This window comes from Anarhichas minor, unplaced genomic scaffold (assembly GCF_050575085.1).
Source record: "Anarhichas minor isolate MPS153535 unplaced genomic scaffold, ASM5057508v1 ptg000088l, whole genome shotgun sequence".
In the NCBI taxonomy this organism is placed as follows: Eukaryota; Metazoa; Chordata; class Actinopteri; order Perciformes; family Anarhichadidae; genus Anarhichas; species Anarhichas minor.
The window spans coordinates 737,459-790,000 of record NW_027466534.1 but is presented as its reverse complement, the minus strand read 5'-3'; the positions used below and the strand labels follow the sequence as shown (position 1 = coordinate 790,000).

Sequence of the window (52,542 nt, the reverse complement as noted above, 5' to 3'; positions counted from 1 at the left end):
AATGTAATCTTCTTTGCTGCAGTCGGAAGCATCTGGGAGCACCACAGTGTTTGTTTAATCTGTGGACATTTAGAGTATGTCAAGATAAAAAAAGCGTCATTTTTAGGAGGAAAAGATTTAGTTTTAACCAACTTTTAAATGGAAAGTGGATCAATGAAACCATTCTTTAGCTTTCACCTACGAACTGTGTCGGTGTGAGATGAATGCTTAGAAACAGAAATTCAAGGTTTACACCACACACCTTCAGACCCTGTTTGTCTTCTCTGGTCTGAATATGTCACCATGGCTGCATTATGTAACAGATGCTTTGTATGGCAGGTTTGGTGTCTAACAGTTGCATAATGTTTTCTGACTGACGTCAGGCATCATCCATACGAGTGTCGTAGTGTAAACGTCTGTAAACTGAGAAGTGACTGACGTTCTGTGAGTCACTGGTAAGATGACAAAACAGAAACTTATTTTCAACATTTTTTCTAACTCTCCTTCAAAAAAGGTACCAGTGAATCCTGCTGTGATCTGAAGCACACACTCAGTGACGTCTCTGGCAGAGACCTGTCAATCACTGTGTAGCCCCGCCCTAAAGCATCCCCTGCTTTATGGTCTGTTTGACTCTAAATGGACCATAATGTACTAAATTAACATCATGCTGTATTGAAGAAGACTTGAAACTAGAGATTGAGACCATAAACTCATGTTTACAATGTTTACTGAGGTAATAAATCAAGAGAGAAGTAGAGTCATTTTCTCATAGACTTCTATACAACCAGAGGAGTCGCCCCCTGGTGGACACTAGAGAGAATGCAGCTTTAACACATGAAGCTCTGACTTCTCTCTTTAGAGCCGGAGGTTCTCTGCCCTTACACACAAAACATGAAAGCACTATGAACGACATGTACTTGAGGACACACCTCAAGCCTTCAGGTCTTCACACTGGACAGTTTGTGTGTGTGTGTGAGAGTGTGTGTGTGTGTGTATGAGTGTGTGTGTGTGTTAAAGCATGAATGTGTAGTTACCTGCTATAGTTGTAGCGGTGTGTGTGTCAGTCCCCACAGGCAGTAATGGCTCTTGGGCAGCTCATCGTACTGTTGCTACCCCGCGGTGTCAACACACACATACACACATATATACACACACACACACACACACACACACCCACACACACACACACACACTCGCTCACAGGCTTTCTGACACGGATCACTCCTGTGGAAAACACAGTGAAGCAGCAGCGTTACACGTTTCATCTTAAAATATAAAAGTAGACAATAATATAGAGAAACTCTGATATCAAGCTATGTGGTGGGACAGTAAAGTCCGTCCCTCACGTCGCCTTCAGGCCTGTACATTAACAAAGACTCTAGCAGAAATCAACCTGTCCTTCTGTCTTCTCTCTCTCAGCTAGTTCAGACCACACCGATCAACACATTCTCCAGATTTCATGTCCCACCATGAAAGATTAATGGTGCGTCCTTCAGCTCGCGATATCAAAATCTGGAAATATCTAAAGCTCAGGTAGAGAGAAAGCTGATAGGTGGACTCCATCTCGTACAGCTGCATTAAGGTGGCTCATATTTCACCTTCCACAACCAGCTCCTCTATACATGTACACTATCCTACTGAGGACATGCCCTGCAGAGCTGCTCACAGTTCTTCTGGAACAATCCAGAACTTTCTAGAACATTATCCTCTCGTCCTGTATCACCATCTCCTGAGGAAGACGTACCCAGCAGCGCACACAGCATTCAACTGACAGAGAAAGGGAGGAAGCTGAGTGCAGAGGCTCACCCTTGTTGTGAGCGGCCGGGCCGATAGGACGGACAGCAATGAGGAGCTGCTGAGGCTGTGAGAGGAGAGCGTGAGCACCGCGCTCCAGAATAACACAGATCGAGTTACACGGCCGGTAAATATAGCAGACGTCCTGTGACCCTCTGCAGAGCGCGCAACACGCAGCGGCATTCCAATTAGCTCTGAGAGGACTAGCATGGAGGCTCTTTACATGAGTTACATGAGTTATATGAGTTATATGAGTTATATGGAGTCCACCACGCTGGCTTTTCACAGAAATTAAAGTCTGGAGTGAGAAGTTTCTGTCACATTCGACCCATCAAAGTGAAAAAGTGATTCACTTTCACAGCTGATTGTAACAAACTGTATTTCATCTTTATATGACTTATCTTCTACGTTATCTCACTTATTCCAATATGTGTGTTTGTGTTACTTCTTATACACTTTATATTTTTACTCTTCCTTTTAATCTTATGTTGTTGTAATTTACCTTTTATAGTTGTCGTGAACTCTGAGACAAGAATTTCCTTCGAGATTAATAAAGTTCCATCTTATCTCCCTTATTCCAATATAGTATACTGTATATGTATATATATATATATATATATATATATATATATATACACACACACACACATCTATTATAATATTTTTTTTTTTAAATTTAACTCACTGTTATTCTATTTTTGTACACTATTACTTCTTTAACATTTAATAATTATTACACTATTTTTCACATGTGTTTATATTTGTATTCTATTGTTTTGTGTTATACTTCTGGTGTAATCTTTGATCTTCAGGATTAATAAAGTTACATCTTCTTTTATAATATAGTTGCAAAACTTTTAAATGAAAAACGATTTTTTTTTTACAGCACAAGAAACCAGTTGAAGTATATGTGAAAAAAAGACGGTGTCCGTGAGGGGTCATCATTACGTGACACCGGGAGGAGATGGGACACCAGAGCTTGAGACATAACGATGACCGGTGTTTTGGTTTATCAAGCGACCCAGTTAACTGGTGACTTTCAGCCAAACGCGTCCTTGGTTGCCGTAGTTACGACATCTGTTTAAAACAGTTAACGGGGTCCCTTGATAAACCGTAACACCAGTTAACAGGGTCCCTTGATAAACCGTAACACCAGTTAACAGGGTCCCTTGATAAACCGTAACACCAGTTAACAGGGTCCCTTGATAAACCGTAACACCAGTTAACAGGGTCCCTTGATAAACCGTAACACCAGTTAACAGGGTCCCTTGATAAACCGTAACACCAGTTAACAGGGTCCCTTGATAAACCGTAACACCAGTTAACAGGGTCGCATGATAAAGCATAACATCGGTGCACTGCAGTGTGACCGTTTACGGTTCTCAATAGACGGAGTAGAGGCAAATAGCAGCGTAGCACACCGACTAGTTAACTAGCCGGTCTAGCTATAACGCTACAACTAGTTATATAGCTAGCTAACGTCAGGTTTAACTCAAGTTAAACAGTAGCTTATCTGTGTTGTGTTCAGACACCACCGCGGCAAACTGAAGTGTGTAAACGAGACATTTCACTGTAAATACTACACAACGTTTTGACTTATAGCTGTTCATTTTCACCCAAAACATTCCACAGTTTATTTTTAAATAAGTAGCTCGTTAATATACCTGTCTTTTAAAAGTCAAGTCATGTTTTATGACTTCTAAAACGCGTTAAATGGTGTTTTTTGGTGTAAGGTACGTTATTTAACTTAAATTCCCGACATGCAACGTGGTAGCTAGGCTACTTGACTGCAGTCACTCACCTCCACAGATGGAGAACATCCGGGTCCTAACCACCCCCACCACCTAAAGGTGTAGTTACGAGCTATTTGTTACACCATTGTTATCGCTGTGATCGCTAATGCTCGATAGAGGACTACGTTACACCGTCACCTGCTTTAAATCAACACTACTCTGACGTAAGCTTACATCTTATACTAAACCCACCTTTATTTTGTTGCAGTTGAAGAGTTTCAGCCACCAACTAACGGTAATGTTCGCTTTAACGCGTGACGTCAGTCCGGTAACAGAGCTACTCTGATCTGATTGGTTCACACCTCCGCTAGCGTCAGCGACACGCCCCCGTCTACACCGTAACCATAGTGATGAGTGTAAACATCAGAGAGTGCTATTTCAATGCGAAAATGCTGCTTTCACGGCCAATGGGAAAGACGGGAACCTGTATGTTTTCCAATGGTAATGTGACCCATGGGGGAAGTTTTGCTATTATTTTTGAATAGTATAGAAACTAAAGTAATACTACCGGATTTAAGTAAGGAAAGGAAAGTATGTAAATCAAAATAAATAGTTAATATTAAAGAGGATAAATAGGAACAAATGAAAGTTCCTTGTACAGTAGTAACTTTAACTTAATTTTAATTTGCTTACATGCTGTGATGTTCCCGCTTAAGATCGTTTCTTCTAAGTTTACTAAGAACTCTCGTGGTCCGTGATGTTGGCGTGTGAATGAGTCATAGAATCATTCTGCAGTTTAACCATCTGTGAAACATCTGCTGCTGTGAATGAAACAAAGCGTCACACGCTGAGGAGGGAGACGGCCACTCAGTGACAGATCTCTCTCTACGTAAGCTAATACAAGAAAGAGGACTCACTCTGTTCCATTTAACACTCCACATCGGCTCCTACGATAAAGGATGAGGCTTTAATGGCCACAGATTCTGAACAGACCTGGACCTCCTGCACATTTAGCCAAAACCAAACTCTGTACTACAATAGTCAAACACAGCCTCAGAGATCCACGTGAGCTCTGCTGCTCTACTTCTAGAGAGCGGCTGATGACTCAAGCGATGTGTTTACTGAAATATCCAGGTATCCATTTAGTCTCGCAGGTCTCAATTCAAACAGGAAGTGCTGCCAGATGTCTGGCATTCAACGTATTAATGATCTTTGTGTAATGCACCGGCTTCCAGGAGCAGAGGAGTTCATTCAAGGGTTAGGAGGTGTTACGTCTACTTCAGTTAATGATTTTTTAAGGATCTTTTACACCTCCGAGGATTCCTTTGAAGTCACAGTATTCAGAAATGTTCTTATAAAACTCTCACGATGAGAGCGGTACCAATATAAATGTCACATTCATCTCTGGATTATGAATTAAAGTGGTGACATAAAGTAAGTTCAACAACAAGCAGTCAGTAATACCTTAATGTGCAGGTTGTGATGCATTCTGGTCTATTGAGGCTGCTGCTGGTTGAGTTATTGTGATGAACGTATGAGGAAAAAACGACACGATGACTTAAATAAATCGTAAAGTGTTTAAGGGAAGAATTTTCCTTTAAAGGTCCACAAAAAAAGTGTTTTCTTAATCAGCTTCTTCCTGTGAGCGACGGCAGGATTCTTCATCAACACAAAAGAGAATTTTCTGTATTTTTGTGACTTCTTGTTTCTGGTTTTAAACGTCGGGTCTCGGTTAGAAAAAGGTGATGTCACAAAATGTACCAATCAGAATCTATCAAACACACATAAAGCAGATTACCTGAGCTTTAGTTAAATTCTTAATAAATAACAAACGTTTGTTTTCTTGTTCGTTGCTTTATTAGTCATGAATCTTCATTTTCTTTCTATATTCTTTTATTACTTTAACTATGGTTGAAAGAAAACAGTTCCATGAAACAGCTCACAAAAAGGTCCGTGGGTCACCGTGAGTATCCGGGTCAGGACTTCTGGAAAAAGACATCGCTGTTGAGTTTTTTAAATGTGATTTTTTTTCTCATTATATTGGAGAGAAGACCGACATCTCTACGGCCGATATCTCCAACGACACGGCAACACACACCAAAACAATCCAGACTGGTTAATAACATGACAGGTGGTTCGGATTTGGGGTGAACTGTCCCTTTAAAAAACAGAAAGCAATAAATACATAAGATGACAGCATAGTGTTCTTTAAAGACAAGACGAATCCAACAGAGAAGTGAAATCAACACTTAGTGTGAAGTTCATTATTTCATAACTCTAAGCAGGTTTAGTGACACATTCAATCAGTAAATAACATCTTAACATACTAATCATAAACATCTGTAGGAATTCAACAGGTAAACAATTAATTTACACGTAAAACAAAGTTCATTATTCCATAAATCTTTGCAGGTAAAGTGACCAATTAAATCAATAACTTACATGCATACCAAAAAAAACAAAAAAAACTCACCCACTCTGCAAACAATGACATGTTGTCACTTTAAAGACAACGACAGAGCGTAATGCTGTAGCTCTCTGCCTGTGCTCGACTCTATGGCTGTAGTTCATTTAATCACAACCAAGACACACGTGTTGTAAATGTATTAACCTGCTGAGTGTCGCTGCTACACCACATCACACGTAGTCTGATATCACACCTCCTAATGTTCAAGTAAAGCAGTATTATGTGTTATTAAATACACATCAGTATATCTATAACAGTAAGGAGGGGAAGTCTGGTTTCATACTTGAGATATTGATGCATGTGGAGGGTAAAAGCACACAGAGCTGTCAGGTTTCTATTAACAGGTATTTGTTTCCAAACACTAAATGTGAATATCTATATTTCATATCATCTATCTGGAGCCTGGAATCTCCTGCTCTGCAGACGCTAGAGGGAAAAATCAATAGCACCAAATATCAGATATCAACGCTCCTCTTCTACAAGGTGGATGCTGTATAATACATACGGAGTATATTCCACATTATTATAATAATAACCCTAGTGAGCTATCTTTGGTGGGCGTTATTGTGTGCAGGATGAAGTGAAATGTGGAATAGTGTAGAGGCTTACAGGAGAAGATCACTGTGGGCGGTTTAAAGGTGGATGCACAAAATACTGGAATACACTGTAAAGAATGTGCACTGATTCAGCATTTAAAGGGTCCAAGAAACAAGAGCATACGCAAGTATTTAAAGAAATTATGAAATTATGTGACTTACATAAAAATGGAGCATTGGAAAAAATGAATGCTATCTTCTTAAAAGCCTAAATAATCATTTGAAATAGATAACAGCAAAAACTAGTAAAAACATCATATATCCATATACATCAAGTTTAAAACGACCATGAACACACAAGCTGATGACAAACTGAACCTTATCGAACGTAGAATGAGCTCAAATGAATTAAAACCATCTGTATAAGCGGGTTTAGCTAATAGATGGATGGATGGATACAATACAACCTGAACTTAAATGATGTTTAAAATAGAAAGATTGATTGGTTGTTTATAATGTAGCATTATCAGAGATCAGACTAGAAACACATCAATTAGCAGAGCCTGAAGGCATCATAATGTAACTGAAGTGAACCTCCGTTGGTTAGCCGTTAGCAGTGCTGCAAACGTTACTAGCTCTCCTCCTGTTGGTTAGCCGTTAGCGGTGCTGCTAACGTTACTAGCTCTCCTCCTGTTGGTTAGCGGTGCTGCTAACGTTACTAGCTCTCCTCCTGTTGGTTAGCCGTTAGCGGTGCTGCTAACGTTACTAGCTCTCCTCCTGTTGGTTAGCCGTTAGCGGTGCTGCTAACGTTACTAGCTCTCCTCCTGTTGGTTAGCCGTTAGCGGTGCTGCTAACGTTACTAGCTCTCCTCCTGTTGGTTAGCCGTTAGCGGTGATGCTAACGTTACTAGCTCTCCTCCTGTTGGTTAGCCGTTAGCGGTGCTGCTAACGTTACTAGCTCTCCTCCTGTTGGTTAGCCGTTAGCGGTGATGCTAACGTTACTAGCTCTCCTCCTGTTGGTTAGCCGTTAGCGGTGATGCTAACGTTACTAGCTCTCCTCCTGTTGGTTTAAACACTGATTGGTTGTTTACAATGAAACATGATCAGAGATCAGAGACTAGAAACACATGTTCTACTGAATATTGGAGGAGAATGATTGTCAGTAAAACGATTTACTCTGTGATGATTAAAGTTACACCACATGTGTGCATAGTGTGTGTTTAGTGATAACATAACACAGTAGCATCAGACCAGTGATAAAGGAAACATCCATCCATCTGGGGTTAGGCTGCAGCAAGCTAACGTAGCCCAGATGTTTTACAGCTCCTCCCGAGGCGTTGACAGGCCAGACGAGATATAGAATTCCTCCAGCATGTTCTGGTTCTGCAAAGGAAGGCGTTCCAGGAGGATCCTGATCAGCTGGCTACTTTATGACGAAGCTTCCTCCGGGTGTCTGTTCTCTCTCTCTAGGCGACTTGTATCCACTCATTCTCTCTGTCACTACCCAAAAAGCTCATGAACACAGATGAGAGTCGAAATGTAGAAGGACCGGTGAGTCTTAAATCTTTCAGATGGTTTGTTACAACATCTTCATCACTGTTGACGCCGAAAACTGCCGTTTACCCAAAACCCTGAGATACTTGAACTCCCCCGGCATTGGATGGTGACTCACTCCACAACCCAGACGGAACAATCCACCGTTTTCTAGCAGAGAAACCACAAACTCAAAGTTTTAGGTACCGACTCTCATCACAACCACTTCGGTACCCCCCCGGTACCCGGTCTCAAGCCTTCTCCCAAGTCCAGAAAACACACAACAGGATGAAGGAAACATCGCCCTTAAAATAGTCTTCACACTGTTGGATTGCATCACTACGCCTGAAGCCATTTTGTCATAAAGTGGTGTAATATTTTAAATCTTACTATTTAAAACACTTTCTAAACTACTGTCTGGTAGGGAATGTGGTGACGGAAGTCTTTTAAATAGCAAGATTGTAGACGAAGATGCTGGATGTTTTTTTTAGCTCCATTTACTGTAATTCATCACGGTTTTACTCCTGTTTTCTGATTCTTCATTCACTGTGGAGGCATGAGAGAAAGTTTTCATCAAGGATCCTGAGGTAAACAGGAAGAGTAATTGATAAAGAAATGGCCATTTTGTGGGAGAAGTATTCCTTTATTTAAGGAGCTATGATCTGCATATTCTATGATGCACTTACTCTGATTGTTAATTTGTTGATGTTTGACTTTGTTGGTATAACGATCTGAATGTGATGCAGCGTCTTCTACAGAAACAACACACCACTGTACGACAGAATGAACCCAGAAATGCTCCCAACAGTGTTTGATGCACGATTTATCCTTCAACAACTGCTGCTCTTCCTCACCTTGTGCCCACTTTCACTCACCGCTAATCGGGGGGGTAGTGGTGTTGGATGCTTTGCCTGTGCAGGTGCATGATGGTAACAAAGAGACAGAGCTGCAGCGAAGCTTTGCTGGTATGCGGCGCTAAAGCTGCTAGCTGACTGCGAGTCTGTTTTCCAGTGTGACAGATTGGTCTACATAACTCCAGTGGATGCTCCCTCAAAATAAAAAAGCTGAAATAAAGAAAAGACACGATGGCTGCAGCCCACTGCAGTCCACCATGATGGTGTTCACATCCTCTTTTTTTCTTGTGGGCCTCTGATGCTGCTCCATTGTCCAATTATTTTGTGGCGTCAGTTAACCAATCAACAAATAATCCAATTAATCAATCAATTAGTCACCAGCTTGGGTCCCTTGGTCTTGGGCACCACCAGTATTTCGTCTCCGTCCTGGATGCTGTAGGAGTGGACTGCCCGCGTATTGTACTTCATCTCCTCCGGACCGAAGGCGCTGCACTTGTCGATGTAGTAGATCCTCATGCTGCTGGTGGACAGCTGGACCACCGAGGTCAGCTGCTTCTTCAGCTCCGCCACGGTCTGGTCCAGACGGATGCTCAGCTGACACGAACACAACAGTTTATACATTTTAGGCACAAAAACACGACACTCGGAATAAATATGACAAGTCAAAGCCGGGAATGTTTTAATTCTGCATGTAGAATTGTTTCAAACATATTGTTTTAAATCTCTTGCCAGTCTTAATAATAATAGATTTACTGGAGTTGTGGCGTGCTCCTGAGATCCAGTCAGTCTTTTTCTCATCTTGTTTAATATTATCTGAAGTTTCTTTTAGTCTCGGCTTCAGTCTTTGCAAAATGGTGTAGTCTGTGACTAAAAACTCTGTGACTTGTGACAGACGGTCTTGAGACGGGAGAGGGTTTGTTATCCTTTGTATATCGGACTGAATACAGATGTGGAATCTTTGAGGGAACGTGTTTGATAGATCGGACTCATGAGCCACTGAACCAATTGAACATTTATGTATCAAACACATATTTAAATATACTCTTCGTAGTCGAGTCATTCTATGTTCATGAAAAGCTAAACACACCTGTTCCACTTTGTCCTCACAGTGAACCTCCACCAGGGCCCGGTAGCGAGGTCGGAGGTCAATCTCAGCGAGCGGCTCCAGCTTCCCGTACTTGGTGACCAGAGAGTGGTACCTGAGGAGGACAAGAGCAGGTGTGTTGAGTGTTAAAGGGACAGTTCACATGTCGTTCCTCTCACATGTAGTGTGATGTAGGGAGTCTAGATTCATTTGGTGTGAGCTGCCGAGTGTTGGAGATATCGGCCTTCTCTCTAATATAAGGGAACTATAGGTAACGGTCAAATCTCGGCTCTCGTCTGTGATAAGATTCACGCTTCCTTCAGCGCGGTGATACAGTTGGTGGGTGTCGTTCGGCAGGAAGAAAATAGTTCCTATGAAACCTCACACAAACAAGGTCTTTCAACGTTTGTTTTTTTGGTGCTTTGGGAACCAAAAGCGAGTGAAATCTGGTTCCATTATATTGGAGAGAAGGCTGACATCTTACACCAAACCAGATCCAGATGTTGTGGGTACCTGTAAGGCAGCTCCTCCTCGGGGTAGTCCACGTAGTACCGGATGAAGAACCTCTCAGCGTCCTCTCTCTCATAATCACTCACAACGCTGCCGTTTAGCTGAGATATCACAGGGAGCCTGAGGAGAACAAATACTGTTCATCTATCAATCAATCAAAGTTTTATTTATCCAGCACCTTTATCACATCCTCTCTCTGATGTGATAAAGTATCTGTCTCTGTGAGGACTCACTGTGCTATCACAAGGCTGCGTCGCTCTGCGTTGGTGTAGCTCTGCAGTAGAGGAATGCCATGCAGCCGTACCTCCTCCAGCCTGGGGAAGAAGTTGAGCTTCTCGATGTCGTCCCATCGGTTCAGACCTGACAACACAAGAAGTCACGTTTCATGTGCAGCTAAGCTGAGTTCTGACTATGCTGGCCATGAAATAATAGAATAACACAAACACTTCACATTATGTTGAATATACCCTCCAGTTCTGATATAGCTCATGCTAATGTAGCATCTATTCTCGGCTCCGCGTCGTCTCACACACACATTTAAGCACATTATAATACAGCATTAAAAATAATAATGATGAGATTTATTTTAATCAATAAAAATGCAATCTATTATTTCCTAATCATTAGAATTTTGTGTTTTTATGAAGAAAAACACAATAAATAACGCTAAAGTAAAAGTATAACATTTAGAACTTTGACTGGTTTACTGACTTCAGAGCGTTGAAATGATTTTACATGTCAGCAGAATTAGTTTTTGTCTGAAACTGAAACAAACGTTTGATGTTTTTCTGTTCCTCAGGCGAAGCAGACTTATTGTTTTCTTCACAGAGATCTAAAAATAGATCCGCCGCTGAAACCACAAACCACTGCTGAGATACAAGCCGACGCAAAGAGGAATCTGTGGCGATGCTCCACAGATAACACCGAGCTCTCAGGACACGGCGGCACGTTAGCTGCTGCTAATTCTATCAGCTGTCACATGAAGTCATTCTGTACTGAAAGGTACTGAAGCAATTCTTCCTCCTAGAATCAAACCATCATCCACACCGATACGTTTAAAACTGGGGGGGTATTTTATTTATTTTATTTTATTTATTTTATTTATTTTATTTATTTTATTTATTTTATTTATTTTATTTATTTTATTTATTTCATTTATTTCATTTATTTCATTTATTTCATTTATTTCATTTATTTCATTTATTTTATTTATTTTATTTATTTTATTTATTAATTAATTAATTAATTAATTAAACTCTATTTTATTTTTATTATTGTATGTTTATGTATATATATGTATATATATATATATATATATACATATATATATACTGTATACCAGAGGTCTTCAACGTTTTTCAGGGCAAGGACCCTCAAACTGATAGAGAGATGGAGCAGGGACCCCCGACTATATATATTGTATTTTATATTAAATGGGCCTAGTGCCATGTATAAACATACCTCTTTATTGTGCATTCAATACTAAGCTATTCAAATAATACACAGGTTCATATATTCATGTTTTTATTTTAAACATGTGCAAGGTACAGTGAGTAGGGAGGCCGTGCCACTGCCATTTATAAACACACCTTGTCAGCTGATACCAATGCCAATATCAACATTGTCTGTCAATAGCATGATAATCATGCACACAAGATATTCAAATAGATGTTTTTATTTTAAACATAAATATGGAAACAAAAAATGAGTGATGGCCTATTAGTTGCTCTGCCATGCATAAACATACCTGTTATCTTGCATACAATACTGAACTATTAAAATAATGGACATGGACATGGTCATGTTTGGGAAAAAAAAAAAAAAATAAACATTTTTTTTAAATAGTCTAATCAACCAAAAATTTCGGACCCCCTGTTGAAGACCTCTGCTGTATACTGTATATTATTACACCCCCCCCCCCCCCCCCTCCTAATAATATTATTTTTTGACAACATGCGTAAAAGTGTGTACTTGTAGGAAGGTATATGTATGGGTATGCTGTACTCGTAGGTAGATATTTATGTATATACACACACACACATATATATATAGTGTGTATACATGCATGTAGGTGTATATTAGATGTGTACTCGTTACAAGCTAAACTCTTAGTACTATTATTTCTGCAATTGTTTTGATCAAGTGCCTTGTTTTTTGAGGTCGTATTTCAGGGACTGTTCTATTTAGTTAAAAAACATAAAAAATAAAAATAAAAAGTTCATAGAAATGAATATAATGTCAGCGTAGTCGTGTGGGTGTAGCCGTTAAACTGCCGTGTCTTATACCACAAGCGGACGCAGCGATGTACCGACCTGAGTTGCTCAGGCTGATGCTGCGTAGTTTGGGGAAGAGCCTCCGCAGGACGTCCTCGTTGTCCTGGATGGAGGCCAGCTTGTTGTTGGCCATGAACAGCGTGTCCAGGCCGGGGAACATGGGGCCCAGCTTCCGCACCTCGGCCCAGTCCTGGAGGCTGTTGTCAGTGATGTGGAGCAGACGCAAGGTGGGGCACGCCACGTTGGAGGCACTCACACCGCTGTACTCGTTAAGGCACAGGAACAACTCCTCCAGCCTGCAACACAGAGAACATATATATATATATACATGCATATATATATATATATACATGCATATATATATACATATATATATATGCATGTATATACGTATATGTATATATATATACATAGAGATATATATATATATATATATATATATATATATATACTCGTTAAGGCACAGAAACAACTCCTCCAGCCTGCAGAGCAACACGGAGAACAATATATATATATATATCTGTATATATATATATTAAGACATTAAGACAATTACTTTTTGTATTACAAGTTTCCTGTTATGTTTAAATATGCAGATGAGGCCTTCTCTAACGGTGACGTGACAGCAGAGCGTTACATGAGCCTCTTCTTACTCGGTGATCTCTCTGGTGAGCAGCAGCACCGTGTCCCAGGACACCCGAGTGTTGTTGAGGACGAGGCGGCGGACTCGAGAGAAGCCTCCAGCACACGGCGGCTCCAGACGGCTTCCTGCCAGAGGGTTGGAGCTCAGGTTCAGGAACTCCAGGTTGGGGATGTTGGACACGATTTTACTGATCTAAGAAATGACACAATGTGTTTTACTTTTGTATTTTGAAACCACAAATGTAAAGAGAAAAGTAGAAGATTGATTTCACTCTCTGGACGACAGATCTTTACTGGTTGAAAGAGTTTTATTTAGTTCAGCCTCCCACCACTTGGGGGCGTAGGTGTGAATGAGGGCACAGGTGTTATGATCAGGGGCTCATTGATGCAGGTGTTGCTGAACAGAGGGGAGCAAACAGTCAATGACGAGAACAGTTATGATTTCTGTAGTATGTGGAGGAAGTGGTGGTCCTCTGTTTATGTTCTTTAAATATATTACATACGTTAGAAACTGGACTTGGTTATTTGGCACGCGTCTAATCAATCAGCAGCCGTGGTGGCTACACTGCTTATTAGTGCTCATCAGAATAATTACTAATGAATTACTCATAAAGAAAGAACATGTCATCCAATGGACCTCTATGACACAGATACTTCTCTTATTTTTATTTTATTTTTGTATTTGTATACATGTTTTTATTATTATTGATTATTTATTTAAGTATTGATTGTTTTTTAATTGTTTCATCTATTGTACTCTTTTATTAGTGTTTGAATGAAATGAAATGTTATTTTGCTTTTCTTAGTTTTGTCTGTCAAAGCACTTTGTAAAGTCTGTTTTTTAAAGGTGCTCTATAAATAAAGTTATTACTATGATTATTATGATTACACTTCAGTCTTTGGATACACACAACATAAACACATAAACACATAAAGCAGACAGACACCTGTCTCCAGTCCTGCAGCAGGTTGTGAGACAGGTCCAGCTCGATGACGTGGTTGCAGAAAGCAGCAATCTCCGCCTGGTCTCCGGCTCGGATGATCCCACAGCTGTTCAGAACCAGCATGGTGGGCATGTTGAGCCGGTCTGGAGGATGGAGGGGAGGGTTAGGGTTAAACAGAGAGGGGGGGGGGGGTTAAACAGAGAGACCTCCAGCTCACCTTTCATAGGGGACCCTTGAGGACCCACGGTGGGGACCACCACCACTCCCATACCGGGCCCCCTGCGGAGGGGGAAGTTCTCTGGGCTGTACTTCTCATTCAGAACCTCCACGAAGGAACGACCGTCCGAGTCCTCCGGAGGCTCCATGACGGCCTCCTGCTGGGCAGCTGGAGGAGAGACGCACACCAAGATGAACCAATAACCGATCATTGACGATCATATCATCAGATACAGATCCTATTAATAACCGATCATTGATGATTGAAGAGGATGATAGTGCACATGGAGGAACACGAGGAGGCGTCTTCAGCTCGTTGTCGTCCTCTTTAAAGCCAGAAACACGACGTTCATGTTGAACTTCTTCTTCTACTCATCGCTTATGTTTCTGTAGATAAAACGAGGATCCGTGTGTGTTTGAACGCTTGGTGGGTGGAGCCTGGCTGTGGAATCTGCTGCAGGGAAACATGAATTATGTAGTGGTTTAGCTTAAATAAAATAATAAATGATCCCGTTACATTATCTTATTGGACAAAAATAATCTGCAGTATATTGTGTTTAAGCATAAAAGAAATGTGTCACAGTTGACTCTTCTATTGTTGAGTCCGGCCCTGCTAGTCGACTGATCGCTGCTGGATTATTTATTTAAAGGAAACTTTCACATCTCTGGATTAAAGTGTTATTGTAGACATTGATCCACAGTCCTGCAGGACATGAAGTCACGTTCCTCTTGGCTCTGATATGTTTTAGGAAGTGTCTCACCTGAGGAGACCTGCATTGGACCGCTATCAACAGTCTTCTCCTGTGTTTGTACTGACGGCCTGTCAGAGAAGTCAGTAGTCAGTTTATTTATTTCATACAAAACAAACATTATTATTATTATTCATCATATGGCGTCTTACTCCAGAGTGGCTGGTTGGCTGTCAGATGTCTCCAGAAGAAAGACGCTGGTCCCTCTTCAGCCCAGTGTGCTGTGAACAGACCAGCTGAGGGAGGACTGGGAGAACAACAGCTTCACTGACCTCCTGAACTCAGTGCAATAACACTTAGAACACGTCAACCAATATCAATACAATCAACCACAGCGATGGTGTGAACCCGCTCAACCATTGAGCAGTGAGACGTTTGAGCAGAGAAGAGAAACGGGTTTAAAGAGATCAAAGGGTTCTGATCAGAACTCTGATAAACAATGTATCATTGATTATCATAAATCATCTCATGAAACATGATGCTAACACAATAAGCATGAAGTTCAGCAAACATCTTATTAACAAAGGAATAATTATTATAACAGATAATTGATGTTTACCAGCGCGAGCCTCTCGCGGGAGTAAGTGGGAGAGAAGCTGGTGAAGAGTTGGTCTCTGAATCCCATTTAACAAAGTCCTAGTTTTACTGTTCTCTGCTCATCAGTCAATGCGCACATCTTCAGTGCGCTCACACAGCCGTCCTGTGACTCAGCACAGAGGACGCGTACATTCGGCTTTCACGTTTTTGACAAATCAGCAGTTATTTGGACACAATTTAAACTGTTTATACGAGCACGAGGAGCAGGAGCCCCGCACCGACCATCGGTCCGGTGATCGGTGGTCCCGGAAACAACAGGCAGACTGAGGACAGAAGATGATTTTTAATAGTTCTGAGTGATTCTTCTTCTACGAGATTAACGCCGAAGTCTCGTGCAACGCTCGTTAATGAGGACAATTTCGGACTGTCGTGTTTTTATATTATATGTAAATCAATAAGGCTCAAACTATTACAAATATACACATTTGTAAACGGAGTCTGGCTTTTTTACTAAAAAGCGTTTAGCTAGATTTTTAAAGATACTTACAACACGTTCTCAACACTAAATTAATCGGTGTATAATCGGTGTATAATCGGTGTATAGTCTGTGTATAATCGGTGTATAGTCTGTGTATAATCGGTGTATAGTCTGTGTATAATCGGTGTATAGTCTGTGTATAATCGGTGCAGACTGCAGGTTGTTGACAGCAGCTCGATGGATCACAGATCGCAGAGATATAATAACATATATTCAATCATCATCAGCTCGTGACAATACGCCGAGCGCACGTGTCAACACCTGATAAAACATGAGGCGTCGTTCTACATACCTGTGATGTCTACTTTTAATTCCCTTATTGATGAAAACGAACCGGCTGTCATTTTGCTCTCACATACATCCCGGAAGTGACGTCGCTTGTTAGTTGTTTTTTTCTCCCCTTTCTTTATTTATTTATCGACTTCCTTTAAAGTTACGCCATGTGTGGTCCTTAGATTGTTTTTTATGAAATGCTATCAAATAGAACAAAAATAAAAATGAGACGATGACGTCACTGTGCTGCTGCTGGAGGTCATGATTCCAGATGTTTTCATCCTCATTGTTACTGTAGGGAAAGCACAGGAGCACCGAACAAACATGATTAATGGCTGCATTCCATGTAGGAGACCAGGACCAGGTCCAGGTATTATTATAGTACTGGATCACCTCATGAAACATCACATAACTTAATATTCAGAGGAGGTCATCACAGGAGAGTGGATGCTTTGTTATCGGTCAGGAAATAGATGTGGTAATGAAATGAATGTTTATTTACTGATGAAAATAAATATATATTCTATATATCTAATAAAATAAAACTAAAATCATAACACGTACGGGATCATTTTGTGTATAAATATGAAAACATGTATATTATATATACATGTTTATATCATAACCGCGATAACAAACATAGTAAATTACTTCATTCATTACAGAAAAATAAATCATATTTTGTATCTGCATTCGCTTTGAGAATCACTTGTGTCAAAGTATTAATCTGATTATTGTTTTTGTTAAAGAACTTTAATCTGTAAACTTGTGCTTGAATCCCGGAAATGAGATCTGTGAGCACGAGGAGACGTTAACCCTGTAAAGAGTAAAATATAGGAAAATAGTTGATTCACTTTGCAGATTTTGTTCGTGCAGAAATGAAAGGGTTTTCAATTATTTTATGTTATTCATCTTTCGATAAATGTAATAAGTCAGCGTTGGTTCTGTATTTGTACTCACATTATTTAAATAAGAACAAATAACGGCTCATTTGCTGATTTAGCTCCATTACAGTATAGATCATGAATAATTATACTATAATAACATGCTATTTCATCAATTGACATTTATTAAATAAAAAAACAAGTAAAATTGGATCCTCCAGGTGATTCTGTGCTTATTGAATCTCTGCAGAGATAGAATATGATCTAAAAAAATAAGCCAAGTCACATTTGTATGGTTTAAGATCAGTTAAATGTACTTTTTCTAACTGATAAGATACAGGCAGTGTTTTAAATGCTGCAACCAGAAATAAGTTTTAACAGTGAAATGTATTTATAGTGAATCATCAAAGACATATCTCTATTAGTGTTTTATTCCATATGTGAAGTTCAATGTCTCCATGTAAAGTGTAATGCGAGTAACGTTTGAGTGACCTTGAGCTGCTCCTAAAGTTAAGAACCTGTATGTATGACGACTGAAATAAATGTTTCTTTATTTCTTAAAGAGAACATGCTATTTTCTCCTCTGCAAATCACCACCTTAATGTGGTGGAGGAGTTTGAGAGGCTCAGTGATCCTAGGAGATATGTTGTCCGGGCAAGTAGCCCCTGGTAGGGTCTCCCAAGGCAAACAGGAGAAACAACATGGAGCAGCCACTCTGTGGACCCACCACCCGCAGGGTCAGACATCGGGGTCGGGGGCCTGGACTAGCCGATCGCCGGCAGCATAGACTAGCTCTAGGGACGTGGAACGTCACCTCGCTAGCGGGGAAAGAGCCGGAGCTGGTGCAGGAGGTGGAGCGATACCAGCTAGATATAGTTGGACTCACCTCCACACACAGCACTGGCTCTGGAACCAGGCTCCTGGAGAGGGGTTGGACTTTGTCCTTTTCTGGAGTTGCCCAGGGTGAGAGGCGCCGGGCGGGAGGGGGGATACTCACGAGCCCCCTGAGATGCTGAAGGCGCTGGACACTGTTGGGCTGTCTTGGCTGACACACCTCTTCAATGTCGCATCGGGGTTGGGATCAGTGCCCATGGAATGGCAGACCAGGGTGGTGGTTCCCATTTTCGAAAAGGGGGACCGGAGAGTGTGCTCGAATTACCGGGGTATCACACTACTCAGCCTCCCGGGGAAGGCTTATCCCAGGGTGCTGGAAAGGAGGCTCCGACCATTTGTCGAACCTTGGATTCAAGAGGAGCAGTGCGGATTCCGTCCCGGCCGTGGAACAGCTCTTTACCCTCGCAAGACTACTGGAGGAGTTCTGTGAGTTTGCCCAACCAGTCTACATGTGCTTTGTGGACTTTGGTCCCTCGGGGGTTCTTGTTGGGGGTGCTGCGAGAGTATGGGGTGCCCGACCCGTTACAACGGGCCATCCGGTCTCTGTACGACTGCAGTAGGAGCTGTGTCCGTATTCTTGGCAATAAGTCAAACATGTTCCCGGTGGGTGTTGGCCTCCACCAGGGCTGCCCTTTGTGACTTTCACGAACAGGATATCTAGGCACAGCCGGGGGGTGGAGAATGTCAGGTTCGGGGGTCTCGGGATCGCCTCTCTGCAGTTTGCAGATGATGTGGTCCTGTTAGCCTCCTCGGATCGTGACATCCAGCATTCAGTGGGGCGGTTTGCAGCCGAGTGTGAAGCGGCAGGGATGAGAGTTAGCACCTCCAAATCTGAGGCCATGGTGTTCTGTGGATTGCTCCCTCCAGGTGGGGACGGAGGGCCTACCGCAAGCGAAGGAGTTCAAGTATCTCGGGTCTTGTTCACGAGTGAGGGTAAGATGGAGCGGGAGATCGACAGGCGGATCGGCGCTGCACCGGACCGTCTTGGTGAAGAGGGAGCTGAGCCGGAAGGCAAAGCTCTCAATTTACCACTCGGTCTACGTTCCTACCCTCACCTATGGTCACGAACTCTGGGTCGTGACCGAAAGGACTACAAGCGGCCAAAATGAGTTTCCTCCGTAGGGTGGCCGGGCTCAGCCTTAGAGATAGGGTAAGGAGCTCGGTCATCAGGAGGGAGCTTGAGTTGAGTCGCTACTCCACGTCGAAAGGAGTCGGCTGACGTGGTTCAGCATCTAATCAAGATGCCTCCCACTGGAGGTTTTCCAGGCATGTCCAACTGGGACGAGACCCCAGGGAAGACCCAGAACACGCTGGAGGGATTATATCTCCCAGCTGGCCTGGGAACGCCTCGGGATCCCCCAGAATGAGCTGGAACATGTTGCCGGTGAGAGGGAAGTCTGGGTCAGCCTGCTTGGCCTGTTGCCACCGCGACCCGACCCCGGATAAGCGGAAGAAAATGGATGGACATTCTATTTTGACCACTGTCCTCTCAATATGTAGAACTGCATCACAAACAAGCTTCAAATTAAAACTTAAAATATTATGTTCAAGACATTTTAATGATCTCAGATATTTAAGGCATTTTACTGACTTCAATCTTGACAAATCCAGTTGAGGATGAACAAAAAGTGTAAATGTGGTGGATAAAAGTGATGCGTGTGATTTTTAATTAAAGAACCTTTCCACAACTTCAAAATCTACATTAAAACAAGTTCCATGTTTGTCTAGTTGATCACAACTAAAAGCTTCATTTGTCAGAAACTAGTGAGGTTTAGTTCTGTTTGGAGTGAAGAGAGATGACGAGAAAACAGCGCCACCTACAGGACGACCAGCTTTATCAACAGAAAACACAAATATACACAAGCAGACATGAAACTACACAAGATGTATCTTTAAATTAAATGGAGATTTAAATGTTAGTGGGAACACATCAGTCTTCAAGCTGCAGATGAAAAGAAAAATATGACTTTCAGATTAAAAGTCTCTGGAAACAAACATGAAATATTCTGCTTTAATCTGTATTTGTTAGCGTTTAGCCTTTAAAAACTATTACTTAATTATGTTGACAAAGCTGACGAGTTATATTCATTAAAGAAAGAACGATTAAAAAGGGCTCTTATGGCTTCTTAAATATGAGGAAATATTTGAAATCTTTTTCTTCTCGTGACAAACTGCAGCTTTTGTCTATTTCATTTTATTTCTTTTCAGGGTATTAAAGTTACTACAAGGACCTTTTCGTTTCTGGCGGTCCCTGTGGACAAAAGTGGTAGTGTTCCCAGCACCATAGTCCCTTTAGAAAACCTCTTTATATTTTTTATCTGCATCAAAGTGTAAAGAATAATTACACCTTGTGACTCACATTACGCATTTGTTTACCATTTTACTGCTTTTTGCAGTATTTCTGTGTGTTTATGGGGGAGATACCAGGATTTAATTGGACAATATAAATGTTCTCTTCATTTTGGGATGAGATGAAACAGTAGAAGAAGTTCAACAAAAGACAGTTTTAGGAGCCACATTCACATCACATTACTTTATTGTCCGTCATGCATTTCACTTCATACAATAGTTACACAGCTGCAAAAGGACAAAAATATGTGTTGACTGTTTGTAGACGCGGTGTTCAGGAACACAACACGTATCTTTCACTGGAATCAGCGACCGCTCGACTCTACTTCCCTCTTCAAGCTGCAAGAACATAAAAACAAACAAACATTTATAAGAATCTATTATATATATTTATTTCATATCTTGTAAAAACATCTTGTCAATAAGTAGTCATATCTTATGCATATTCATTTTATGTTCTCTGAAATTTTTATATTATATTAAAGATGCAAGCAGCATTGATCGGACCCTCGCATCTTCACGCACGTACTGGCAGGACTCTGGTGGATTTCTGTGACCATCAGACACTGTGCACGAGTTAAACGGTATTTCCTGCGAGGACCAATGGCGTAGCCAGGTCATTTTGCCAGGTCTTAAGCCTTGAATGTTTTGAGTGTAGCTCCGAATACAATCATAAATGAAAGCCTGTAAAGTTCGACAAAAAACTAATGTGTGTGAATGTGCTTTGACAGAATGTCAAAGTTTGTTTTTGTACGTAGCTCTGACAATCACTGCTGAGTGACTCAAAGCGGGAAGAGTCAAGGAGAAATGGCAGAATGTATAGTTCCATGTCAAACTCTCTTGTAGAGAAATAAGTTTAAGCCAAAAGGGGATCCCATGTTGTATAATCTATAACATGAATTAGGTTGGGTGCAGGTTGATTTTATTGAACAAAGTTCACGTTGCATGAAATTACTTTACATTACGGTCTGGCTTCAAAACAAACAAAAACAATTAAATTTACTATTAATGAAAACTCCACTAATTTTACTACTAAGAGAAGCAAGTCAAAGTATAGAGACTTTAACTTCCTGTAACCAGTAGGTGGCGCTATGACTATTATACATAATTGTGGAGTCGAGTTACATCAGTTTATTCGTTAATGGCAAAGGATCAAAATTCGCCGAGGCGCCACGTCGCCGCCCTTTAACGAATTCTTACAATCTTCACAATGAAGCATTATCAAGGTCTTAAGACTTTTTTGACAACATTTGAAAGGGATCTGATTAATCTGTGAGGAGCAGGATGTCAAAGTACTCAACCCATAATTTCCTATTTTATGGTGAATGGTGTTTTCTTGCCGCCACACTACGGATACATAGTTCGATAACTTTTTGATCTTTTGATAACTTTTCACTGCCAAGGTCTCATCTGAAGTCAATCGGGTCAAATCTCTAGGAGGAGTTTGTTAAAATACGACGCCTTGAAGTGGTCAAAAAACATCATAAAATTAACAGTGGCCGACTTCTTGTTGGGTTTAGGGCATACCTCTTTGAGGCTTTTTTGTATGTCCCATCGCGTTACATATGCCTACCAAATTTCAAACAGCTAGGTGAAACCCAATGTTGGGGCTGCTCTATAGGGGGCGCTATCAAGCCATTTTGTCCGACCTTAGCCCAACGGCCCACTTTCCTTGTTATTTTCAAGGATTGTTGTGCAAATTTTGAAGAATGGACGTGTAGCACAAGCACCTCTTTTTCCCCTTAAAAGACGCAGAATAATAATAATAATAATAAACATTAGAAGAAGAATAGGTCCTCCGCTCCGACTACATCAGAGGGTCGGGCCCTAATAAATGGAGGCTTCAAATAAGCCCAGTTTGCCTTTTTTGCCTCTTCCTCCACTGAACTAAAACTAAACATACTTTTTGAGGTTGCAATGAAAGTGTTTTTGGTCATTAAATGACATTTTGTGTATAAAAACCATAGCAGTGCTCCTGCATGTTGTGACAGATTGTTACCTGTAACACAGGGGTAGATGTATTCTGTGTCGTCCTGGTCACCTGAGAGAAAACAAAGAAGAAGAAGAGATTGATTCACAGTCCATCACAGTGAACACATGTATGACTAGGAATCAGTATTGTGATAACTGTTCTTCAGGTCTTACTCGGCTGGTAGTAGTCGTAGATCTTGACCACGGCTGGCTTCAGGTTCTGCACAGGAAGCTCCTGAATGAGCTCCAGTCTGTAGTTGATGGGTACCTCCTTCAGTAACTGTTGAGAAGGAAAGAAAACAAGACGACGCCGTGAGTCACAAAATCTTGGAGCGTTGAGTCTCGTTTCCTGGCTGTGAATTCCTCCTCACCTGCGTTATGTAGACCAGGACGTGATCCCCGTTGTGTTCCACTCGATCCACCAGCAGGGCGCCTTTGAGCTGCGATGAGACGACAAGTCAGCCGGGTGCTTCATCAACAACAGGTGAAAACTTTCCTATTTCTACTAAGGCCACATCCACACGACTACGTTTAGCATAGACGACGCTATTTTGAGTGTTGATGGAGCTGCTAGCATGTTAGCATAGCCTAGCACGGATCGATCCAAACTATTCAGAAAACAAGCATTTTAAAAGTTATTTGCTTGTCGTCTTGTTGAGAAAACTAGCAGTGTGAATTCTGACTTTTTACAAAATATCATTATGTTGTTATTTCGGCATCTTTATTGCAATTACATTACAGCAAAATAACTAATTTTGGGTTCATACAGCTGCAATACATTGTAAATTATGGTCCATTTAGAGTCAAATAGACCATAAAGCAGGGGATGCTTTAGGGGCGGGGCTACACAGTGATTGACAGGTCTCTACCAGAGACGTATACGGTGTCTCTACATCACTCCTCAGTCCAAATATGGTCACTTCCTGTTCACTGGTTGCTAAAACAACCAAGATGGCGACGGCCTAAATGCCAAACTGGAGCCCCTTAAAACATCCACAAAGCAATGAGTGACGTCACAACGACTACGTCCACTTCTCATATACAGTCTGTGGTCTGGACAGAGAGCACAAAAGGAAACGTAGCAGTGTGGATGACGCCTAAAGGTGAAAGTTAATGTAATAAACTCACCGCACTCAAAGACTCTGGGTCTGGGACAAACCCAGAGAGCATTTTGATATCCAGGATCACCATGTTTGTACTGATCTCATTTCCAATATACCTACAAGGATATAAAAACTGATGTTAATCTGCTACCAAGTTATAAACATCTCTCCCACGCATCACTACCAACGGTTACTGAGTTCACGTGGCTCTGCTTGCTGACGACTTACTCGACCGTGATCCTCAGAGTGAGTCTTTTGCTGGGGCAGGTGGCCTCTGGTGTGACCTCGACACTGAGAGTGGTGACAGCAGTGGGAGTCGGGATGTTATAGTGATGCGAAATCTGAGAAAGAAGTAAACAAGGGGAGGTTTAATATTCATAAACAAGAATGTTCTTTTACTCAAAATTGTTAATTCATGATGCTTCAGATGTTTGAGAAGTACAGTCTTGTTTTCAAGGGGTTCTCATTTTCACACGCTAGTTTTATGTTGCTGCATTCAAGCATTGATTGGGTTACTTTTGAACCTGTAAATTGAGCATATAAATGTATGTGAAACAATTTATATCTGATCTATATGAAAGTTATAATTTACAATACAGTACAAGACCCTAACCTCCTTATATTTGCATCTTTTCAGGTGAACGAAAACCAACAGGGTTAAGAATTAAAAAGAAATCACCTACTGCTAAAAAAAATAAAAGATCTGCCTTTTCTCCTGTGTTAAAAGCATAGAATTAAAATATGAGTAGAACAGAAATGTAACACGTTAGTTGCTATGTTAACTAGAGCGGATGCAGCTCCGGAGACGGATGGCTGGCTAGTTAGCTTGTCCTTCTCCAAACGATGGGGAGTGAGGTGGAGGAACCGTTAGACCCAGCCCACTGTTCAGCTCATCTTCCGTTACCAGTGTAGCATTAAAGCATGGTGGAATTAGAAAGCTAGCAAGTTGTCCATTAGTTAGCTAGCTAGCTTGCTAATTCCACCATGCTTTAATGCTTCACAGGTATCAGAAAATGACCTGAACAAAGTTGTCACTCATCTGGTGATAGCAATGTGCTTCCTTACACTTCCTAACGTTTCTACTCCACGACTTGTAGTAAATCGGTTTAGTGTAGACAGAAGTTAGCCCGCTACAATGGCCGCAATGGCAACAGCGCAATAACAATGGCCACCGCTCTGACCATCCTACTACGTTTATTTATTTTCCCTTCTACTCCTATTTTATTTCTATGGTTTCAAGACAACGATATCTTAATTTGCTACTTTTATTTGCCCGGGCAATGGGGAGCCACTGGCTATTACTTTGGAAAAACATGTTGACATCAAAAGGTATTTACCGTGTGGGTTTAGGTCAAAATGTCTCACTTTATGCAGATGACATATTGTTATTTATATCTGAACCTTACTTAACCTCCCACCTTGGTGAAATATTATACAATATATAAAATAGGTGCACGGTTAATCTTCAAAAGTTAACTAAAGCCAACTGGAGGTAAAATAAGAGTATTCTCTATTTTCTCTTTAAGATTAGTTAGCAATCTGGACCACACTTAGCCGTAATCGACTTCATGAAGCCAATTATCCTTTTTAACGAATTAAAACATGTTGTGCAGGTGGAATAATAAATGCAGTTAAATTGAATATAAATATATCTGTATATATATTTCCACAATGTCTATATGTTTCAGTACCTCCCAATGTATTTAACTAAATCCTTTTATAATAATTGAAATAGTCAGATTACACCCCTTTTAAACAAAGCATAGTGCAGGTGAATTAGAGGTATGGCCCTTCCAGCTACTGACATTAGGTCGTATTATCGGTGTTTGTGGGGGTGCATGTACATCCTATAGTGAACCACTGACCTGCATCACAGCGCATGCACTGCCCTGCACCTCCAGGATGAACCTTCCTGTCACATCCTGCAGCAGCTTCTCCTGGTAGAGCAGCTTGTTGTTCTGGTTCACGTCAAACGTCAGCAGTTCGCTGGGAGACTGGACCGTCACCGTGCTCGAACCACCGGGACTGAACACCAGTGTGGAGTAGAGAGCCAGAGCCTGAAGAGCCACCACTGTGTCCTACAACACACACAAAAAAACAATGTACTTTATGTGCTTGAATGTATTTTTACATGCAGCAGCTTTCATATGTAGGAGTTCACTTTTACCAAGTTCAGGTCTCTCCAACTGTTGAATATTTATTTTAATCCCGTTTTAATTGTTCCACAAACTACACGTTTGTCAATTTAAAACATTGAGAAAATCAGTTTGTAATTCATGGCACAAATTGACCCTTTGCTAAGCCCCTCCCCCCTTGGTTACTGTTGCTAGGCGTGTGAAGCTTTTGCACCAGATGTGTCAATATGGCGTTTTTCATCAATATCAGTGAGATTAGTGACATTACAAAGCAGATAATAGCTTTCTGGAATAATTGTTCTGAAATATCAGAGAGAAGTGAGACAGAGGACGACAACGTTACATTACCAATTACAACACTGTTCCTGCACAGCACGGTAAATCAAGATATTGCCGTTGACATCCAACGTTAGTTATGACTCCTTATAGCTTTCATTATACAATATTGTTCGCACATCGTAGTGCTTGATCTACAGTCCCTGACAAAAGTCTTGTCACTTATCCATTTTGTAGAAACAGCTTATAACCTGACTTTTAATTAATCCATTGGTTTTAGAAATGGCTCATATGAAAGCTAAAACCCTCCCAAATTATGTTTAATATACTAAAATAAATTTGCGTCACTGAAGAAAGATTGATCATTTAATGAACACAGAAAGGTCAGATTTTGGCAAGACAAAAGTTTTGTCGCCTACAGAGAGTAATGTGAAAATTGAACAAATAATTTACTTCAAATACAAAAATATGTTGCATAACATCAGTGAATTAAGTAGTGGTGCTGTGAGATCCATATTTAATATCTTGTATGACTTCCATGAGCTTGAAGGACTGCATCCATGCGGTTCGACAATGATTCATACAATTTATTGATGAAGTCATCAGGAATAGCAAAGAAAGCAGTCTTACATGCCTCCCAGAGTTCATCAAGATTCTTTGGTTTCGTCTTCCATGCTTCCTCTTTCATTCTACCCCAGACATGCTCAATGATGTTCATGTCTGGTGACTGGGCTGGCCAGTCCTGGAGCACCTTGATCTTCTTCGCCTTGAGGAACTTTGATGTAGAGATGGAAGTATGCGATGGAGCACCATCCTGCTGCAAAATTTGACCCCTTTTATGGTTGGGAATGTAAGAGGTAGCTAATACTTCTTGATATTTTAGGCTATTGATATTGCCTTCCACCCTGCAAATCTCTCGCACACCCCCATACTGGATGTAACCCCAGACCATGATTTTTCCGCCACCAAACTTAACTGTTTTCTGGGTGAATCTCGGATCCATGCGGGCTCCAGTAGGTCTCCTGCAATATTTGCAGCGGCTGTGATGTAATTCAACCGAAGATTCATCTGAGAAATCCACCTTCTGCCACTTTTCCAGCGTCCATCCTTTTAGCAGGCTGTGGGCCTTGGCAAATGCCACACGTTTTTTTAATTGCCTTTTGTTTAGTGCTGGTTTCTGGGCACTGATTCGACCATGGAGGCCATTTTGAGACAGAATTCAAACTGTCCTGGTTGACACGGGGGACTTGAGGTGACCAGGCCTGGTGGAGCTCTGCTGCAGTGGAAAAGGGGCTGGCCTTGGATTTTCGAGCCAACAAACGGTCCTCCCGAGCAGTTGTCTTGCGGGGTCTGCCGGACCTGGGCTTGTCAAAAACATCTCCAGTCTCTTCAAATCTTTTTCTTATTCTTTGTACTTGACGCTGAGACACATTGAAGGTGTCAGCCACCTCAGCAGTGGATCTGGTCTTCAGCCTCTTGATAATCAACGCTTTGGTCTCAGGGTGAATCTTAGGCATGTTGTCAGAGGTCAAGTTGCAGTTGATGTGAAGGTCTGGTGTGCTGGGGTTCTTTTTATACACACCCACTAATTGATTGATCAATTATTGATCACAGGTGAGGCTGTAATCTAGGATTGGTGCATCATATGACAAGGCGACAAGACTTTTGTCTTTGCAAAAACTGACTCAGTGGGCTTTACCAAGCTGTGAACGTTAGAATGCTTTTCAGCAGTTTCGTTTGGCACCAAAACATTATTTCAAAAGCTGTTGGGATTGAAATTAGCCATTTCTTGTAAAAAAAAAAAAAAAAAAATTGATTACAAATATATTTGAGGGGCACTTAAGGTCAACTTGTTCCCAAGTGACAAGACTTTTGTCAGGGACTGTACACACTGGATCTTGTAAATATTAATAAGAATTCATATTCTTATTCATTTAGTCTTTGTTTGCTAACGTGTCAGGCTAGCTAACGTTATTGTCTTCTTACCTCGGAGCGAACAAAGACGTTTGTTGGTCTTTGATGGATTCAGTTGTGAGTAAAGTCTTCAACTCTGTTTAATCTCTCCTCTAGAGAAAAAAAAAAATATCACATCTAAACTTTGAGGATATCTGTCAAACTTAACGTACACACCGCTGAAAGCTTGACAGGCCTCCTGCACCTAGTTACGGTTGCCAATGTAGGATTTGGCAGGGGCCTTTTGAGGGAGGGGCTTAGCGAAGGGGGAAATTCAAACTCGATCGTTATTCAGTGTGGCTTTGTGGCACAAAGGCAGTAAAACTGCCTGTGCAAAAGCACACCGACTATAATCCTGCGGGCTTATTATTAATTCTTCAATGCAAAATTTTGGCGAGCTTCTCCTCACACAGCGTTGCCAACACCTGCACAAAAAAATACATCAAAACGTGTGGCCTGACCGGAAATGGTGCGCTTCGCCCAGCAGTTTTCCCGAAAATTGCTCCATTCACTTGAATGGGGTTTCGGCCCATATTAACTAGCCATAGTTTAACGTAGAAAAATGATTTGAAGTTTTATAGCCTAGCCAAAACGCTGGACTTTGAGTCAAATGGACATTTTGATAGCTAGCACAGTTTTCATTAAGTCAGATTTAAGTTTCAGCAAAATTTTGGGTCCGTTTCAGATTTCATAATGGGTGTGTATTGCACGGAATGTTCAGCGCTAGAGTGATGACATCTTGGTCAGAGTGGAGCAGAGCATGAAAAGTATTCTGTGATTTTTTCAAACAAATTGCTCCCAGTCCCACAATTTTTACTCTTTATACACCATTTTTGGCCAAAACGATAGAACATTTTGTGCTCGTCACACGCATGTGTCCATGGAATCCAACAGACTTACACATTTGGCTCAAAGAGCCGCAGAGCGACATGAACTCCAACCAACTGCTCCATTAGACTCCATGTTAAATATCACCACTAATTTCTCAAAGAAAGCAGACGGTAGTTTTGTATTTTGCTCTGGAGCTCACATTTTTAAAACCACAAACATAAAAACCACATCAGCGCATTCGGAGTCTTATCTCTCTCATGGTACCCATATGTTGTTGATTGGACTCATGGTTTTGGTATAAAGGGCAGAGGTTTGACAGGTAGTTTTGTTGAAAATCCCTGTTTACTCTAATCTCTTAATTAGCCTCTAACACCCAGGTGCTACAATCACCATGGCAACCAGTGACACACATGGATACAAGTCACCTCAGATACAGACGAGAGAGGAGCGACAGCTCCACATCTCTAAGAGCCCTCATGATCACATTTTAAACAAACATAAACATTATATCAACGCGTTCTGCAGAGTCTTTCCTCTTTGTTGATAATAATATTTTGGTGATCTCCAGTACAGAAATGACGGGAGCCATTTGTGGACTGTCCATCCCGAATACAAGAATCAATCTAAGAGTATGAATATAAAATGCAGAAAAGTTCAATTGAACCTCAACGACACTTCTGGTAATGTTGGCGTGTAAATATATATATTGCAACGTCTTCGGGCAGTAGCAGCCACTCTGTCAATTTCTTGTGAAATGTTCTAGTTTGTCTCCCGTACATATTTCAAACTGATTTTCTGTTTCATTTTTATTGGTTGATTTTACTAAATGTATTTTACTTTTTATTTATTTCTTAGTTTATTTTTATCGTATCGATTGTCTCATTATTGCCTTTCTTTTGCTGCGTTGTCTGTCAAAGCACTTAGTAAACTCTGTTTTAAAGGTGCTATATAAATAAAGTTATTATTATTATTATATTTGTTCTGAAATAAGGTCCCATGGTGGTGCACCTGAAGGGGCAGGACTTCACCTCTCTACAGGTCACAGCTAAGCCAGAGTTTGTTTGTCCCAGAAGAGAATACTTTGTTCGTTTTAACTCGCAGTCCAGCACTTTACGCTTCCTGTTTTGTTTTTCCTACCTGCGTGGAGGAGAAGCCTCCGTAGTAGTTCTGCTGGGTCGTCAGCCACCTGATGATGCGCGTGGCGTAGCCGAGGTCTTCAACCGTCGGAGAGGCGCTGAGTTTAGCCAGCAGCACATAGGAGCTGATCTCCACGGAGAGAGAGGCCGACGTTGAAGTCTGAGACCAGTGGAGGAAACCTCCTAAAAACAGACGTAAAAACAGACAAGGTGAAGCTCCATTCACAGTGATGAACAGAGAGATTTCCTTCAGGAGGATCCCTACTCACCTTGTTGTATTGAGACCGAGTCCAGGTGCCCCAGAAGGTGACCTCTGGTCTCCATGTCTCCTGCCAGGGTGAAGACGTACGCCATCAGAGCCGTGGTGTAGGTGTTACTGAGGTCACGCATGGACTCTTTGAGGCACAACAGGCTCTTCTGTACTCTAGGGTCCTGGAACAGATTATAAATAACTCGTTTTATTGTTCTACACACAAGTTCATTCTAACGAATTCATTTATTCAGCAAAACTTTAGACAAAGAACTTCAGTTAATGGAAGAAAAAGAGAAAAAAGAATCTGATTGACCTGCTGTTGATAGAATAAAACTGACAAATAACTTATTTTTGTTTTTATTTTACTTGGGAGATTTTTACAAGAAACGACAATCTCAGACAGACTGAATGTCTGAAATAATATATAATGTTATAATATTAATACAAAAAAGAACTAAGATTGACATTTATTTACAAAAGAGTATATCAAAAGTATATCAAAAACTATAATAACTCATTACAGCCGTTTCTCGCGAGCTTTTATCATTTATTATTCTTTTTATTTACTTTAATATAAATAGTAACACGAGCAACACCTAGAGGTCGTTTTTGGTATTGAACCAAACTGTGGAAGACGTGTGTGAGTTTTGGGTATTTTGTTGAGTTTGATCTTAGTTTGGTTTGATGAACTTGTTTATTTCCTCACTGATTTGTACTTTTTGTAAAGGTTTGTGTTTATTTTGGGTAATACTTTTTTTTATTTTTTTATTTAGTTTATGACATGACAGTCAGTCAGAGCAGTTCAACTTAACCCATCAACTCTAAAACACTACGTAACGTTAACTAACTGTGAGGAATTTAGGTTTAGAAGTGTATTTTAGTAGGATTTATAGCAGCCCTAGAGGTGGATAGTAAAATGTTAGCAAGTATGTGGTATGCCACTTTATACTTTAAACTAAAAAATGTCAAAGTATTTGGAACGTCACAAGAATACTTATCAAATGTATAATATGTTTACAGTAGGTTTACCGTAGAAGTGTTGAGCCATAAAAGACAATCATTGAATGTATCAAACTGTGAAGAATAGCCAAGGGACAGACAGGGATTTTGAGACAGGCATTTCAGAGACCACCAGGACCAGAGGAGGAAGTAGAAGCTGGGCCTAACGGAAGCAGAGTGACGCGCAGAAGGAGCGACCGACCAAAAGCCAATAGGTCACGCGAGGGCGGTCAGCTGGCTGAAGCCAGGAGGAGTCAGCTGGATTTAAGCCAATTGTAACTGAGACAGACATTTTGTGGATGCTTTACGGACTATGAAAGGAGATTCAAAGAAAGAACTCGTTCAGTTCATCACATTTCATCCTGCAGGTATCAAACTTCCTGGTTGGAGCGTGTGTGGACTCTTTTCCGCGGATCATATTTCTATCGATAGTGTAATTCAGATTGTAACTGTTTAGCCTCTGTAATTATTAAATACTTTTTTGATAATAAACCGGATCCAGCCGACTTTTTGGCACGCAGCAGCGAGAGACGTGCGGTCTTCCACAGTTCCGAGAGGTTCAACTCCCAACATAACTTTCTGTTTCTTTCTTTCTTGTCTGTGTAAAGTTCTTGGTTTGTGTAAAAATCATTACAAAGGAAAATTCTTATCTAAAGTTATGACATTATTCGTGGTGCATTAGTTGTTTCTACTCACTTCTACGGACGTATTCATCTCCAGGAAGGCAGCAGTGATGTAAGCAGTGAGAGTCACTTCATCAGACACACCGCCCTGCAGAGAGGAAACATGATGCAGACACAAAGATCATCAGCGAACATCCAACATCGAGACTTTGATCACTGGTAACCAGTAGAGGAGTAACGGACCGTTGATGATCCGTATGGACCCCCCCTCACTGTGTAACGTTAACCATCACAGTGTAAATAAAGTTGTACTGACTCAGTAGAACATGTGTTTCTAGTCTCTGATCTCTGATAATGTTTCATTGTAAACAACCAATCAGTGTTTAAAGCAACAGGAGGAGAGCTAGTAACGTTAGTCATATTTTAACACAAACTCCAGTGTGACTTTATTTACCTTCATTCTGTTGTTGAAGAGTCTTCCTGACATTTCGAAACATCCGCTCTCTTTTTGTTTATTTTTCAGCCAATTCACGGACTCTTCCATCTTTATCGGGTCGATGTAGATGAAGGACTGGGCTTTGGCAAACGATCGCACCACAAACGCAGTCAGCCTGAGGAGGAAGTTGAGACATTAAAACGATTAAATAAGACATCACGTACATGCTTGTGTTCATGTAGCACGTTGAACCTCTCACGAGGGACAACAGGGTTTTTAGAAAGAGTGACGGCACATTTCATCACATGATGAAGTGGAATCTCATCATCTACTCAGTATGAAAGCAGGGCTCGACAGTAAAGCACAGACTGTATATAAGAAGTGGACGTGGTCATGGCGACGTCCATCATTGGTTTGTGGACTGATGTTTTGAAGCCTCAAGTTCAACGATTTTTTTCGTTGCCATCTTGGGTTTTATTTGACAGCTTCTGGCTGATAAACGCTGTAGTTTTAGTGATTGCTTAAAGAAAATATGCTTTTGTTTTGGGGTTCAGAGGGTTAATGTCAAGCCCTGAAAAGCTAAACTGTATGACATCACAGTTCTCACCAGATGTTCCCCGGTCCTGATCCAAACGTGCTGTAAGCTCCATCACGGTGCTTGTAGTTCAGCTGTCTCTGGTAGCCTGCATCACACACATTGATATTTATTGAGTTCATGATTTAAAGTAAATGTCTGTAAGAAGTCTTGTATGCTTTGATGACAGCAAATCAGGGGGAAAGAAAGGAGGCACACAAAGGTCACCACCAGGGTGCATCCAGCACCAGACTGGGTACATTTCTCATAATTTAAGGTCTTAAATGCATTTTGTTATTTTAGCTAGACTCACCGCTGGTCAGGAACTTGATGGCCTTGTTTTTGATGGCGGAGGTGAGCTGCTGAGTGTTTCTCAGGTACTGGAGGATGTAGATGTTGGGGGCGAGGAGCGCCATGTTCTGCTCCCCACATCCGTACGGCATCCTCAGCAGCCCATCCAGGTTGTTCAGGGCTCGGCCCAGAATGTCACCTGCACACACACAAAAACGATACCTCATATTAGTAGAGACCGGACAAAACTATGTGTATAAATGTATGTGTATAAACCATATGGTACAAACAATGAAAAAGACGCTGCCGTGTTTATGCCGAGATGGCATTATATTGAGTGTTGATGGAGCTGCTACAATGTTAGCTTAGCACCGATCGATCCGAGCTCCATTGAGGAAACAAGTATTTTAAAAGTTATTTGCTTGTCGTCTTGCGTAGAGAACTAACAAAACATGAATTCAGACTTTTTACAAATCGGCATCATTACGTAGTTATTCCAGCATCCTTTTTGGCTGTTTATTGCAATCACAGCAAAATCTGTTTGTTTTGTGTTGATACAGCTGTAGTAAACCAGCCGACGTGTGGCTTGCTTGACCAGGGTAGGAAATCTACATTTTTTTTGGGGGCAATTTTTGCCCCCTCTGACTGAAATCCAGGGGCATTTTCAAAAAATTGGGGGCACTTTTTGAAACTTGTGAAATAACATTTAACCTTTGTTCAAAATAATAAATATACTTATTTAGGCTTACAGTATATGAGCAATTGTCATCAAATGGCAATAATAAGACTATTAGCAGTAGTCTACAGATTGAAAGTGTTTTCTTAGATTTTTTTTAACAAAAAACAAACAGAAATCAGACAATCATATTCATTTCATTCTTATTTCTTTGTGGTTATTTATTGTTATTATTAAATGTTTTAAACAACTATTAACAATTATTAAGTCAACGATGCCTTGATTACATATACATCAGTCATTGTGTGGAATTTTTGAGAAAAACATTTTTATAGCACCTTCAAAATTTAAAAAAACGTGCCATTTGAAGGTACAAATTCAGTTCAGAGTTTTTACTTAGTAAAACATCTTAATTGACTGTCGGTCAGGTATTATTCATTAGCAACCCTCAAATCAAAGAATAAAGACACGTTACGCACAATTTAGGTGTATTTTACCTTTAACTCACGACATGCAGGTAGCATGTTTTATACTTAATGGGAATATAATTCATTTAATCTAATTTCCATTATGCAATATGTGTACTTTGTTGGCATCTTATTCTGAAAACCGGATGTTCGTCTGAAGAAACCGGATGTTGTCTCACGTTAATCTTTCCATTGACTTTCAAAGTCCTTCGCTCGCTCCCGATCTGTGCCGTTTGAATGAGTTTACCGTGAATTTCAGGATATAGGTGCACTAACATGTAAGTGTCTGCTGAGTTGACCGCAGTCTCGCAGTCACAGGTCTGATGAAGAAGCGCTCCATTTTTTTATTCGTTTAGTAAGTTCGGGGGCATTTTTTGCCCCTCTCCTAGTGATATCAGGGGCAAAATTATATTTCTTAGGGGCAGTTTTGCCCTTTGCCCTCGTGTATTTCCGACGCTGTGCTTGACGCAGTGAATACAACTCGATAAAATCCACGGAGCTCCTCCGGACTATGTTATGAACCAGACAAGACGGCGTTTAGTTTCCCGGGATATCTGGGACTTCCACAACAAGTACTAAGCAGAAATAGGTTATTTTTTCCATGATTGATGGCGGAAATAAATGGCGGACGTTTGAACGGCTTCCAGGGCGATAAGCCACGCCCCCTTTCCGACACGATTTACGCGAATGACCTCAAATGGTCCCCGGCGACTGAACACGGCATAAGACCCAACATGTGACTGACCTGAGCTCTGGTTTACTAAAGACACAGATAATCAAAGTGTAACACATATGTTGTAATCTTGCCAGAATGAAGCTTATTATGAATGCACTTTTCATTTCATTCAGTTTGGTACTGTTTCATTAAAATGTTGATATTTGCATTATTTCCTCCAGTTTATTAAATAGGATTGTGTTTTCTGTTTAGCTCTGATAAAAACACAAAGCTGTTTTTTAAATCTACTGAAAGAATCTCTTCGCTCGTTTTAAATCTCAAGTTGATCATTTGAAAGTGTAACGATTTGTTTAGTTAACAGCAAAACTCAACCAAAATGGATTCATTAGTTTACCCAGGACTGATACTGAAGCACGGGCTGATCCAACAATCACGTCCCCGGGGAGCTGAAGGTCTACTTCCTCAGTCAGAGTCTCTCCTGTGGACAGAGAACAAACAGATCAGCAATAAAACAAATACGTCATTCAGGTTTAACGGATGGTTAGCGGATCATGAACTGAAACAGGTCTGACTGGAAATAAGATGCTAGATGGTTGATAAAATGTATTGAAAGCTACTGTGAGGAACTTTCACTTCCTGTTGATTCTGTCGCCCCCTGTGGACTAAAGTGGTAGTGTCTCTGAGCACCAGAGTCCCTTTAGAAAACCTCTCATGTTACTGCAGCAGGGTCCGACAGTCTGCCCCTCTCAGTCCTGGTTCTGGTTCTCCCGTACCTCCCTTCCCTCCAGCGGGTCCAGCAATACGTCCTGGGTCTCAAGTAGCTTGGTGTCGGTTGCCAGAGAGGATCTGGGTCTGTCCGCGGTAGACCGGTCTCAACCTTTTTTGCGCCATGGACCGGTTTCATTTAAGACAATATTTTCACGGACCGGCCTTCAAGGTGTGGCGGAAAAACACGATGAAATAAAATGATGCAAGCGGCATGAAAACAAATATAAAATGCATAAAGAATACAACTCACAATAAGGCTGAATCAGTGGGAGCCCTGAGCTTGTTTCTCTGCAACGAGACGGTCCCATCTGGGGGTAATGGGAGACAATGACACCCGAAGTCTGTTCCTTATGTCCAGTCTACTCAGTTTTGTTGTGATTGCCGTCACTGCAGAACATCCCGCTTCACAGAGAGGATGTGTGAAATGGAAGCAGGGTTTTCAGTGCTTCAGCCTTGATTTTAATCCAAACACCAGCAGAGTTGTTGTCTCAAACACCAGCAGAGTTGTTGTCTCAAACACCAGCAGAGTTGTTGTCTCAAACACCAGCAGAGTTGTTGTCTCAAACACCAGCAGAGTTGTTGTCTCAAACACCAGCAGAGTTGTTGTCTCAAACACCAGCAGAGTTGTTGTCTCAAACACCAGCAGAGTTGTTGTCTCAAACACCAGCAGAGTTGTTGTCTCAAACACCAGCAGAGTTGTTGTCTCAAACACCAGCAGAGTTGTTGTCTCAAACACCAGCAGAGTTGTTGTCTCAAACACCAGCAGAGTTGTTGTCTCAAACACCAGCAGAGTTGTTGTCTCAAACACCAGCAGAGTTGTTGTCTCAAACACCAGCAGAGTTGTTGTCTCAAACACCAGCAGAGTTGTTGTCTCAAACACCAGCAGAGTTGTTGTCTCAAACACCAGCAGAGTTGTTGTCTCAAACACCAGCAGAGTTGTTGTCTCAAACACCAGCAGAGTTGTTGTCTCAAACACCAGCAGAGTTGTTGTCTCAAACACCAGCAGAGTTGTTGTCTCATATTCTGCAGAGCGGGTTTGGCGCGTCAGAATTACTCCTGATATTGTCTGTTAGAAGAAGAGCTACAACTTCCAAGAAAATGAAAGCTTCATTTGTCTCCTTAGGTACCGGTCCGCGGCCCGGTGGTTGGGGACCACTGATATAGAAGATCAGGACTACACTGAGACTGGTTCAGCACCAGATAAAAGTTCCTCACAGTGACTTTAAATAATTACATTAAATGAATCTGCTCTAAAACAGTGTGATGAACTGTGATGTTTGGTGTAAAACACACTGACCTTTCGGGCAGAGCAGCCAGTTGTAAGTCTTTGACATCTCAATTCCTTCAGCCTGAGAGGAAACAAAATCATTGAGACTTTCCATCCGATAAGACGGGTGAGAACTTTCACTTTGCCATCTTGTTTTAAAGTACCGACCTTCACGATGAGAGACCGTGTGACCACGTCGATGCGACCTCTCTTTGGCACGCTCACAATCTCGTTGTCACAAGAAGCGTGGGACGCCACGGCCTCAGCGGTCACCGTCACGTTCACGACGCCTAAAAAAAAAAAGGTCCAGGAGAGTCAAATCATTTAGTCTGAGGTGGATCCCACAGCCTGCAACACCAGTGTGGATGAAAGCCTGACTCTCACCTAAGGCTGAGGGGGCCATGGTCCAGCTCACGGTCCTGCGCTCACTGCCGCACAAACAGGCAGTGTACTTGTCTCCGGAGAGGGGGGTGAGGGTGTAGTCTAAGGAGGGGGCCGGAGCCACGGAGACCTGGTCAAAAGAGACAATGTATATTTTAAAACTGGACATTTATACTGCAAACAGCGTATCAAACCGAAGCATGGTGATGATGCAACACTTTGACCTTTACGAAGCTGCGTCTTGCACGGTTTTTGTTCCAAATAAAAGCCGATATCAAATTCTGACGCAGTTTGAAACCTGACAAACATTTACAAGAACATTGGTAAGGGAGTGTGTCCGGCTTCTCCATCATGGATTAAGGCCGTTGCCATGTTGTTTTTAGCAACCAGTGACCAGGTAGTGAGCATATCTGGACTGAGGAGGAGTGACGTAGAGACGCCGTATACGTCTCTGGTAGAGACCTGTCAATCACTGTGTAGCCCCGCCCTAAAGCATCCCCTGCTTTATGGTCTGTGTGACTCTAAATGGACCATAATGTACTAAATGAACATCATGCTGTATTGAAGAAGACTTGAAACTAGAGATTGAGACCATAAACTCATGTTTACAATGTTTACTGAGGTAATAAATCAAGAGAGAAGTAGAGTCATTTTCTCATAGACTTCTATACAACCAGAGGAGTCGCCCCCTGGTGGACACTAGAGAGAATGCAGCTTTAACACATGAAGCATCGACTTTACTTTAAAACACCGCAGACCACTGATTGGTAGAGAGAAGACAAATTGTAATACAATTAAATAGCCTTCATTTTTTTCATTCACTTGACGCAGATTTTATAAAAATGGCAGCCTGTGAAACTACGTCGTGAACTTGACAAAGTTCAGATGTTCATTTGTTTGCCACGGCGGCGTTATGGCGATGAACTGAGAATCTAAAGCGGAAATTGAAACGAACCTGGTACCATAATGGATCTTGTCTAATCAAGGAATAAGCTCAGTGAACATTACAGCTGCTAAACATCGGCATGTTAGCATTGTGATTATGAGCACGTTAGCATGCTTGACATTAGCATTCAAATCCACATGAAAACCTCGGTTACCATGATGCAGCTGCTCAAGTAGTTGAAGATGGTCGCCTTCAGTTCAAAGTGCTCCCCCCGGATGATGGAGTAGGGCAGGCTGAGCTCCAGGAAGAAGGGCTGGAAGACGGTGATCTCTTTACGGGGGGCCAAGCCGAAACCCTGAGGGGACAGACAGAAGGCCTCCGTCTCCCAGGTGGTGATGGTGTCTGGGACGGTGAGGGACATGTTCTTCATTCCAGAGCCTCTGATACAGCAGACACACAGACAGACATTCTGTCAACTTCAACATCAGACTTCCATAATTCAGATTAGTCAAAGAACGACAATGTGAGCAGACGATTAACGTCTAATAGAAGTAAAAATGCCGCCATCTGTTTTTTGCAGCCAGTGAACAGGAAGTGACCATATCTGGACTGAGGAGGAGTGACGTAGAGACGCCGTATACGTCTCTTGTAGAGACCTGTCAATCACTGTGTAGCCCCGCCCTAAAGCATCCCTTGCTTTATGGTCTGTTTGACTCTAAATGGACCATAATGTACTAAATGAACATCAAGCTGTATTGAAGAAGACTTGAAACTAGAGATTGAGACCATAAACTCATGTTTACAATGTTTACTGAGGTAATAAATCGAGAGAAGTAGAGTCATTTTCTCATAGACTTCTATACAACCAGAGGAGTCGCTCCTTGGTGGACATAAGAGAGAATGCAGCTTTAACATTCACCGAGATTCGCACGAGTTGAAATTTTTCGTCCTCAGTGCCATCAGGTTAAATAAGAAGAAAAAGTATAAAGGGGCAGTGTCTGTAAATACAACAGGAAGTTTGAGAGGACTAGTATAAATTTTTTTTTTTAAATAAATTAAAAAAATATATAAAAAAAAAAAAAATAAAACTCACCCCACTTCCACCAGGTCCCATATCCAGGTCTCAGGGAAGAAAGTGCGGACCGTCTCTATTGGTGAATTATCAGGACCTAAAACTCCAACCATTGCTAGTACGTTCAATCTGGCTATTTCAGGAGCAGCGTGATACCCGTAACCAATACCTAAAAATAAAGCAGAACATAATCCATCAGAAGCAGAAGGTTAATTCTGGTAAATATTCAGCAATGTGACACTTAATAGAGCAAAAATAAATCACCATAGTGATGGCCCTGGTGGAATTCTCTTCCTTTGTACTTGAGGCACGAAGGCACTCGGATTAGCAAATTTGTTGCCATCTTCATCCCCACATTCTAGATAACACAACAACATACAGGCGTCAACTGAAATGTGCAACAAAACATACAAAGAAACAATATAAAGATATTGTGCATTCATGTTTGTACCGCGAAAGTCGTATGAGCGTCCTCTGTCTGCACATCGGGGAACGGCAAGACGGATCTTCTCGGCAAGACGGATCTTCTCGGTCTCACGGGCAAACATTCGATGGAATCTTCAACCAGATATGGAATGTTGGAGACGGGCAACAGGTTGAATATCTGAAGAGAAAAGGCATGGCAGAGGTCCATTTTCAATAAGATTTAGGGGAACCAAATTATGGAATGACTTTTCCCACAAAACAAAATCATGTTCCTCTGTAAAAAGGTGCCTAAAAGAAAATCTAACTGCTGTTTTGTAATTCGTTTTTATGTCGTATTGGTCATGCATTTCTTGTTTTAGTTGTTATATTATATGTATAGTTGTTTGTCATAGAGACTTGTAGCATTACTATGGTTAATGAAGGTGTATAAACCAATATCCCCGAACAAGTCCATGCTTACTCTCACACAATAACATTTTCTTTTGTAGTTTGTAATGTATTCATATTGTTATCATATATTGTAAAAACATCTTGTCAATAATATTTTATGTAGTCATGTCTTATGCATATTCATTTTATGTTCTCTGTAATATTATATAGGTGCAGGCATCAAATAAGTGCAGTTGGCTTTTTGCCTCCTCCTGCACTGTGATATTTATTTATCTCTGTTGTGAAGTTTAGTTTGGTTTTATTTAATTTTCACAATTTAAAATGGCTCAAAGCTGTAAAAATGGTATTTGATCTATAAAGATCTGACAATTGGGGAACTTCATTTGTTGAAACTGTGCCTTTATCCTTCAGGCAGACTCTTCATATCGTCACATATGCGATATACACTTTTTCCATTTTCAAAATGTATAATGGGCGACTGATAAGAGGGAGAACAGGAAGACAGATTGACCACGACAGGAGGAAAAACTGACGACGTTAACGAAGTAAATGCAGATGGATTTGTGGTTAGCTACCTTGTCTGCGTCCAGACCTTTCCCTGGCTCCTTGATGAGGATGCTCTGGTCGATGGCGCTCACACCGCACAGAGAGTCTGGCTGGGCCGTCACCTGCAGGGTGGTCTCCTCTCCTGGGACGGCCGATGACGGAGAGAACTCCAGGGACACCTGGCAGAGAAAAGACAGTTAGTGGTGGATGAGGCGTTATCATGAATCTCACTGCTCTTCTTGGCAGCATTCAAGCGCTAGGATTTGGCATCCGAGGTACCGTAACCAGATTTTTTGGGGGTTCTGTGTTCTGACCGATGGGCTATCCGGACCCCTGATTACTCGACTTCCTAACCTGAACCAACCGTCTCCGCCTCAACCAGCTACACTGTCATACCAAGAGGAGCAGTGGGATTCATAACTACGCATAAATGAGAAGCTATGATCTTTTCAACATGACACAAATGTGTATTTTACTCAAAGTTAATGGCCTTTTCATTGAGTTGACCTTCAGCTGCAAAACCGTTTTCCTACGTTAACGGTAAATATCACGTTTGTTTTTTCCTAAAATGTCAATATAAATGCTTCTTGTAGGGTAAAGCATTGGTACGGCAACTGTGATGAAAAATTTCAACTATCCTGAAGTCAATGTGAACTATAACGGTCAAATATTGTAAATAACCATTTTAGACGACAATAACAATGTTTTGCAGAAAACAGGCAATTCAAATAAGGAAATAAAAAATTGTATTTTTATTGATAAAATATCTTGTCATGAGTAGTTTTAATGATGTATTATAATCTGTTTAGAGCTAGGAAGTTAAACAGCTCATAATTCATCTCTAATATCTATTTCACGTGAAAACATCTCCTTCAAACTACTTTATTCAAGTTTCTCACAAATTTTTTTTTTACAAGATTAGATTTGATATTTATTTAATTAGCACGGTGAGGTCTTCAGCTCACACCGACCTTGTGACCGAAGCATTTCTCGACGGGGAAGTCGGCATTGTTGGCGATCACGCCCTCTCTGGGGAGGACGGCGTATGCCACAACTTGGATGTACGGTGCCATGTGAGCAGACACCATCAGGTTAAAGGACACCTCACCCTCATTCACTGAAACAAACAAACCAACTCATATATGAACCACAATCACCTCCATTCATCAATAAAACAGAATTATTTGCTAGCTTTAAAGGGTAATTTCATTCTTTGCTTTACTAACCTGAGTCTTCTTGCACGACGACCCGTCGAACTCCTTGCATGAAGATGACTCCTCGGGATAAGGCCTGCAAAACAATGAATAATGTAGAAAAAATAAAAAATAACTTGTTTTCACATTGATAAAGTATCAATAAACATTGATATAGTCATATCACTGTGTGTGTGTGCTCTTTTTACACAGATAAAATGTCTAGTTCATTCTGGAAGTCAACGGCTTTACAATGATGTACAGGGATAGCAGGATAGGAATTAAGGGGCGTTCACACCAAACACGGCGCGAATTATTCGCACGAGTAGATTACATACAAAGTCTATGCACAGACGCGATGAGACTGGAGTGACGCGAATTTGCGATGGCGTTGCATGTGGTGCGATTGACACAAATTTGCGTCAATGGCCAAAACGCTTGAGTAGAAATTTTTCAACTTCGGCGAAAAAAATGGGATGACGCTGTGGCGCGATAGCCTATCAGCGTTGAGATGCTCCTCCTGTCATCACTGACGTCCTGCCGTTGTTGAATCAGGAAACAAATACTGTAGCCGTCTGTGTTCACCCAGAGCTCTACAATACCTTATAATAACGCGTTAACTTGACCAGCCCTAGTTTTAACATAAGTCATAAAGTCAAAGAAGCTGATCTTCGACATCGAAAATCAACCACTACATTTGGCGAGCCAGCCAGGAGGACTTGGCGGGGACCGGGCCCAAGCGGGGCGACCTTTGCTCTCTCACAGACTGAACACGCCATGAGCTCAACATAAAGGTAAGCAGAAAAACCTTTTCTAAATTTTCTGCACTGGTGGTTTCGGTCTGTGAGGAGACAGGGCCGGCCGCGAAGGTGTGGAATGTTCCCCACACGTCCAAAAAAAAATAAAAAATAAAAAGGTAAGATTGGAACTTGTATTCAGTAACCCCACTAATTAGTCCACATTTTAATTATGATTATCATTTAAATTCTGACTGACATAATTCTGATTGGACTGGCACATTGTTAAAAGTCAGAGGGATCAAATAAAGAGTTCAACTGCATGGAGTTTGATTTTCTGTCATGAAGCGTATGTTATCTGAAGGTAGAGATGTGTTCATAAACCCGGTATTAAAAGGGCATACGTGTGTTTTCTTTGAGCCAGATGTCAGTTATCTGATGTATAAAGTCATTATAAAACCATCTTCCCCCCGTCGTTTCTCATATTTCACTCACCAGATACATCACATCCACGGAGCCCTGGGCTTCTCCTACCACAGTGTATTGGATGGTGAACTCTTCTTCTGTGTCACATGGAAGTGGGTTATTATTCTGCTTCAGCTTCAGGGAGCTGACTGTCTGAGTGTGTGGAGTTGAAGGTCGGACCAACGACACGGTGTGATCTCCAGCCTCATAGTACGGCGTTCTGTAACCGGGGTAGCCATTTGTCGGCAAGCTGTTGACCTAGATAGAAGAAAAGACACTCTGTAAAGTATATATAAAGTTTTTACAGCCAAAGTGAATGTTAAGGTTTAGAGATAAGTCAAGCCCCTCCTGTTTCAACACCATGGGAGTATATGAAAACATCAATGGTAGTCAACGGTGAGAGACAAATAATTATTTGATTCCGTTTGAATTGTTCATGAATTACACGTATGATGTTTGTCAATCTAAAAGAATTTTGCACGTCAAGAGATTTTCATTTAGTCATAAAGTAAGATAACGTTACATTTGGATAATAGTGAAGTTAGCTAGCAAGCAAGCCAAGCTAACGGCCATGTTAGTTGGGGACGTACATAGTAGAAGACAAGAGACGTTCACTGATTGTTTCACACAAAACTAAATGTTACTACGACAAACTGAGACTCTTGACTTGCAAATCTATCTTTTAAATTGACAAACATTATGTGTAATTAATGGCCGATTTCAAACAGGATCAATAACACATTTATTTCGCTGTTGACTACCATTCATATTTTTTTCCAGAATTTGGTCCCATGGGTGACACCGGAAGGGGCGGGACTTCGCCTCTCTATTTGCACTGCAAACAGTTCCAATACGGCTACTTGCTACGATGGCGGCACCTTGAGAAACCAGTGTAGCGCTACTTCTTACTTACGTGGAGTTGGATGTCCCCGTTAAGTTCAGCCGTGCTGAATGAGAAAGTGGCGACTCCATCGTTGTTGGTCGTGAGATTCTGCAGCCGGCGTGATGACCTTTCACCCTCGAACAGGTACAGCGGCATGTCAGGAATGGGCGTGTTGTTGTAATGAACCGCTTGAATCTGTTGGAAAGCACAGAGTCGTATCACCGAGAATGCACCGCGTCTAAAATCACAACAAAGAAGTGAAGGCCACATGCTCTTACTTTTCCCTCCACGTTTGAGCCTTCGTCATAAATCTTGGGCGTGTCGGTGAAAGACAGCTTTCCAACGACGTATGAAATAGTTATTCTCTGCTCTTGTTGGCGTGAAATACCTGTACAAGAAGCCTCCACGTTACAACTGTTTCATAACACGGCAGTGTAATTCTCTTTTTTCTTCATATAAATATGATATAGAATATTATATGACTTGCCTGTGCCCTCCTCTTCCACTTTGGCCCGGATCTGCAGGTCATCTCGCAGCACCTTTTGCGAAACTTTTGTGAAAGTTGACATTGTGAAGATAAACGTGGCGCAGCCTTTGTTGTCCATCTAGAAAAGAGCAATGAAATAAAATGAAAGGGCATTTCAAACTTACCCATTTAACACCCTTGTTACTCCTTAATAAATCAACTTATAAATGGGCCATTTGTTCCGCTTTTACACGTGTAAAGTTTAGGAGATGCTTCACTCTCTGTGTATGCATACAAAACACATGTAACACACGTAAATACACTCACACACACACACTTTCACACAAATGTACAGGGGCCCCAGCAATGACACCTGAGGAACCACTTGAAGTTTATTTAAACCATGCAGGTTTTAAGAAACTTCAGCGTTTACTTCACTTTTTAAGAGCTGAACACTGACGTCTGGGTCAACCCTTATATGCACCTTTTTTTAAGCAGAGATGAGACTGTCGCCGTAGCAAACGTACCTGCTTTGTCTCCTTGTGGCATGGGGCGACCACGTCAGGGATTCCCTGCAGACTACTAGGGTCAATTGGAGACCTCCTATAGTAGTTATTTAGATGTCGGCACATCTCAACTTCAACACTGCCTGGAACAGCTTGTCCGAATGTGTACCTGATGAGAAGGACATTCATTCACTCACCAAACTGGACCAGTTTTAGAATTATTTAAGAGCGCTTACTTACATCGCACATACTTCAGCTTTGATTTCCTCCTGATCGATACTTACTTCGGAGGATGCATTTAGCTTTACGTCAAATTTAGGCAAAACTGGGGACAAAATGTTTATTAGCATTCTTGCTTCATTACAATATGGATTGAAATGGAAGGTTATAGAAAAAAAAAAAAGGAACTTACCGTATTTCTCCACCTTGAAGTTGTGATATATTTTTTCCAACCCGATCGTCACAATAACTCGGTACATCCCTTCACGGGCCTCAGAGTTCAAGTCGTATGAAAGCTGCAATAGCTTACTGTTGGACGTTTGATTCAGCCACTGTCCGATCCGGTTGTCGTCAGCATCCTGTCAAATAAAAGTAAATGTGAAGAATAAGTATCTTTGACAAACATAAGACCTCATTTCTTCTTCTCCTTCAACGAGATGGCAGAAGGAACCAGGCCATAAGTTTGGTGTGAAGTTATACTTTTGCATTCTAAATCACACACCTTTACGTCTTCTAACATACTAAATAGTGTGGTAGTAAAGGTATTGGAAAGCACAGCATGCGTACTCTTTGTTTTCCTACTAAATTTGAAACTCCTACTAGTTACAGATATATTGATATCAGTGTATTCTGTCTGTTGCAGATATGCAAACAGAAATTCCTACAAAAAATAAAGTATATTATGAATATCAAATCAAGTTTAATGTAGTTGGACAAAGACATCTTAAGGTCCACTTACTAGTTCATGCAGTGATGTTGAACCAACTATACGTGATTTAAGAAGGTTAACAGTCAATTACAAGAAAGAAAGAAAATGCAGCCTGTAAAAAGGATTTTTTTAGTTTCCAAGGTCAAGAATGATTTTATAAGCTTACGCTTTATACAAAGTCATCGTTCATAAATGCCTTGTTCAAGTTGGTCAGTGTGAAATATGATAATAATAATACATTTTACTTGTATAGTGGTTTAAAAGGTACTCAGACACTTTACATGGTAAAAACAGATACAATAAAAGCAATTACAATATAAACAAAATTCCAAAATATCCTGCCACTGCAGTGTTTATTTTTTACAACATCATTATCAGAATAAGTGTCAAACACCTCGCAGAGCTTTATTCTCACATGTTGACATCACAGATTATAAAGCATGTTTTTAGGAAAATCAACATGCTGAATTTCTCAAATACAAACAAGTGAACTGGACCATCTTGCTTTAAGTTATTAATTTATGAATCAAAGTTTAAAAATGTTTAACTTTCAGTCTAATGTATTGTGTATTAAAGTGTGGATATTTTCCTATTGGTCTTACCTCAATTTCGATGATATTGTACTGCAAAAGAAAGAGAAGAAAGATGGAGATTTGTTAAAGCTGGTTTGCATCATACAGAGTCCTTATGAATTCAGCTGAATGTAAAAAAAAACTGCACATGTTTCAGTAAGAAATCAGCGGCGTTTTCCAATCCAGAGATTTACTGCAAACACAAACTTCAGCTCTTTATTCATGATTTGTAAATATAAAACGTGGGACACACATTCACATTAAAACTCCTCAGAGTCTATGTCATTCAGTTTTTCTTTTATGGAAAAACAGTTCTATTTAATCTTCAGTATAGTTTCAGTGTTATTACCGATTCAAAATACCATCAAAATGATAAACTAGTGTGAGGAGGTGATGGATTAGTCAGCTAAAATGTTGGAAGGTTTACCTAAAGGGGCCGTGGTTGTACTATTGACCCACAGCACATCGATGTCGATCACTTCATTACATAACTTTTAAACCTGCACCGTTATCTAACAGTATCACTAACACTGGTTCCGTGAATGAGATCTAAAGAAAAGAAAGACTGTGCAAACTCTCACCAGCCCATTGGCAGGTCTCAACTTGGAGTCCAGTGTGATGACTCTGAAATGCACTGAGAGGAATAAAGAGAGATTATTCAACATGAAGCTTTTGCAGCTCTTCTACAACAGTGATAAACATCCTAACAGGCTAGTAAAACTGCTCAGAAATGATATCATTACTGTTGAATTCACAAGTTAGTAAAAGATAGAATCATTAGCTATTAGCATTTACGTTATTCCCTCTGTTGTCTGCCGTAAAACTGCAGATATTGCAAATTCAATCAGTGGAAAACCTCCCTTTCAGCTCATTATTAGTTATCAGTATCTAGTAATCTGGTCACAGCATTGGATTTTAAAATAAATTGGGGTGGATCGTTTTGTACAGAAACTGGTGATGATGAAAAGCACCACTGTAAAAGTAAGATACTAAATTACTATTTTTAATTAATATAAAAATTAATTAAAAATCTAGATTGTGAACTTTTTTCACATATGCAAACGTAACTTCTTTCCGCAAACGAACGTAACTTTTTCATGTAAGCTAAGGTTATTTTTTCGTACATGCTAACGTAACTTTTACCTTATAAATTAATGTTACTTTTTCATGAATGCTAACAGGACTTTTTTTATATACAGTATACCAATGTTACTCATGTATGCTTCACCTTTTTTCACATGTGCTAATGTTAGTTTTATATACAAGCTAACGTGACATTTTTCATACATGCTCACAACATTTTGTTTATAATCTGTGTTTTTAATCCATACTGTTTGTTGAAATTCTGGGGCAATTGCAATGAATTTGGTAGAAATAAGCAAATTAATCAAATCTTGAGAGCACACACTATTAATTTCTCACTACCTCTGTGAGTTAATGTTGACGTGTGACATAAAATACAAAAGGTTTTAGGAAAGCAAGGATGACTGCTGCATTCATTTAACTCCAAACAAGCAAGGTGCATTATTTTCTACCCTGTGTTGCACCCACATCCCAATTACTATTAAAGGGGAAATCTGTCTATATTACAGTGTGGTACCATATTGTATACAACATCATAGATCATCAACTCAAGGTTACCTGTTTGTCCAGGGAGGTAGATTGGTTTATCTGTTTGGACGAATGTCTTTGGATGATAAACTTTGATCAGGACTTTCCGGACTTCTTGTGAGTAAAAAGTGTCGCCTCGTACCTCCACCTCGAAATTCTGCACTTCTTCATTCGGCCTTAAAGGGACCTGCAATAAAAAAATATTTTACAAACACGGTGAGAACCCCTTACTGAAAAAATATATATTTTTGTGCTTTTGTTTATAAATCTGTGTGAGTGTTCTATATGTGTTGCGTAATCCCATTCAGGTTCCAATGTTGTATTTTAAGCAACACATTTTCAATGAATGTTGTGGAAATGAGAAAATTAATAAAATCTTGAGAGCTCCCCTTAAATTGAGTGCATTATGTGCCAACAGAACTTTTTCTCATATAAGTTAATGTTACTTGTTTTATATAAGCCAATGGAACTTTTTCCATACATGCTCACAATAGTTTTCCACACTAACATATTGGTCCCATCAAGGTTTTGATGTTGTTTAATCAACACATTTTCAATGAATGTTTTGAAAATGAGCAAATTAATCTAATCTTGAGAGCTCACCTCAAATTCAGTGCACATATGAAATTCTGTATTGGACGTCCGCGTAAGGAGGGTTGCATTCGCCTCTGAAGACTTCAGAGTGACGGTCATGACCAGAGTCTCGTTGGGCTGCAGGAGACTCGCACAGAATTTGGCCTCAGCCCCAGCTTCAAGAGTAGCAGGAATGGCCACCATGTACTGCCTACAGCCACAGAAACAAACAGTAGAGATCTTATTGGATCTGATATGGAAGAAACTCCAAAACTGGCAGCAAAGATTCATGTTCAATTAAGTCAACCACACGCTTATTATTTTTCTGAGACAGTTTCGGGTAAACTTACGGTCCTGCCAATGCTCGACCCACACAGCTGAAGAAAACACAAAGTGTCCACGTCCACATCTGAATCCCGGGGCGACCCATGGTTGACTGAGATGATACTGGGGAAGCTGATCAGCATCTTTTAAATAGCCTCAATAGAGACACCCGCCCCCGCTCCACACCCACACACTCATCATCATGCAACCCTTCAAAGGTATTCCAGGTATCCCATGTGTCATGATTAGGCTTTGCCTCATGTGTGTGTGTCTCCTGATTGTTCTCATTCACTTCACCTGTGTTCAATCACCTGCCCCTGGCTTTTCCCTCTGACAACCCCACACAGATATACTCCCCTGCTTTCCCTGTTCTGGTTGTCAGATTGTCTGTGTTCTTCCTCGTGTGTGCTTCATGTTTCGGCATTTTGTCCTCGTGTTTGTTACTATGATTTGTGACTTTGCCTTGCTACAGTTTTGGGAGTTTTGGTCCGCTCCCTGTTGGAGTTGTTTTGTGTTCCTGTGGATGACTGCTTGGTGCCTAATAAAGAACCTTGCTTTCCACCTCATCTCGTCTCCAGTGCCTGTCTCTGCGCTTGAGTCTACTCTGTTCCAGAAGCGTGACACCATGAGTCAATCATTTATAGACTTTGTGTTGTTTAACATAGAGCGTAAGACTGACTGCAATTTTAAGGATTTAATCAGATCACCACTCCACCTATAATAATGAAAATGTCTTTTTTTCTACAGAATATTTTGTCACATTGTTGTATTTTCTTAATTTAAGATGTTGCACAAACTTTTTAAGCATTTCGTTCTGCGCATTCTTTGCATTGGGGACACGGGGTTAAATTGGGCCGTGGCACATGGGCCCCTTCTATGTTACCATCACCAGGTCCTTTTGCCTCAATGTTGCCCCGAAAATATAATTTGAATATACATTTTATACATAATATATGCTAAAGTGACTTTTTTCATATAAGCTAATGTTACTTTGTCATATATGCTAAATGAAGCCTCTCACATTTAATTTCTACAGTCTGACTTCAATTGTCTCCAAAATGTTCGTATGCATGGGTCAGTGTTTAAAAGCATTCTTAGTATGATTAATGGCACCCCTAGTGGTGGATATAAAATGTCACAATATATTTACTTATGGAATGTATTATATGTTTACAATGTTTACTTATAGAAGTGTTAAACCATAAAAGCATAATCATTGAATGTATTAAACTAAAGAGTATAGTCACTGAATACTGTAAGAATAGTCACTGAATGTTTTGAGCCATGAGGGAGAGAGAGGGATATTCTTGAGTGAGGCTTTTCAGAAGATGACCAAATATGGGGATAAGCTGAGCATGCAGAGACACCGTCAACAGGAAGTGGTCAGCGAGGAGGACGGACAGCAGGTCAAAAGTCGAGGAGGAGACTATTGGATTTCAGCCAATCACTGAGCTGATACTGGACTTTTGAAACTTTCGGACAAACAAGAGACATTAGCTGTGTCTCAATTCAGGGTCTGCATCCTTCGGAGGCTGCATTCATAGACCTGTTGTGTCACAGCGCTGCGACTAGGCTGTCCCAATTCGCATGTTTGTTGAAGAGTCCTTCAATGCAGCCGACGAATGCAGCCTGATATCTGATGTATCCTTCGCGGCCCAGCACATCCCAAGATGCATTGCGTGCCGGTGAAGATTTTATTTGAACCAACATGGCGGCTTATTTAATAAAGTATATGCACATGTGTTACTGCAAGTTAATAAACACTTTTGCTGACATTTGTTTTGCTGCTGTTAATATTAACTGTCTCGATTGATTTCCTCTGCCTTAGGATTGCTACATATATATATATATATATATGTACATGTACATATATATATATATATATATGTACATGTAAATATATATGTATGTGTGAATGAAATAAAATAAAGTTATTGATAAATACATTGTTTTAATTGCAAGAACTATAACTGAAAATGTGTTATTTAACATAGTAACTGATTTAATTAACTGATTATTAATTTAGAAAAACAATATTATGAAAATAAACTATGAATGAATTTTTGAATATATGATTAAAAACACTAAACTAAAAACTTCAAAGTATATATACTGAAAATATTTTTGTTTAATGTATTTATGTGTATATATATAATCCTATATACAGTATATACACACACTATAAATATATAAACAGGTATATACACTATAAATATATATAATCCTGTTGAGCAGGGATTTTAGGCGATGGGAGCAGCAAGAGGGGGGCGGGGCGGGAACAGGAAGTCCTCTGTGGCGTAGGCCGTCTCATTTCGAAGACCGCACGGTCTAGCCTACGCGGTCCTCAAAGGACGCGGCCCACGTAGAAGGCTGGGTCCTCCGAAGGATGCAGACCCTGAATTGAGACACAGCTAATGTTTCACAGAACAAGAATCAGATCGCTTGGAACTTCTGGACAGATAACTAGCTTGGCTGGACTGTGTGGAGGAATTCATGCGATATCTGCTCCATGGAACATCGTACTATCGATAGTGTAATTCAGTTTGTAACTGTCTTAGCTTCTGTTAATTATTAAATACTTTTTTTGATTATAACCGGATCCAGCTGATTTTTGGTGCGACTTTGCTGACGAGAGAAGCAGCAGAGCGCGACGTGCGGCCTTGCATTCCTCTGAGAAGCTTTCACCTCAACACTAGTGAGCCATAACTATGAGCACGTTTCAACTGTTAAAGATATGGACCAACTCAAAACTCAAACCAAATTTGAACTACCTACACTCGTGGTTACCTGTGGAGCAGCTGATGAAATGATCATCATTTGTAAAATAACCTCAAATAGTGTTAAAGTGCACAATAACCTTAGAGAGTATTTCCATTCCGCCCAATTCAAAATAATAGTTCTTTGGTGTGATAATGGTTACGAGGCTAAGTGGAAGGAGATGGAAAATGAAAGCAAAGGTATCCCAGTACAAGCTACAAGCAATGATGGCAGACCACAAAGTAATGTTAACTTATCGTGCCCATCTGAACCCCACTGTCTCATTCACCCTGCACACCTGGTTTGATGTTGTAAAGCAACTCAATGTGTGGACCCAGTTAAGAAAAATGAGATGGCTGGCATATGACACAGAATTTAAACCAAATAGTATAGATACTAGATTCAGGTACTGGACCAAACAAGGCATTAGTGCTTTCTGCACAATAACGGAGAAAAACACATTACAAAGTCTCCAGATGTTGACGGAAAAATACAATTTAGAAAAGTATGATTTCTTCAGATATCTACAGTTACGCCAGTACTTTTCATAAGACATGAAGAGACATGAGGTAATTATGGAACCTAATGAAATAATACAATTAA

General features: G+C 40.7%; 3 protein-coding genes across 9 annotated transcripts in view; all 3 read right to left on the bottom strand.

Moving 5' to 3' along the window:
• LOC142938690 (ubiquitin carboxyl-terminal hydrolase 2-like) overlaps positions 1-3,800 on the bottom strand; it is a 42,653-nt gene extending 38,853 nt beyond the window's left edge. For 2 of the 3 annotated variants that reach the window (XM_076082024.1, XM_076082026.1), the window contains exons 1-2: positions 3,759-3,800; positions 1,014-1,203 (exon numbers count right to left, since the gene is read on the bottom strand). The gene's annotated coding sequence lies outside the window, so the exon portion shown is untranslated. Of the gene's footprint in view, positions 1-1,013; positions 1,204-3,574; positions 3,732-3,758 lie in introns of those variants that run through there. The other variant, XM_076082025.1, reaches the window with a different exon arrangement.
• A 1,540-nt stretch (positions 3,801-5,340) lies between these two features.
• Positions 5,341-16,762, bottom strand: tbcela (tubulin folding cofactor E-like a). 5 transcript variants are annotated; one of them, XM_076081984.1, is made up of 11 exons: positions 16,681-16,762; positions 15,466-15,560; positions 15,326-15,384; positions 14,566-15,018; positions 14,352-14,491; positions 13,416-13,597; positions 12,802-13,058; positions 10,723-10,849; positions 10,493-10,609; positions 9,983-10,094; positions 5,341-9,489 (listed from the first exon to the last, which is right to left on the bottom strand). In XM_076081984.1, the coding sequence occupies exons 4-11, from the start codon at positions 14,774-14,776 to the stop codon at positions 9,262-9,264; spliced, it is 1,374 nt and encodes a 457-aa protein (XP_075938099.1). In that variant the 5' UTR covers positions 14,777-15,018; positions 15,326-15,384; positions 15,466-15,560; positions 16,681-16,762; the 3' UTR covers positions 5,341-9,261. The 5 variants fall into 5 exon arrangements, with proteins under 5 accessions (XP_075938099.1, XP_075938103.1, XP_075938098.1 ...); XM_076081988.1 differs by having other exon boundaries at positions 14,566-14,733; positions 14,849-15,018; positions 15,466-16,758; XM_076081983.1 differs by having other exon boundaries at positions 15,466-16,758.
• A 4,191-nt stretch (positions 16,763-20,953) lies between these two features.
• LOC142938691 (alpha-2-macroglobulin-like) lies at positions 20,954-49,288 on the bottom strand. The gene is made up of 36 exons (XM_076082027.1): positions 49,209-49,288; positions 48,889-49,069; positions 48,316-48,472; positions 47,256-47,308; positions 46,705-46,725; positions 45,587-45,752; positions 45,415-45,499; positions 45,196-45,343; positions 44,690-44,807; positions 44,481-44,590; positions 44,233-44,397; positions 43,350-43,577; positions 42,151-42,214; positions 41,896-42,041; positions 40,954-41,103; positions 40,014-40,166; positions 39,827-39,920; positions 39,584-39,731; positions 38,705-38,930; positions 37,608-37,734; positions 37,392-37,513; positions 37,254-37,305; positions 35,583-35,666; positions 33,392-33,568; positions 33,112-33,187; positions 32,523-32,679; positions 32,142-32,216; positions 30,463-30,625; positions 30,195-30,376; positions 25,728-25,940; positions 24,091-24,203; positions 23,888-23,978; positions 23,131-23,199; positions 22,934-23,039; positions 22,788-22,829; positions 20,954-21,127 (listed from the first exon to the last, which is right to left on the bottom strand). Exons 1-36 carry the CDS (start codon positions 49,286-49,288, stop codon positions 21,123-21,125), a joined length of 4,347 nt encoding a protein of 1,448 aa, XP_075938142.1. The 3' UTR covers positions 20,954-21,122.
• Positions 49,289-52,542: the final 3,254 nt, after the last annotated feature.

Bases quoted from the DNA above. Each gene is read 5' to 3' on its own strand.
- tbcela (XM_076081984.1), bottom strand. From the start codon at position 14,776: ATGATCGGTTATTGGTTCATCTTGGTGTGCGTCTCTCCTCCAGCTGCC. The intron at 13,059-13,415 runs GTAAGAAGAGGC...TCTGTGTTGCAG, and splicing joins CTCACCAGAGAGATCACCGA to GCTGGAGGAGTTGTTCCTGT. The intron at 10,610-10,722 runs GTGAGTCCTCAC...TGTTCTCCTCAG, and splicing joins CGCAGCCTTGTGATAGCACA to GCTCCCTGTGATATCTCAGC.
- LOC142938691 (XM_076082027.1), bottom strand. From the start codon at position 49,288: ATGGGTCGCCCCGGGATTCAGATGTGGACGTGGACACTTTGTGTTTTC. The intron at 32,680-33,111 runs GTGAGAACTGTG...CTTCCTCCTCAG, and splicing joins TCAGGACCGGGGAACATCTG to GCTGACTGCGTTTGTGGTGC. The intron at 25,941-30,194 runs GTAGGAAAAACA...TGTGTGTTGTAG, and splicing joins GAGGCTTCTCCTCCACGCAG to GACACAGTGGTGGCTCTTCA.